Below are 60,948 nucleotides of genomic sequence, written 5' to 3'. Positions count from 1 at the left end.
AAATCTGGCATATTTCGGTAGCAAAAGCAGTATATAAAATGGCATTTCAGTGTTAAAATGGTGTATAAAAACCTAAATTCGAAGCACATTTATATAGTTATCATAGCATTAATTTATTTCTCTGTAAAGAAGTCTATTTTTGCTTCTCAAATATTTACAGCAGAATTAATCAATTTTCTGTGATTTGCAGGATAATTGAGACGTCAGTAAATAAACCTACATTTCATGTTTAAGAGTTAATTTCACATCACATCGTGACAAAACAAGGTAGCAAAATGCACCTCTCACCTTTCAAAAACCTGAAAAATTAACACTACAATGTATTATTTCACATTTCGTGTTTTAGTCAAAAAAATAAATATGTACGAGGGCTATCCAGAAAGTAACTTACATTTTGGTGGAGTAAGGCGAGGGGCAGGCCTAATGCTGCCATCTTGGTGTCAGTGCGCAATCAGTACGCATCCAGCTGTGGTAGCATGCAGTTAGTGTTGTTTGTGCTGTGTTCACTGTGAATGTTTAAAATGTGTGCTGCAATCGAAAATCCTGCGAGTTGTGAAGTGAGGTCAGTGATTAGATTTTTGTTGGTGAAAAACCACAAACCAATTGAAATTCAGAGGCAACTTTGTGAGGTGTACGGAAGCGACGTAATGAGTGAAGTCAGAGTGAGGCAGTGGTGTAATATGTTTAAAAATGGCCACACACACATGCACGATGTAGGTTTCCTCAAATTTCACGAAGTTTGTTGCATGAGATTGTGACGTAAAAGCTAGGATAGAAGGGTACCGAAATTCAAAACAAGCGTGAGGAAAATTTGAGTTCCAAGATTTTGTGTTTTCATGACAACGTCGGCCCACACACGGCCAATCGCACTCGAGAGCTCTTGGATGGGAGTTGTTTGTTGATACTCCACCATACAGTGGAGGCGAGGTGGCAAGTAGCACGTATGAGCCTACCTTAGCCACATGTTATCAATCAGAAAAACTCAAGTTTTTGCTGCAGCTAACGGGGTTTAGTTGCAGAAGAAAAAATAAAGAAAGAGAGAAGAGAGAGAGAGAGAGAGAGAGAGAGAGAGAGAGAGAGAGAGAGAGAGAGAGAGAGAGGAAGAAAGAGAAAATAATTCTAGTAGCAGAATTATAATTTCCCAGGCAGTTTCTCCACTTACGTCCATAAATTTATGCACCAAAATAATAGAATTAACTGACACTTTAGCATATTTATTCTAAGAAATACAGAATGACTCCAACCAATAGTTTCCTCCAATATGAACAGAAATTAGGCCAAAAAATTATACACAGGAACATATTTCAATTGCTACAACATACACTGACAGAAAGACACACAGAGTTTACAAATATTCTCTCTCCTTCCCAAAATTTTGAACACTAAATGCTATTTACAAAAAAACTGCAAATATATTTCTAAAAAGTATAATTTGCCGAACAGGAACATTGTTAATGTGAAATGGTAGCTAAAAATTAAAAGCTACCACTGGAATTTTCCTGGAAACTAGTTATTTGGGCCAAAGGTGTCGAGGACACAGAAATATTTAACTTTGATTCTGAAATTAAACACTGGCACTCAACTCACAAAGGAAGATGCCATCATTTAAATTGGCTGGTACTGTAACTGGAGGAACCAAACCCTACACCTTTGTTATGTAACATACCCTTCACATAAGTGGGAGAGATGTTGATGCTTTGCATGCAGTGTGTAGACACCTGACGCTTGCGTGAACAAAATCTTACGTACTGACGTATTCCGTTATAAGTGAGTCACACTGGATTCCTGGAAAAGCTGAACAAATAGATATTCAAGTTTTCATTCAGTGCATTTTCATTCCAGATCTGAAATTGTGCAAAATATAGTACACTATTTGTAATCTCTCTGCACACTTCTCTCGGCATATGTTGTAACAAATGATACAGAAAAGGTATGTCAACCACAGGGACATTTTTGTTTTTCAATACAAAAAATTTCTTCTGGGTACTCAAATTCTCAATTTTGTTTTATAATGTACTGAAAATGGCAATCTTTTATTACACTCAATCATGATTTTTATGGCGAATGAAAGAATTAAGAAAAATACACATAATTATACCTTGAAAAACAAATGGTGCATGTAATACAATTAAGCACAAGCACTAGAGACAAAAACTTTTCGTTATAATTCTCATAGCTAGATATTTGTTGACAACATAACACTACAATATCAAATTTTTGTTGTTCTCTTCAATTCAGTACAGAACATTAAGTGTGGACATCATAATCCCACTGTACCTCTTATAAACATAAGTGAATTGCAGAAAAACATTACGACAATTACAATAAAAATAATAAAAAGGCACGTACAAAAAAATTTAGAACTATACAAATGATCAATGCAGCTTTTGCAATCCAGGTCTGAACTTTTTATACACTGCACACATTTATATATTTTTTTAATGTCTCTAAATTAATCTTTGATTACAAAAAAGAACGATTCCCTACTTTCAAATGTTACTGCAACAAATGCATTTTATTACAAAGCCAAATAAAAAAAAAGCACTTTTCGTACAGAAAATTATATAAGTGCTTTAACAAAGAAAGAGCAAAGTACTACATTTACAAACAGCAAATCTGAAACTTTATAACTGATGCCAAAGTACGTACACACATCTTTAGAAACATAGAAAAACACTCCGCACATCCTTTTTTTTTTGTAAGTTTTCCAGTTAACAACAAACTCGAAGTCTCTCTTTTTGTTATCAATAACAGCATTAGATTAGCAGTAATAGTTAACATATAATTTCTGTCTTAACTATATACACAAGTAACAGTATGAGTTTCACAGTACCACAAAGAACCCTTTCATATCTGCAGTAGTCTTCAGTAGATGTTAAACTTGAATGCGTTTTCTTTCCCTTACATTGAGTGATAGCTTGTGCCGTTGATGTTTCGAATAAGAAAAAGAACAAGGCACTCCTAAAATTGGGAACCCCCTTCCCTCTGTCGAATGTTCTTCATAAAAAGTACAAATTCCAGCTATTGTATCAAAAAAGAAATAGCATCGTTAAAATAAACCCATTAATTTTCAGGACCAACTATCAAAAGCCTGAATTGTGTATAGAAAAGAGGGTTACATTTTATATACATACAGATGAAAGCCCAATAAATACACTTATCTCCCCCCTGCCCCCCACTTCCCATTTTCCCAAGTGAAAAAAGAAAAACTAATTGGCAGAACTGTTTTCTTTTCTGACGAAGGTGAACACATTTTTATTCTCTTGTCTTAAAAAGAGCTTAATTCCTCTCCTGGCCTGATGATTAGAAGAACAGCCAACCGATCAGAAGCTAGGTTCGCTCGTGAGGCGACTGCCAAAAGCGTGCCTGAAGGGACAGTCTTTGATTGTTGGATGGGCGAACAGGCATCATTACATGCGCCGAATCTGGGAAACGCTCGTGGTATCGCTCCAGTCGTAGGTACTTCACCGTAACCAAGTTACCTATAATGAAGACAAAAACATAACAGCCAATTACAAACAGTACAAAAAATAGGTCACACAATCATGTGCTCGATTGGTGAAATATTCAAGCAACCCATGTCGCTTCAGTCTGAAAACTCTCTTTATATACTGTACAATACTTTACAATACTGTATATATAAAGCAAATTCCTTCACAAGCTTTTTTTTAAAAATAAATAACCTAAACATGTAGTTTGCTTCTCCCCAAAGTAACCACTGTCTATCTGAAATGTTTGCCACCTGACATCTGCTTGCCATATTACCCTTTATTGGTCAATATTTACAACGGGTACAGTGAAACACGAATCTACATTTCTGGATTTTACGTTTTCCCACATTTTAAGTCTTTTCACCTTCATCCACCGAGAAACATAAAATAGTGGTTATCATCAAAATTCTCATACCAATATATCCCCCAATCAAAACAGTGAAACAAAACAATGAGATTTTAAACAATAAGGAAAGAACAAATTAATGACTAAATCTATTTGCAAGTACTCATGATAAGAAGTTTACCAATGACTAACTCTTACTAATGTAAATTTCTGTTCACTTTCATTACAATGATAGTTCAGCTGAAGACAAACACCTTATGAAAAAGAATAATAATTCTAACGGTATATGTTTTAATGTTAGCTTAAATGATTTTTCATTAACTACTTCTATATTACATATGACAGTAGAAAACTTCTTACGTCATGTGCTGGCAACATATTTGTTAAAAACACACAAACAGAACGATAAAAAACACTTTAGCAGTTCTTCCGAGCTTTTGATCCCATCTCGGAATCATCATCAGGGCTGGTCGAGGGGCAACGGAAGGGACGTGGTTCAAGTTCCGCTGCCGCTACTCACTGTGTCTGCAGGAAGATGTCGTGCAGTGTTGGTAAGTACTTGTATGTTTGGATTGCTGGATGGGGGAGATGGATTTTTAAGTTTTACTGTGTTGTACAATGATAAATAAAGATTTCCACATAAGTTGTCATTAAGATTATTTGTGTTTTTGATCATGTGTACACCTTCCTTAACACCCCATTATATTTTTCCTTTCGGCTGTGTCAGGAAGGAAACGCAACCCTGTGGAAGTTGGTGGTTGGTTTCTATAATATGTTTGGACAAACCAGAAGAACTTTCTTTCCTGCTAAAGTGTTTTTATCGTGCTGTTGGTGGGTTTTTAGCGTTTTTAACAAATTCTATATTACATGTTGAAAAAAAGGTTTTCAGTAATTTTTATAACAATATTGTTACAGAAAAACATTCACAAATATGAGAGAATATGTATAAAATGTAACAAATTCTATATCTGCGGAAAGAGGATATAACAACAACTTGGAAACATTTTCTATGATTTTTGAAAACCAGAAAAAAAAAGTACTTGGGGTAAAAAATTCAGGGTGCCCGCTAAGTGTTAAAACATCTTTGACTCCTGCACTTCATGTAATCCTTTTGCAACAAAACTCCAGCAACTTATCATATGACTACAGTATCTTATTTTAAAGCCATGTTGGACATGTGTGCTGCACTGGCAAACTCATTTTGAAAATCCCCACCATCCTCTTTCAAAAAACTGCTAATGATGTAGCAAAAATTACATGTTTAGAATTTCTTCTGGAGCATTCAAGTGAATATTCGTGTAATTTACTCTCTCTCTGTTGTCTAGATATCTGCAATGGAAAATAGTTTTATGTTGCCACAAAAATATTACAGATATCTCGACAACATGCAAAAGCAAACCACACCGATCAATTGGAATTTCTTCTAAGAGGATCCAAAACAGACATAGGCCAACCTCCAGGGGAAAGTGGCTAGCACAACATGCTACAATGCCAGGTCCCAAGTTCGAGTACTGGCCTGTGTGTGGGTGTGCTTTGTTGAGTGTGTCTCAATTTCATCATATCATCCATTACTCATCCTAATCTTCGCAAAAAGTGGCAGAAAAGCAAAGTAAAATAAACCAAATTAATCAATAAACATAATTTTTCAGAATTTGAAATATCATTAGCAGTTTCTTGAAAATGAGAGTAATTTTCGGAAAACAAATAAAGCTAACGTTCAGCATGGCCTTAACCAGGATATAATTAAAATCAAGGTAATAAGACGCAAGAACATACCGTCAAACCACCATCCATGTAGAGCTCTGAAAGCTTTGCCTGCGTCTTCCTGAGATGCACACTTCACGTACACGCACCCTTCATTAGATGACCTGTCCACTTCAACGTGCATGATCTTCACGTCTTCACATTTCTCAAGAACAGCATCCTTAATTCGAACGGGCCATTGCTCACCGTATTCTCTGCAAAGGGCATATACGAGCCATACGTTTAGGCAAAACAGTACACAGGAAGTAGACTTTCATTATTTGTAATAAAAAAAGTTTTCGAATGTTATCACCTGGATGATTTATGGAAGCAATTTGCTTTTAAAAATTACCTGGATGATGGCTTAAAATATCTTCTTTGGGAGTTATATTGATTGCAATTACAATGATTAATTGTATATGTAGTGACTGCAATGTCAATATTCTACAAATCGAATTTAAAATTACAATTTCGAAAGAATAGCATGGCAGGTTCATTAACCTCCTTAATTAATGTAACTAAATGACTGCATAGGTTTCGTCTTTAACAAACAATTAGAGATTTGCTTTAAAGAAATGGTTGTACATAAATTATATATTTCTATTCAATAACATAATTGGCTGAACTTTGCATTCTATTAAAAGAAATATTGTATTGGTAAAATTAATGTCAACTTTGCCAACTTCAATTCATACGAGGGGTGTTCAATAAAGATTTACCCTGATCCACTTACCATAGGTTGGGGAACAAGCAAAGTTTATACACTTATTAATCCTTCTATACATATCTGTCTCACATCTCACAGTCACACACTTCTCCCATCATATTATACAGCTGTGCAGACCATTCTTATAGAACTCAGCATGTTGGGACTAAATCCAGGACATCACCTCGTTAATTCGTGTGTCTTCATCTGGGAAGTTTCTGGCTTTCAAAAATAACTACACGGAGGTAAAGAGGTGGAAGTGAGATAGTGCACGGTCAGGGAAATGGGGGGGGGGAGGGCATAAAATTCCACAGCCAGAGAAGCATGCTTCCCTTTAGGTGACATTGTGGACAGGAACATTGTCTTACAAGAGACAAGACACCTTTGGAATGCATACCACACCCCTTTTGCAAGCAAATTCGTCAACACCACTCCCTTCTGGTCCCAAAATACTGAGAGCATTACCCTGTCAAGGACATGTGCCTTTTTAGGTGGTGAGTCATAGTGCTTTCATTGGTTGGACTGTTCTTTAGTTTCCAGGTAATAGTGACACATTCCTACACTTTCACAGCCATAGAACAAAAACTGTTATTAGTTCATGTCTACAAATTGCAGTATCCCATGTAAGGATGCATGTCTATCCACATGCACTTTCATCCACATATGGCCACTGGAAGTGGGTTAGGGGAAAACTTATTGAACGACCCTACCATATAAAAACAATGTTCATTGCATGGCATACCTTTTCTGTATTCGCAACATTTACATTTAACCTTTAAAGGAAGGAGCCTCGCATGCGTGGATATTCTCTTGGGGTGAGACTATTCAAGTCCATGCTTTTCAGCGATGAATTAATTGTTGCAGAGATATGAAATTGAGTTTTTTCCGAAATGACTGGCTGAAATTTACACAATGTACCTCCAAATAATGAAAGTTAGAGGAGGAAGAAGAAAATCAAAATTTTACAAAGAAATTGGTGCAAGGTCTCCACAATAGACAGACATGAATAAAAAATGTAGTATGTAGCAGCATGCAAAGTGTCATTGAAAATATGCTGACACTTCTTATGGAAAACAAATTAATAACTATGTATAAAAGCTGCAGTGTTGCCAACTTACGGAAAGAACTTCAGGAATGTCACATCTAGAGCAGGCCCTATGGTCATTGGATAGACCAACTTTGGAGGGAAGTACTAAGACCACTCTTTGAGGATATGTAATACAAGTTACCCAGTTTTGAAAAAAAATTGGAAAATATGCAACTAACTTTAGAAAATCGTAATTTTGAAAACTGGAGGTCTCCCACCGGACCCCTAATTGTCACATGCTGTGAACAAGTTTCTTTGTTTTCATTATTACATGTCAATGTAAAACATATCAGCAAAACAAAAATTGGATGTTGAAGAGTAATAACCCATTCATAAGTTACATTGCATAATTTTAGGAGGCAAAAAATTGACATTTTCAAAATGTTAACAATAGTAACAATAAACATATCGTTTTATCATTCCAGTATGTCATCAGGGTGGCCACTCTAGGACCACAATAAAATTCAAGTATAATTCCTGGTTTTCAAGGCAAACTTTCCAAACATTCAAGGGTACAAGCAGATGTTTTCTCTATTTCAACCTAATATATTACCGCCTCTCACCACCCCCAACTAAAAACACACAAAACAATATAAAGGGTCTGTGTGATTCTAATGTATCCAAAAATTCTAATTAAATTCAATTAAATGGAATGTATAATTAAAATATTTAATTTAAGGTGCAGAGTTTACATTTGCCGTTTCACATACTCAAGACTCGAAATACATCTACAAACAAAAGTCTCAAATGTTACGGGATACACTAATCTATGAAAGATTGTTAATTGTGCAAGAATTCCAAACTCAAATTTACCTAATCAACTTCAGATCATATCTTGCAATATTCTTCCGTATGTCAGATTATTCTGCAAAGAACACTAACAAAGCAAAAGGACTGAGAAATTCTGTTCTCATTTTCCATGTGAGTTTCTTTTCTTTTCCTTCCTTGATAAAAATAAAAGCTAAACTGTGAAGACTTAACTTGAAGGAATTTGGACTAATGAAAGTTGCAATTTTTCACTAATTCATGCATAATTCTTGGAATTCAAAGAAGTCCCAGTGAGTAGCCACTAGAGTGCTGCATCTAGGCCTTTTTGCTCGATTGTCTAATAGTTTGCATGGATGACGCTAGATGGCTTACAGAATTGACAGTTTCTTTGCTTGAGTGAATAACGCTCGAACAGGCAAACGATTGTTATATGCTCGTTCCCATATAACTGTAACTTGTATGTGGTAGTGGGACTTCAAATATGGATCGTGAAGTGAAAAACGAAGTGAAATTGAAACTCAAGTGAACATAGTCATCATCTCCATGTTAAAATGTAATTTAGTCTACCTTACCAATACATAGCAATATATGAAAATTAATAGATTATTATGGGCTGAAACTACCTGGACGAATTTTTACACATATTTGTATGATTATTGTCCCATTGAATTTATATTTGATATTCTATATTATTGAAAGTATCACGCTTTAGCGATCAAGTATTTTTGAGCGACAGTGGTCAAATGCAGTACTCTAGAAGCCACCCTTCGTACTATATAAATGAAAAGAGAAAAAAAAGAAAAGAAGATGAAAACAGAACTGAAATATCATGTGTAGATTTGGAAAAAATGGCGTGTTAATTGCTGCTATGCAGCAGTGGTCACTATATATCCACTATCCATATCCTAAAGGTTAAAAGATGAACAATAAACTGTGTTCTACATAATCATGATCAAATACACTTCATAAGATAAGATAGATCGAGCACACCTACGCAAAGATATGATCGCCTTAAGTTTAAAAAACTTGAAATGAAATCTCAATATTCTACATAATCAACCATATGAACTTACATCTCCGGGTCAAACATGTGTCGTATTTTAAGGCAAGGCGTGGGACTGCATGGCAGTGAGTTGACACTTCCTTCCATCGTCTCGAAGGCCTGTCCTTGCCAGACCTTCCTTCGAGGATGGGTGGGGGAGATTGAGGGCAGCCAACGCCACACTTTGAACTCTTCTCCCCTCAGCCGCTGAACTTCCGATCGCACACGGGAATCGTTCTCAAGAAATTTGACAGCCTGTTCCCACAATCCTGCTTTCTCTGAAAAGGGAGAAACAACAAATATTAATCATACAAACAGAAATCTACACAACCCATAAACTTTGAAACTTTGCTAAACCATGCCCTACACTAATCCTCTGACCGTTAAGGTTTCACAAGTGGTAGGGTTACCAGATCACTATAAGGGAAATGTAGCACATGGCATCCCAAAATGTAGGACTTCAAGTCAAAATGTAGGACACAAATCATTTGCAGTAAATAATGCACACTGCTAAATCATGTTATAAAATGATTTAAAATAATGTAAAATTGTCACATTTTCAGTTTAAAAAAAATAACGATTTTTTTAATGAAATCTTAAATAGAAAATTTCTAAACTTGTAATCAATACTAGACAATACATTTCTTAATACACGTGTTTTCGGTCCTACTTCTCTGAGGAGCCATTTTCCCCCAAATTCCAGGTTTAGTCAAAATATACTTATGAAACTTTGAAGAGTGAAATCCTTTGAAATTATACTGAGCCAGTACAAAACGTTTACAGATTCTGTAATAAATGTATTTCTCTCATCAGTCCACTGTGTTGACGTTACTGAAAATATTCTCTCAGCATTTGCATTATGACCTGGAATGGCAAACAAAATATTCAGCAATTGTACCCAGTGAAGACACATAGTAGTTCAGACCTCACTTTAAATTGTAGGTCCAGTCCCAATTACATTTGATGGCTGTTTTTTTCTTGCAATGTCTGAATCAAAATAAATTTCATTATTGAGTTTTGGAGTGCAGTCTACAGACTTGTAGACATTCAAGATTTTTCTTTCAAATTTCTCCAGGATGCTGGACATAAGACTAAAATGTAGGACACGTCTGGAAAAAAACAGGAAGTCTGGTAACCCTAACAAGTGGTGTTTCACTGGGTGATGTGTGGTCAGCACACTGAATCCCATCTTTTCTGTTTTCTGGCTTTAAACCAGTACTTGTCCACAGGGATCAAACCTGTGACCATTCACGCCAGTCAGAAGTGTTAACAATTTAACTAAGTGGAAACTCTCTGCGTAATTAATTACTGTTTTGGAACACAATTTATTTCACAACTCACAGATATCTGGACAGCACAAAGCAATTGTGAAAAAAAAAATGTAGTTAACACTCCCCAATACCAGGAAGATTGGCTGAAGATGATAATGAAACACCCTCAAACATTGTTACTAATACTCTTATCAATTTCTCTCCGATACGGATTCTGATGCTAGAAAATCATAACACTTAAAAGTAGTACAAAATAATGATTAATATTATTGTGGAAGTATTGCAGTCCAATTACAAGCATAACTTGATTTAAAATATTTAAGAATTACATCGAAATATTAAAACATCTGGTATGTTTACACATAATCAATTTTTTCTCGACAATGCTGGTGCAAATAAAGGAAAACTTCAAATTTTGCATAACTTCCACAATAATTACACTCCTAAAATGCCAGAAAGAATTGGCCAGTCCTACTAATTAAAAAATAGTGAAAACTAAGGGAATATTGTGGAACAGCCGGACGTCAAAACTGAGTTTTCAGCATTCAGTGACAGACCTCTGTTGATTGACTTGATTTCTTTTACTTCTCTTTTTGCCACTATTGCTAATCACGAAGATGATGAGTGATGAAATTGATGAAGGGACACACACAACAAATGTCCAATCCCAGGATTCGAACCTGGGATCCCTGGCATCGTAGCGTAATGTGCTAACCACTCCACCATGGAGGTCAGCAAATAAATCAATCAGCCATGTAGTGGACATTCTGTTACGTAAATTAACATTAAAAAATTACACATTTTATCATTCCTAGAACAACATTATGTTCTATTTATATCTTATATACTATAAGGCACACTTTAGATGAAAACCTTTCCTTTAGCATTTGTGCTTGCTTCTGAAAATCTTATAGCATTTTCTATAGAAGGCAATAATTTACACAGAAACATTTCATGCAACATTCCAGTTAGCATTTGCAGCGATACGAATTGTGCCGGGAACATTAGATAATAATGCAGCATGAAAAGCATATTGAGTTATGTAATTTTCATATAACTAATAAATTAAAAATCAAAGAGATGTAATTTAAAAGAGGATATCGTTAGTTAGTTGATGAGACACTGTAAAACTCAAACTCTACACATTTTTTTTAAATTTATTTATTTTGTTAACATTAAGTAACTATCAACTTCACCAATATTGGGATATTTCTGATCATGAGCCAGTGCCCGGTGTTTATAATTGAAACAACTAATGTATTCTTCCATACATGCACTGTGTGCGCTATAAATAGGGTTACCAGACGTCCGGACATGTCATACATTTTAGCCTTATGTCCGGCATCCGGGAGGAATTTGAAAAATATCATAAATGTCCTACATTTTTGAGCATCACGTAATATTAATTAGGACAATATGTGTTTCAGTTGAACATAAATAAATCATGCAAGTTACAAGTCCATGGACTGCCCTCCTAAACTAAATTGTGGAAGTTATTTTGATTCAATCATTGTGAAAAGAGAATAAAAGTTTATGCTAGAAGAACAACGGAAGCAATTAATGAACATAGTTTTGAGACCCCATATTGATGATGTAACTGTTCAATGCACAAGGGCAATTTCTTGCCTTGGGGTTGATAGTGATCGAACAAGATGTTTCCCATTCTTATAAATTATTTTGGATTTGTAAAGCAGGGGTATAGAGAACAAAGTTATTTAGGGTGTCTACCAGTCAAGAAAGTCATGGAAGTCAAGAAAAAGTAAGGATATCAACAAGTAGGCCCAGAAGTAAATGAATAGTCAAGAAATTGTACTTGTGGTCAACAATTTTTGCTATCACAATGACTGATTAGTCGATTTAGTTTACTTTACTTAACTTTTCTGCAGCTTTGGCTAATCGCATAGATGAGGGTGGATAGTGGTAAGATAAGATGGCTGTAGGGACAATGACATAGCGTACACAGAGGGATGACAACACGAGCCCCACATAAGATTATACTGGCTGTGAGTACATACACCAGAGCCTCGCTAGTCTGCCAAATCCAGTCTAGTATTTATTAATACATAAAATAGGTCTAAATCTCTTATACAGCTTCAGTTTTCATTTTAAGTGGCCTTTTTGTGTTTTTTTTTTTCTTAATTGCAATTTCCTACTTTACCTAAGTAGGGATTGAATAAATAAAGGTCAAGAAAAACGAAAAAAGTAAAGAAAAAGGTCTGAAAAACTCAAGAATTTTTGTTATTCAACTAAAATCTACGCAAGATGAAACTTTGGGAACCATTTCTAACCAGTTAACCAGTTAAAACATCTAGTAAGAGGTGCATTGTTTCGGATGATATCAAGTTTAGAAGTTTTGCATTAAAGAATAGTTAAGAAATATTTTCTTTAACTGCAAAGTGTCAATTTTAAATTACTCTCTAGCGTGTTTTTTTAGAAATATGTATTGTTTATTGCGAATGTTTTATGTTCTACATTTTAGGACATGTATGTCCTACATTTCCCTTATAGCGATCTGGTAACCCTAGCTATAAACTATATATTTAAGCAGCACAATGGATTGTACCAAACACCTTTTTATAAGAAGCATTATTCCTCTTGGTTGAATAGTTATTGGCTTTTAAAAAAAGTGAAGTGATGCATTGTTTACATCTATGTGCACTCATGACCTAGAACTCACCTCTGATTGGTTATGAAGCGAAATGCAAAGGAACTTATGACCAATTTTATCTGTGAAAAATGCAATGGGATATTCCATGGCATCAAAATGCTACAAGATTTCTTCACATTACATGGTAGAATTTGATCGTAGCAGAAATGTTAAGAAAAATGCTTCCATTAATCTACAAACAATTATGGTATAGAGCAAGAAACCCCAATTTTGTGTTTACAGATTTTACAATTTCATGCATACTCCCTCTGTCCCATAATTATTGTCCGGTACAGTTTTGTTTGTTGTTATGAAACTTGTCCGATATTCAAACTGTGACATTGGTGTATACAGAAGCAGAAAACGAAACACTGGAATGAGTCATACAACGTTATTACTCAAGGATCAGTACAAATTGGCCGATCAAGTATCCAAAAGAACATAAATAAAAAGTTACCATTTTGGCATACCGGACTATAATTATGGGACAGAGGGAGTAATACATTTACCCTTTATGGTCCCAACAGAGCAATATGTAAAATTTCCAACGGTTTTACATTTTCCCACATTTTAAGTCCATTCAACTTGTTCACATGAAAAATGTCGTATCTTCTGTAAGTCTGGAATAAACACACAACCATTCAACCAACACCCATTTAAATTTTACAAATACTCACTCTGTCTTTCTGGTGGAGGGATGAGCTCATCTCGAACATGATTGATGGGTATGAATGCATCGGTTCCTGGCTGTGCATGGGCATGATTTTGGGACAGTATCTCCAACACCTTATTCACCATCTGATACACCTCCTGGCGCCTACGCTCCTTCCACCTAGTATACCACAGCACACCTTTGTATAAAAAAAACACAACGAGCACACCTGCAAAGGAAAGAGAAGACATACAATAAAGGTCTCTCAAAGTTCTACTCTACATAAAAATTCATTACTTTCCAAATTAATAACAGTACAATTATGACTCATACCAGGGGTAGATAAAACTAAATTAATTCAGGCACTAGCTCTTTTTCTCAGGAGCAAACTTTTATTTTTCAAATATGGGCTAAGAAAGCCATGAATCTAACTAAGATAAGCCATGAAATGTGATCTTAAAACATTTAATTTATTAAATAATACAACAATGGATTAAAAGTAATGAATTATTCCTAAAGAAGTCTCAACCGGTAACAGCATGAACAACTATGCAATACATTCCAATATATGGCTGACTGTACCATATCACTGCAGATTTTAAGATTCGGTTAGCAACAGTGCAAAAAATTATAATGGCATGTTTATTATTTTGATTTAACGATACACATTATACAGAAAACAAACATTTAAAAATATATACTATTTTTAAAAAAAGGTAATGGAAATTCAAAATGAAATTTAACAATTCACATATCTGGTGAAAATTTTCAGGTGCCATCCTGTATTTTTCTACTCCTGATTCAGCCTTATTTTGTTCACTATATATCAGGCTGTAAACACGCTGATAATGACTATGTACATACGAGGGTCACTATTTATATTTTGAGCCTAACAATGAAAAAACAGGAATTTGGCATTGAAAACTGCTTTATTGTTTTTCGAAGTATTCTCCTTTATGGTCAATACACTTTTGCATTCGTTCGAACCATTTGTCAAAGCAGTTTTTCCAATCTTCTTTAGACACCTCCATAATATGGTTTTTGAACGCATCAACGGCGTCTTCCGCCGACGAAAATCGTTGTCCACGCAATTTATTCTTGACATTCGGGAACAAGAAGAAGTCATTGGGTGCCAAATCAGGACTGTACGGCGGATGACCCATCAATTCAATTTTTTGACTGTTCATAAAGTCGGTTGTTAGACGAGATGTGTGACAGCTGGCATTGTCTTGATGAAGAATGATCCGAAGGCGTTTGTTTGTTTTCCGTATTTGACCGAAGACCTCTGGCAAACAAATTGTTGTGTACCATTCAGAGTTGACCATTCTACGTTCCTCTAAAGGCACAGTTGCCACATGACCAGTTTTCCCGAAAAAACAGGCAACCATTTGTTTTGATGTGCTTCGAGCGTGAACAACTTTTGTTGGATTGGGTTCATCTTGAAACACCCATACAGTCGACTGCTGTTTATGTTCCGGCTCATATGCATATATCCATGAATTGTCACCTGTTACAATCTTATATACGTCTCTTGAAGCACCACGATTGTATTTATTGAGCATTTGTTTGCACCAATTGACGCGAGCGTCTTTTTGAGTTTTTGTCAAATTGTGTGGGATCCAACGAGAACATACCTTTCTCACAGCTAAATGATCATGTAATATTTTATATATGCTGGTGGAACTAATGCCTATGGTTGCCTCAATCTCACAGTATGTCACATGACGATCTTGCAGTATTAGGTTTTGCACAGCATCAATGTTTTCTTGAACAACAACTGATTTTGGACGACCTTCGCGAATCTCGTCGGTAAGCGAATGGCGGCCACAATTAAATTCGTTATACCAGCGTTTCACAGTGGCAAAGGATGGGGCTTCATCGCCAAATGTGGAAGTAAGTTGATCGATGCACTCTTGTCTTGATAATCCACGTCGAAAATCGTAATAAATCATCGCACGAAAATGTTCACGAGTTAATTCCATTTTATTGTTGTTGCGCAATCTCCAAGGCAACATAAACAACACAAATGAAGCTATTGACAAAACATTTGAAGTACGTTATGGTCAATAATGCCAGACGATTCCGTGCAAGCAAACGTCAAATCGTGCCTAACTTCAATCAGTGTTGCCAAGGCTCAAAATATAAATAGTGACCCTCGTATAAGCAGAAGAATTTTATTTGATTTCATTTATTTTACTTCGTCTTTTGTGCCACTTTTGGCTAATTAGCGAAGATGGGGATGAGTGATGATATTAATGAATGGAGACACACACACACATCCATGCCCAGGCTGGGATTCGAACCCTGGACCCCTGGCATCGTAACACGATGTGCTAACCTCTCTGCCATGGGGGCCACTTTATTTTAAAAATAATGAAAATTGAGGTTAACCCTGTTCCAAAACAGGGTGTGTACAATTTTGTAAAAAGAGAATTCTCTGACATTTCCACATGAGCAAGAAAAGCAAGGGAAGGAAGCAAATAAGTGTCAGGGTGAGATTTCGTGTGATACCCGACATATATCGACTAATGATTAGCTACATAAACATCAAGATTTCAGTACGAATTACAACTGGGCACATTTTGAAATCAAAAGTGGTACAAAAAAAAATCATTTTGGTGTTAAAATGGTGAACATAACTCTACATTTGATTTAAAAATTACACTCATTACATACACATATAATAGCACATTATTAGTGTACAGTAATTCCTGTATAAAGGAATCCATTTTCTGTGATTTGCACAACTCACAGAATAATTCAGACTTCAGAAAATGTAGCGTCAGTATATAAACTGTCAATTTCATGTTAAAGAGTTTATTTCGCATTTTGCAGTTCATTTCACACCATCTCGTGGCAAAACGTGGTAGGAAGATGCACTTCATACCCTTCCAAAACATGAAAAATGTGTCTTTTACTCTTTCCATGGATGATATTCATGAATATATTTCTCCCAAATGCTCAATTTTATTGTATGCTGATGACTGCAAGTTACTTAGAGACATCGCTTCAGTTTAAAATGCATGTTCTATGCAAGGCAATCTCAAACGCATTGAACGCTGGTGCCAAGACTGTAATCTGAAACTAAATCCCCGAGATGTTTGTTGTTATGAGGTTTACCCTCAAATCCTATCAATTATGCAACCAAATTATTACATTCGTACAACAGCACAAAGATCTTGAAGTCATTTTCAACAGCAAACTCACCTTCAGCCACAATGTAGATTATTATGTAACTTCTTAAGCCATGAAAACCCTTGGATTAATTAACAGATATCACACATGTTTCTGCCCTTAAAACCTACTTTACAACGTGCATTTTACCTATTCTTGAATATGGTCCCTGTATTTGGTCAATGTTCTGTGAACGCAATGTAAAGAGAACCGGAACAGTCAATAGTAATTTTTGGCCTCAGAATATTCAAACATAGATGTTCACCCCTTGCAAACCTTTTCAAAAACCAAATTCTATCCACTCTACAAATTAATGATCTTCCTCTTTACCATCAACTGTGAGATATTTTGATTTTTTTTTTTTTGATTTTGAATTTAAAATTTTGGGAGCGTCAGCACTTAGGCTATTTTGCTCCCGTCACATTATACGGGGGCTAGCCCCTTATCATTACAAATAACAACTCTAGCGTTGCATAACTAAAAATGTTAAAATGTTCTGACTTCTGTTAAAAGCTGAGGCCGTAAACGGGCACTCAGCACACACAAGGACAACAAACAGGACAACACACACAAAATTATACTGGTCATAGTGCCAGTCGCCAGAGCCTCGTTAGTCATTAGTCCAGGGTGTACTACGTGGATGTGAGGTTGACTTTTGGGCGCCTACGTGGAAGGTCACCCCTTACACCCCCAACTGTGAGATATGACTATAGGCATGCATATTTAGTTTTTGACGAAAACAGGAAATGTGAAGTAACACATTGTAATGTTAATTTTTTACGATTCTGAAAGGAGTGAAGTGCATTTTCCTACCATGTTTTGTCATGAAATAATGCGAAATGAACTGCAAAATGCGAAATAGACTCAAACTTGAAATTTAGAGTTTATTTATCAATGCGACACTTTGTGAATTATCCTGAGAGTTATGTAATTCACGGAAAATTGATTAATTCTGCAGTAAATATTTGAGAAGCAAAAATGGATGCCTTTATACAGGAATAAACTTAATATTCTGGTAACGACATAAATTTGGGATTAGAAGGGATATGTTTATTTTGTGTAGTAAGTGCAGATTTTAAATCAAATTTGGGATTATATTCACATTTTGAAGATAAATGTTATTTTATTTACCGCTATTGAACCTGAAATTGACTGTTTTTGTACCGAAATTTTGCTTCTTTATTTACCAAAAATATGTCCTTCTAGATATGACATTTCTTTTCAGAATCATGAATGGACCACTTTCCACTAACAAACTCTTGCCACATCGTCACATCCGGATCTTATGTACCAACAGTAAATGAAACAATTTCTTTTACACTAAGTCTTTACAGTTATCCCTAGAACAAAGATCACTTCTGTGTAGGCTACAAACCATGTACAATTCATTAAATGATCCTCCAGGCAGAGGCGTAGCAAAGGGTGGGCGAAGTGGGCGATCGCCTGGGGCATCGCACCCCTGTGTCCCATGGGGCTTGTTTTTTAAACATATAATAAATAGAAGTGACAAAAATAGATGAAAAGGGCTAATGAAAGTAAAACATTCTCTTTTTATCTGGCTTTAAATTCTAGTTAAACGTTACGATTTGAATCAAACGTCAAATATTTGATATTTTAATTAAACCGGATGATAGCCATATACAATGAAATGAAGTTCACAATTATTATTTACAATATTGGAATTAAAAATGAACTGATCAAAGTAATGAGCAACAACGTCAAAATGGCTACATTCAAAAAGGTAAAATTAGTAAGTTAATGTTTAGTTTCAATCTTTACTTTCTCTAAGTTTGAAACGGGGTCCCAGGTTCGATACCCGGTGGAGGTACATAGTGGTTCGGATCCTACTTTAAACTGTAGGTCCCGATTAGCCTTACTGTGCATAAAGTGGACTTAAAAACACCAAATCAATCAATCTAAGTTTGAAACTTATTCTTTTACATTCTAGTTTATTTTGTATCTAAACATGACCTAAAACTTTTATATTTGAAGCACAACAATGTGTAACATTCAACAGTAATTGTTCATTGTTAAAGCTCGTTACGTAGTTAAGAAACCACATTCAAAAATGAACATCCCGACATGTGTAAGAATTCTATTACTTACGGTAAAAGTTCTTAATACCGGATTTCCATTCAAAAATGGAGAGATGCTGGCAGCTGCAGGATAGTACGAAAGTTTATGAATTTTATTATTTTCAGTTTATTGATTTGGCTTATTTTACTTTGCATTTCTGCCACTTTTGGCTACTCGTGAAGATGAAGATGACGGGACAATCACAAGGAACACCTATTACCAGGCCGGCATTCAAACACGGATCTCTTTTCTAATGCTCTGTGGCCAAGAGGCCTGCCAATCAGAGATGGCACCTAGTCAAGTAATAAGAGTCCCATTGCCACTGCTGTCTAGCATGCTAGATTAGATTGCAGGATGTAAACTAGTTAATCTCTTTACTGCTATATTCATTGTTGACAGTAGCTTATTGCATAGTGTACAAAATATAACATACAGGATTTGCCTGACGTAACTTGGATTCTTACGGTAACACAATTAAGCCTTGTTTCCATATTAAATACACTACAGTTGCTGACCAAGGCAGTTTTATTAAAAATTTAAAGCACTTTACCCATTACATTTCCACACTATATCTCATGGATTCTTGTTATTCCGATGACAAGTAAAACTGTAGGACCACTCCCGATAAGGTTTATCCCTACTGTTTGGTAGGAGACATCGTGGAAGTTCCATCTAGGACAACGATTGAGCCTGCTTCTGCGTTGGCTCTCTATACTAGTGTGTGATAGTACACAATGTTTTCAGAGCTACTACGAGGGTCACTATTTATATTTTGAGCCTAACAATGAAAAAACAGGAATTTGGCATTGAAAACTGCTTTATTGTTTTTCGAAGTATTCTCCTTTATGGTCAATGCACTTTTGCATTCGTTCGAACCATTTGTCAAAGCAGTTTTTCCAATCTTCTTGAGACACCTCCATAATATGGTTTTTGAACGCATCAACGGCGTCTTCCGCCGACGAAAATTGTTGTCCATGCAATTTATTCTTGACATTCGGGAACAAGAAGAAGTCATTGGGTGCCAAATCAGGACTGTACGGCGGATGACCCATCAATTCGATTTTTTGACTGTTCATAAAGTCAGTTGTTAGACGAGATGTGTGACAGCTGGCATTGTCTTGATGAAGAATGATCCGAATGCGTTTGTTTGTTTTCCGTATTTGACCGAAGACCTCTGGCAAACAAATTGTTGTGTACCATTCAGAGTTGACCATTCTACGTTCCTCTAAAGGCACAGTTGCCACATGACAAGTTTTCCCGAAAAAAGCAGGCGACCATTTGTTTCGATGTGCTTCGAGCGCGAATAACTTCTGTTGGATTGGGTTCATCTTGAAACACCCATACAGTCGACTGCTGTTTACGTTCCGGCTCATATGCATATATCCATGATTCGTCACCTGTTACAATCTTATATACTTCTTTTGAAGCACCACGATTGTATTTATTGAGCATTTGTTTGCAACAATTGACGCGAGCGTCTTTTTGAGTTTTTGTCAAATTGTTTGGGATCCAACGAGAACATACCTTTCTCACAGCTAAATGATCGTGTAATATTTTATATATGCTGGTGGAACTAATGCCTATGGTTGCCTCAATCTCACAGTATGACACATGACGATCTTGCAGTATTAGGTTTTGCACAGCATCAATGTTTTCTTGAACAACAACTGATTTTGGACGACCTTCACGAATCTCGTCGGTGAGCGAATGGCGGCCACAATTAAATTCGTTATACCAGTGTTTCACAGTGGTAAAGGATGGGGCTTCATCGCCAAATGTGGAAGTAAGTTGATCGATGCACTCTTGTCTTGATAATCCACGTCGAAAATCGTAAAAAATCATCGCATGAAAATGTTCACGTCTTAATTCCATTTTATTGTTGTCGCGCAATCTCCAAGGCAACATAAACAACACAAATGAAGCTATTGACAAAACATTTGAAGTACGTTATGGTCAATAATGCCAGACGATTCCGTGCAAACGTCAAATCGTGCCTAACTTCAATCAGTGTTGCCAAGGCTCAAAATATAAATAGTGACCCTCGTACAAGTTTGTCAGCTCTGGAATACTACCTTCTTAGAAAGGTTCCACGTTTGCTCAACATCCACGGTTGTTATGCTGTTGTAAACTTGGCCAGCTTGCCACAGTACAATAGCAGAAATAACAGTAATCCTGAGATTTTCCCACGTCACTTCAGGCAAATGTAGGTATGTATTGAAGTGAGACTTGATAGCCAGTATGTAGATATTAGGTATGTAATGTAAGAACACTAATGTTTCTTTCCTTTTGGGTCTGCGAAGCTTGTAGGTTAGGTTGAGTGATACGTATTTCAAGTGCTTCATGCAATTTTTATTACCTTAGATTTATAAATGTCAGTATTTGCAGACTCAAAAGGAAGAATGGTGGTTATAAGAGATCACTGTGTACATGAAAGCAAGATCTTGTAATACACAGATGCAATCGACATATATATCGAGCGTATTTGCAATCGATATATCAAGTCGATTGCAGTTGGTTGTCTGGCGCCAGGCTGTAAGGTACAAATGGCCTTGCGTCCCTCTCCCAACTGGATAAAAAGAGGCCATCACAGATGGTAGAGACGTTGACGGCGTTGTGAGGCTTCCACTAACATCTACCTGCACCAACGCTAGTTGGCCATATCTTTTCAGGACCATGAGAGACCTACATTACCTGGGAACCATTAATAGAATTGTAGAGAGCTATTGCACACACAGGAAAACATATCAGATGTTATCTAATGTTTTGAGAGATGGCTCCAAGTTTAACCGGGATTTTCGTACGTAAAAAATCGATGAATAGCCGGATCATGATGAAACGTGCGGGTGACGTAATGTATTCCTTCGCGAGTAACTAGCGCCCGGCATGACGTATTTCGCGCATGCACAGCAGTTGCAGCGAACATGGCGGCAAGCAGTGTGTCTGTGGCTGTGGAGCAGCGGGGTGTAATCAAATTTCTCGTGAAGGAGAAAGTGAAACCAGCTGAGATTTTCAGACGATTGCAAGCACAGTATGGTGAACAAACGATGTCGCGGACAAGAGTGAAACGAATGGTGTGAGCAGTTTCGCGAAGGATGGGAGCTGGTGACAAATGAAGCGCATTGACACATTCGCCCGACTGCAGTCACACCAGTGAATATCGCACATGTTGAGCAACTGATTCTTGAGAACCGGCAAGTAACAGTGCGTGATATTGCTGCCGAGGTGAATATCAGTGTCGGGAGTGTTGAGACAATCATTCATGACCAATTACGCTTCCGCAAGGTGTTTGCAAGGTGGATTCCCTGCCAGCTGACATTCGATCAGAAGTGGACACGCAGGACGGTCTGTGAACAGCTTCTGAATTGGTTTCGAGCAGAAGGTGATGAATTGTTGCAATCCATCATCACGTGTGATGAAACATGGTTGCACAATTCAATCCCAGAGACCAAAAGACGCAGTATGGAGTGGCAGCATAAAGGTTCCCCCCCCCACCCCCCAAGAAAAGCAAAACGCAGCCGTCCGCTGGAAAGATCATGGCAAGTGTCTTCTGGGACATGAAGGGCGTTATCCATGTGGATTTTCTGGACAAAGGGAGCACGATTAATGCCCAGTATTACTCCACATTGTTGAGTGGTGCTGTATGAAAGTCCATTCGCAAGAAAAGACCTGGGATGTTGTCTGGAAATGTCATTCTTCTCCATGACAATGACCGCCCTCACACGGCCAATGTGACAACAACAACTCTGGCCGACATGCGCTGGGAAGTTCTGCCCCATCCCCCCCTACAGTCCGGATTTAGCTCCCAGTGATTATCATTTGTTTGCACCCCTTTAAGACCATCTGGGAGGGAAGAAATTCACGACAGACGAAGCACTGCGGAGCGATGTCCTCCAATGGCTACGACAACAACCAAGTTCTTTCTATGCCAAAGGAATTCGGGAGCTGCCAGAATGATGGCAACGGTGCCTCAGGGCGCACGGAGAATACTTTGAAAAACTGACATAGTTTGGTGTATCTTCTGCTAAATATTTCCTATGCAGAAATAAAAGTCCCAGTCAACCTTGAACGACCCTTCTATTTAGGAGATCAAAAGCATAATTGGCCATGCATATGACGTAATAATTGTAATAGAAGATAATTCTAGAACAGAGTTGGAAAGAAAGTCCAGTATTGCGATATACTCTCTGCAGGACTTGTGTGATTTGACCATTCACACCCAGAAGATCCACTATACAATCCTTGAGAGTAAGCTGAATGGTAAAAAGACACCAACAAATAAAACTCAGATGAAATAATCTTCGGATAGGTGTAAATTTACAAGAAAATATGCAACAAAAACAACGATTACGTAACTTCAAAAGCTGAGTCAGTAGCTAATAAATAAATTGGCAACAATAGGTTCAAACACACAGACTCCCAATGTCACTTATAGAAATCTACAACGTGATTGTTTCTTATGGTGCACTAATCTGGAACTTCCCAAAATGTGCAACCTATGTAACAAAAATAAGATCAGCACAAATGAATGATATTATTATAATGACAGGTGCATTTTGAACAACGTCTGCAATTACAGGACTACGGCCCATCGACAAAATAATCAAACAAGAGAGTCGCCAAATGCTGGTTCAAGGAAGGCCAAGTAGAGAGAGTGGCAGAAATAATGGACTACAGTAACGGCATCCTGGCAGGAATCTGTACCACTTCTTCCCATGTATAAGAGAGAGGCTGATGGCAACTGAGTGCCAACATTGACCTCTCCAATGACGAATGGGCACTTCATTTATGGTAAATCGCCAACCAGATCCACGGTTTCCGAATTCCTCAGTGCACAAAATAACTTATGTTTAAGTGCTGCATCATGTGAGTGATGCTTCTGTCTCTACATTTTTAATGTCTGTTTAATGTACTTTACAAAAGCCGGCTCACTGACCACCAATTTACTGCAAACAGCATAAGAACAAACCCCGTTTCTTTGTTTCCCTCTTGTGATTCACTGCTACAGATAGACTGACTATATGTTGTGAAAGTTTGATTGTTCTAACACAACAAATATAAAGGAAACAAAATTTTCATAACGGTGATTTTTACCAATGCATGTACTTCGATAAAACATCGTGGAGAAAACTTGGAAATTGAAGTGCGTAAATACTTTATTCTATATTACACTAATACCATTGTATATTTTAATTTATGCACAAATACTCAGATCAATATGCCATCAAATCCAAGGTGCATCTAAATGTTCAAGATCAAAGACCGAGAAAAAGGTGCGCCTGGAATTCGAAGAAATACGGTATTTTTGCTGACGTATAGTCCCGCACCGTGGGCCATGCAGTCTAAGATGTCATGCTTTGGGCTCTGGGTAAGGGATGCATACAGGTTCGAGTCTCCTAGGGGAAGCATAACTTTTTCTGTTGATAATTCAGCCTGTGTACGGGACCAGTGGCCACCCATCATCGTGATGAAATTCGGGATCTAAGATTTTGTATCGATTTACTTTGAGTTTTCAAATTCAAAGAATGAATTGGGCCTTACATTCTAATCTCGCAATATGTTCCTACGCCGATGCTCCACGCTTCCATCTATCGAAGCAGGCTTTCGCAACGGCGTGCATCAAGCAGCTGAAGAGTTATTAATATTTGTTCTAACCTAGTTATTGAGTATAGCCTTGTTCTATATGTATATGTCTGTCTGTCTGTCTGTCTGTGTGTGTGTGTGTGCGCGCGCATGCTTCTCATTTCTCAGTATTCAGGATTTTTCAAATAAATAAATAACCCATGGCTCAAGAGTCCTTGAAGGACAAAACCTACCTACCGACTGCATACTTTACTCCCACATGCCTCAGCAGAGGTGGACGGACGATCATCCAACAAGTTACGGGGTGACATGTGGTCAGCAGGACCCACAGTCATTGCTGTAGGTTCCCATGACCGGGTTACACCACTCTTTCTAGTTCCCCATTATCCTCATGATGATGGTTGGCCACCATTCCCATGCACTGGCCAAAATCTCTGGAGAAAAGTGGTTATGCTTTCCTCCCAGGAGACTCAAGCCAGTGCATATCTCATAGCCCGAGCCCAAAGGATGATGCCTTAGACTGTATGGGCACGGTGAGGGACTATTGGACTAATGTAGTGGTGTCATACTTGTTTTAAAGTGTATTTTTATTTAGTTTGAGCTTGTTTTTAAGTCCACTTTATTCATAGAAAGGCTTATCAGGACTGGACTTATCGAACTCAGGACACTTTGATTACAAGGCAAGGCAACGATGCTACTTCCGCCCGTTCAGTGCGCATCCAGCTGTGGATGTGTGAAGTTCGTGTCGCTTCTGCTCTGTTCATAATACATTGTTAACATGAGTGGTCCAATTGAAAATCCTGCCAGTTGTGAAGTGAGGTCGGTCATGCGATTTTTGTTGGCGAAAGACACTAAACCGATTGACATTCATCGACAACTGTGTGAGGTTTACGGTAAAGATGTGATGAGTGAAAGTGGAGTGAGGCATTGGTGCCTCATGTTTAAATATGGCCGCACAATCATTCACGGTGAAGACCGAAGTGGGCGACCGAGCATTGTGACAAATGAACTGGTCGCAAAAATCAATGACAAGATTCGTGAAAATCACCATTTTACAATAACAGAGCTCTTGTTTGAGTTTCCGCAAATTTCACGGAGCTTATTGCATGAAGTTGTGACCCAAAAGTTAGGCTACCATACGTTTTGTGCAAGATGGGTTCCGAAAATTTTGACAGAGGAAAGGCGATTCCTTTATTGATCGTATTGTTACTGGGGACAAGACTTGGGTTAAGCAGGTTAATTGTGAAACTAAAAAACAGTCCATGGAGTGGGGACACACCAGTTCACCAAAAAAACGAAGAAAATGCTTGCAAACCATGTCTGCAAGAAAACTTATGGCTACTGTGTTCTGGAATAGGGAAGGTGTACTGCTAGTCGACTTTTTGGAACGTGGTGCAACAATTACTACTGACAAATACTGAGAAACATTACAGAAGTTGCGAAGAGCAATTCAAAACAAACGCCGAGGAAAACTGACTGCAAAAGTCCTACTGTTTCATGACAACGCCCGCCTGCACTCGCCAACTGGACGCAGGAACTTTTACAGGCCTATCATTGGGAGGTTTTCGACCATCCGTCATATAGCCTGGATCTCGCACCAAGTGCTACCACTTGTTTCCCCACATGAATAACATTAAAATCAATCAATTTTACACTAAATAATATACATTTTTGATCAGAAAGGAACATGGCCAAGATTGAGAATGTGTAGGGCCCTACCCCAACATACCCTAAACGTGCTTTCATGGCACAGTGCTGTATGCATGGGGAACTTTACCTTACCTTAATTATTAATACTTAATGTTAGTACAAATTTTAAAAAAATGCTATGGCATTTACGAATAAATTTGTCTGGACCAGACCGCCATCCTATAAAAAAAAATTAATGGGTCATGGTCTCACACAGGCTGAGAACCACTGCTCTGGTTGCTCTGACATTCCCCATGCAAGTTAAGCCCTATTTCACATGCTGCTTCCCCATGGAGAACTCCATTTGGGGAAGCACATGGGGAGTCGTCGTCGTATACAATAGTTCCAACTTAGGGAAAGACAAAAACGTCAAAAACTTACCACCAGCGATGAGAAGGGTCACATACACTGCAGCGTACAATTTCAGTTTGATGCTGCACCAAAAAGGAAGAACAGGCTCCCTGGCTTGCAGTCCACAGGCGATGTTCGGATCGTTCACTGGCTGGTTGTCAGGTCCCACCATTTCCACTCCCCAGTGAGGGTTATCCTTCAGGAGAAGTTTCACGTTCCTCATGTTCTTCTTTATGATTTTTAGCCCCTTGGAGAAAAGAGAAGTGAAATTGTCATTTTCATGTTCTTATTGCCTTAACCCTATCTTGCCAGCGCCATACAAGCAACTTACCTCACAGGGTCTCAGATTTTTATGACTGAAATTCAAGAAACGATTTTGTTATTGAATCATTGCTTCCTCTGTTGTTTATATAGGTGCAGTTATTATAATAATTACAAAAATTATCATCATTAGTGAAAAATAAGAACCAATTATTGCATATGTGCCTTCACTAAACCACACAAAAAAACTATTAATGTTGCATCAATGCTTTCTTTGCAACTTATATGTTAATTATAACAATTACAAAAATTACCATCATTACCAACCAATTGTACGCCATTGTTTATAACATACCATTATTTTAGGTTAGGTTAGGTGGGTCAGGCATAGATCCCTAAATGCTTTCTCCTACTGATCGTGGCCAAAAGGTTTGAATTCTATCTTCTATGAATGGAGAATGAATGCCTTGTCCATGGAGATCGATTGATTGATTTAGTTTATTTTACTTCACGTTTTGCGCCTCTTGGGTAATTTGCGAAGATGGGGATGAGTGATGAAATTGATGAATGGACATTCAGAAACAACCAAGCCCGAGCGGGATTCGAACCTGGGACCCTTGGCATCGTAGCGCAATGTGCTAACCACTTGGCCACAGGGTCCGGCTTGTCCATGGAGAGCACACATGCTTGCATAAGGTAATTTTAAAGTTTTTTTTACCCAACATTAATAACTATTTTTGTCAAAATCCAAACAGTGCTTAAGGAAAGTTCAAATTTGTGTGACAAAGACTGCCAAAATTCTACGATAATTACTTGTTCTGCTAGGAGAATTTGAAAAAAATCATAAAACAATCGGAACCGTTACCTACCTTCTTGAGAAATAAATTGATCACATATGCAATTAAATCAATATAACGAAATCAAATGCATCAAGTATGGGGCATTCTACAAAAGCCTGAAATTTATTTCCAGATGCGGAAACCACAAATTAAAAACAGTAAGTTGCTGCTCATAAGACTTACGAGAATGACAATGGTACACACAAAGACCCAAGTAAAATTACTGCATGGAACAACAGACGATTTTGCAGTTAAAGTAGGGCTAAAAACAAGATGGACTGGCAAATATTCTCTTCAACATGGTATTCGAGTACGTAATAAGGAAAATACCAGTAAATGCAAATACAACATTGGAGCACAAAATGGTACAAATAGTAGGATGTGCAGATGACCTGAACATCATGAGACGAACACAAAATGAAGCAATAGAAATATTCCAAGAATTTGAGAAGAACGCAAGGGAAGTTGGGCTGCATATAAATCCCAATAAAACCAAAGCAATGATAACAACAAAAGGGAAGAGAAGGAAGCCAATAGAACTAACAAGTAATTCTCAAAAAATAGACGTGGTCACACAATTTAAATATTTAGTGGCCTGGATTACAGAAAATAATGAGGAAATGGAAGATATAAGGAAGAAAATTGATCAAGCCAATAAAGTATATTACTCCTTGATATCAATTTTAAAATCAAAAGAGATACATTATAAATGGAAGATAACACTCTATAAAGTACTGATAAGACCAGTAATATGGTATGGCAGTGAAACCTGGACCCTAAATAAACAAGTCACAAACACCATCAACGCCTTCGAAAGGAAAGTATTAAGAAGTATTTTAGGTCCTGTGAATGAAAATGGAAGGTGGAGAATAAGATATAATCAACAAATTTATAGAATATATAATGAAATAGATCTGGCTACCACCATCAGAATAAAAAAAACTAGAATGGGCAGGACGCATAATTTGGATGGAAGATCAACGCATACCCAAAAGAGTAATGCAAGCAAGAATTGAAGGAAGAAGACCTGCAGGGAGACCCAGGGACTGCTGGCAGGAGGCGATAAAGAGAGATGCTGCAATAATATTAGGAACAAGAAGATTGGAAGCAGCAGCAGCAAATTGAGAGAAGTGGAGGCAGATGATCACGGAGGCTATGGCCCGATTCAGGGCTGTGACGCCATGAGAAAAAGAAGTTGCTGACCAACGCAGTTTATTAAGAACTAGGAACTAGTTTAGCTCTTCCTCTGAGGAAGACCCTGATACAGGGTTGAAACGTTATATATTAAGTGTTTTTATATCTTGGTCAGCAACTTAAAAGTGTTTTTAATATGGAAACAAGGCTTAATCTTACCACAAATTAAGCAATACATAAATCTATGTGCCTTACCAGCTGTTTCTCGTTGTCCAGAACTTGCACGGCTTCTTCTTCGGACATGATATACGATATCGCACCCCCTGCTGTTTCCATGGTGGCACACAAGGTATCCACTGCCCTGTGCAACACTGCTGGGTAGAGAACTCGATACAGATCAATGGCCATTTGCACGTCATCCTTCTCAATGCAATTCACCTAGAACGAAAAGTAAACTGTCAGCATTTCAAGGTATATAACTTTTCATTATTGTTATTTAGTCTCTTTCCTGCCACTTTTGGCTAATCTTTAAAGATGAAAACGAGTGATGATCTGATGAGGGGACACTCACAAGGAACACCCATGCCAGGATTCGAACCTGCGCTCCAGGCATCATAGCACTCTGTGCTAACTACTTTGTCCTGGATTTCGGTAAGGAAGAAATATAACTGGCAAACCTACTCACATGTATTTTGTTCAAATGAGCATACCTATGTTTGCATGATCCAGTTATGCCAACCTCCGTGGTGGAGTGGTTAGCACTGCATGCTATGATGCCAGGGCCCTAGGCTTAAATTCCGGTGTGCCATGGGTGCTCTTTATGACTGTCCCTTCGTCAATTTCATCATATCATTGGGGCTCCATAGTGGCAACGTAGTCGCTTTCAAATCAAGGGCTCCTGGGTTCAATACCCAGTGGAGGCATGTAGCACGACAGTTCGGATCCCACTTTAAACTGTAGGTCCAGTCCTGATTAGCCTACCTGTGCATAAAATGGACTTAAATCTTGTTTTACAGCTTTCATATCTCTTCAGTGTCATACACACTTTTGTCAGAATTTTAAATACAACCTGTACAATGTATTGGGTCGGTGCATAAGTTTAGCATAGCATTTTATAACATATGTTAACAGGAATACATTAACGCAAGTACACAGGTGGTAAGATGAAACATTGTTATTGTAGTCTAGCAATACACAGTCACAACAGCACTCACTCAGTCAGTAATGTAGTTGCCTCACATGTCAATGACGATCTGCAACCGTTGGGTGACGAGTTCGATGCCTCGCCTGTAGAACTACTGTGTTCTCAGTATATGGCATTAGTCCCTTACACAGCATAAATTGTTTTTGAGATGAAGAAATCAGTTAGCAAAGTTTGAAGAGCAGCTTCATTAGGAAAAATCTTCCTACTGCTGCACTTGATCCTTGGTTAAACTCAGTTAAACTCGAAGAGCAGATTGTGCTGGAAATGTTCAACTTTGTCCACTTGACACTCCATCTTGTTTCGTCCGCAAAATAGATAAAAATGTGCACAGCATTAGAATACACTGTGTTTTCACATACACAAAACTACAAACTAAGCCATAACAATTGAATATCGGACAAGGAACTCTTGGGAACGCAGTGTTGCCAACCCAGAACAAAATGCTACGAACTTATGCACCGACCCAATAGCTAAAGTGAATGGATTGACGCTGAGCTGATAATGAGACAATAACCATGGGCCTCCCATATGGTGTAGTAGTTAACACTGTTGTTTTGCAATCAAGGGGTTCGGGTTCGATACCCAGTGGAGGCATATCGTGGTTCAGATGGCACTTTAAACTGTAGTCCCCAATTAGCTCTTCTGTGCACAAAGTGGACTTACAGACTAACTGAATATCCACACAATATTAATTTACTAAAGTTTTACTAAATACACTGTTTGAGACAATATTACTGCAAATTAATAAAAATTTTCAAACCTAGCCTAATTCTCAGGATAATAATAATCCGTGGCAAGACAGCCCTTGAAGGGCTTGGCCTATATCCCCACTGCCTGTCTCCCTCCACAATCCTACCTAGAGGTGTGGTGTTCTTCAACAGTTGTCTTTCCCTCCCATATACATACTCCTCTTCTTGCAGGTCCGCATACTATCCTCTCGAGAAGGAAGTTTTCAGGCAAACACGTTTCAAACTTGCCACGATGTGCAAGAAAATCATAGCAAGAGAACTAATTGTTGTAGAGAGATTAATGACAAACCTTTTAGTAGAGGTGAAATTTATACATTGTACCACACCAGGGTGGTCACTCTAGGTAAAAAAAAAAAGGAAAGTAAAGTGCTCCCCTGTGCTTAGCACCATGCCATGAAGGTGTATAGGGGGTGTGGGGGTAACGCCCCACACTTTCTTGATCGGGTCATGAGTGAGGGTGATGTGATCAGCATCACGCCCCTGACCACCTTTACCCCACCAGGATTTCCCCCAGGTACCCATGTCATTCGATGCTGGGTGGGCACCGGGGCCGCTTCCGTTAGAAAAGTTCCCGGATTTGAACCGCCCGGGGATCGAACCCGGGACCTTGAGCATGGTAGTCAGACACGTTACCGACTGAGCCACCGCGGCCACTCTAGGACCATTATAAAATTCAAGTATAATTCCCAGCTTTCAAGGTGAACTTTTCAAAATTCAAGGCTAGAAGAAGATGTTCTCACTGTTTCAACCTTGCATATTACCTCCCCCCCCCACACACACACAAATACAGTATATTAATAATATAAAGGGTCTTTGTGATTCCAATGTATCCAAAAATTCTGATTCAATTCCATTAGATGGAATATATATATATACAACCTCTGACAATAAAGTTCGGTGAATGATCCTGAATATAGAAAGTAGACGAACTCTTAATGAAACCTACCTTACTGTCCTTCGAAGTAGTCCCCTCCCATGGCTATGCACCGTTGAGAACGGCTGTACATGTCCTGGAAACTTTCAGAAAAGTCTTCTTTTGGGATGGTGTTCAAGACGCTCGTCACGTTCCGTTGGATGTCTGGAATATCCTCAAATCTCTGACCTTTCAAAGCGATTTTGAGACGTAGGAAGAGAAAGAAATCTGGAGGATTCAGATCCAAATTTCTTGCAATGCATTGCTACAGAGGATGAGAGCTGGTGTGTGAGGTACGACCCTGAAACGAAATGCCAAAGCATGGAATGGCGTTCTCCTGCATCACCCCGTCGGAAGAAGGCCAAGGCGGAAAAATTGTTGTTCCCTCCGGCAGGAATTCCTTGAGGATCATGCCATCACTGTCAAAGAAAGTGATAAGCATCGTCTTGATGCGTGATTTTTATGCCTTGACCTTCTTCTGACGGGGTGATGCAGGAGAACGCCATTATTATGCTTTGGCGTTTCGTTTCGTTTCAGTGTCGTACCTCACACACCAGCTCTCATCCTCTGTAGCAATGCATTGCAAGAAATTTGGATCTGAATCCTCCAGATTTCTTTCTCTTCCTACGTCTCAAAATCGCTTTGAAAGGTCAGAGATTTGAGGATATTCCGGACATCCAACGGAACGTGGCGAGGGTCTTGAACACCATCCCAAAAGAAGACTTTTCTAAAAGTTTCCAGGACATGTACAGCCGTTCTCAACGGTGCATAGCCATGGGAGAGGACTACTTCGAAGGACAGTAAGATAGGTTTCATTAAGAATTTGTCTACTTTCGATATTCAGGATCATTCACCGAACTTTATTGTCAGAGGTTGTATAAGATTAAATTTAAGGTGTGGAGTTTACATTTGCCATTTCACATATCCAGACTCGAAATACATCTACAAAAAAGTCACAAATGTTACGGGATACACTAATCTACGTAAAATTGTTAGTTATACAAGAATTTCAAACTCAAATTTACCTAATTAAAATTCAAGATATCTCAATAAACTTCCGTCTGTCAGATAGATTGTTTTGCAAAGGGCACTAACAAAGTAAACAGATTGAGAGTATTCAGTTTTATTTTCCAACCAGCTTTCCTTTCCTCCCCTCATAAAAATAGAATCTAAACTGCGAAATACTTGCCTCAGGGCATTTATAAATATGTATAAACTCAATTGCATTTGTATTAATAAAAGTTGCAATTTTTCACGTCTACGGAGAAAAATTCAAGCAGAATTCACGCATAATTCCCGGAGCCAAAAATTCATGTATAATTCCCGGAATTCAAGGAATTCCCGGTGAGTAGCCACCCTGCACACAATAATGAAAAGTTAAAGGAAGAAGAAGGAAATCAAAATTTTACAAACAAAGTTAGTGTTCCACAAATCCCTATGGCCTTCACAATGAAAGTAAATTTAAAAAATGTATAATGTAGCAGTAGGACATTCGTACAACCATGTAAATAAGCTGATACCTCTCTGGTGAAAAAATAATAACAATGCACAAGGAAAGCAGTGTTGCCAGCTTACGGAAAGTATTTCCGGACAATCGCTTCTAGCTCCAGACTTATGGTCGTTGGATGAACCAAATTTGCAGAGAAGCATGAAAAAAGATCTCTCTCTGTGGACATGTAATACTCATGCACCAATTTGGGAAAAAAAAAACAACAAAAGAAAGGAAGTATATTATTTTTAGAAAGCCAAATATTCTAAATTTGAAGGTTTCAAGCTACACCTTTAACTGTCGCACATTGAACATGTTCTATTGTTTTCATTATTACATGTAAAAGTAAAATATATCAGCAAAAAGTAGTGATTGAAGAGTAAATATCACCCCGTAACATGTTGAAGGGGATGATTGACATTTTCAAACTTCTTTTATTAATAATAGTATTGTTTTGAGATTTGAGTATGTCATACCTTCATATGTACACAAATGAACAAAAAAGACAGAACTGAAATATCATGTGTAGTTTGAAGAAATGACGTGTTAATTGCTGTCCACTAAAGGCTAAACATGCTCTTAAAACATGAGCCAAATGTCCCCATAACTAAACCCCATGCTCAACACTCCTATAAGGGCCAAGGCCTGTCAGAATGGGCTCTTTCCATCAGGTGATTCGTGGTCAACACATCGAGTCCCATCCCCACTGTTTTCTGGCTTTCAAGAACAGAGCTAGCTATTTATTCTCTTCAAGTAGCTTCCCGATTGTCCTCACGATGCTGGGTCAATGCTGAAATTAGGGAGCTTCCACTGGGAATTTAATCTGGAACCGCTCACACCAAAGGTGAGAGCGCTAATCGTTTGGCTACGTGGGAACCCTCAAATGTATACATATAAGAAATGGAAAAAAACTTGTTAGGGCACGTTACCAACATGGTGGCCTCTTTGGGCTCAATAATTTTTTTTAATGGTAATATGGTCCTGTGACATATCAAAAAGGGATAGAATTCCACGAAAACCTGATATCATTACAAAACGCTACAATGAACAGCACCAAGACCAACTATTATGTACAACAAGTTATTTTTTTTACATACATACACACACCACTAGGAGGAGAACTGAATGTTCCAGAGCACAAATGAGGAACTCCGTTCAAGACAGAAAAAGCCACATTTAGATAACTTACAGTCCCGTAGAATTAACTTGAGACAAAAGGCTGCCGGCGCCGCTGCAGGAGTACCAACCTACAGCAAATGCTTGACTCTCACGCAAATCACGGGCAATCAGCTGACAACGGGAGATGGGAGATTTGAAAAATAATTACATTGTGTAACGGAAATATCACTGTATTAAGAGGACATGCTAAGAAAATTATAAACATTATAAGTATTCTATCTTACACAATAAATGGATAAACAGTTTATTCTTTAGCTTCAATCCGTAATTTGAAAACACCGAGGCTCTATGCACTGCCACTTCGCTTGCTTCACCAGTCACTGCACGTGAGTCCTTTCAACAGTTGGTAACATTTCGCGCACCCGAACATTAGAGTTTTCGTTGGCCCGTTACAGCGGAAAGTCCCCCGCTCTAGCCAATTCGAGCGCAGTTGAATCACTCACAGAGCGGGCATTTCTCTCAAGTTAATTCTGCGGGACTGTAGTACTATGTTTAGCTGTTGGAGCACAGACACAGTGGTGTCTCTATGAGCAAGGCTTTGAAGCTTATGGGATACTTACTTCTACCACTGAAATGTTGACACTTCACAGTTCTAAGTTACACATGTAACTCAATTTCCACAAAAAGTGGAGTTACACCACTTGTGCTCTGAATTCCCCAATCAATGATTTATTTTTTTGCTTTTCTGCCACTTTTGACTAATCTTTTAACTAATCGCAAAGATAAGGATGAGTGATATATGATTAACTCTCTGCACTGCAACCCGTACTGCAGCACTGAGTGCCACCTTTCTTAAAATTTTGAATTATTTTCCTTACCAGCACAATGATTGGGAAAGCACTAGCTAACTTATCTACACTACTCCCAAGAAAACATAAGAGACGTTTGTGCCTTTTCTCTATCGTTCTTTCAGTTGCTTACATGTCTCTGAAGTCGCCGGTCCCCCTTTGGTGGCACTCAGTTCAGCATGCAGGAACGTTTCCTACCTTAAATTATAGCATGCCATTGGAGGCAATAATAATAATAATAATAATAATAAAAGCACGGTATGTTGTTCGGAATTCACATTATTTGTATGCAGAGACCATTGCAGTACCCATACAAAATGTCCAATTGTCAAAATATCGATATTGAAAAGTGACAACATTTGCTTCCTTTTATTTGAGTCCGTATGTGTTTTCTTACATATATCTCGTAAGAGAAACATATTGAGATTTGAACATTTAAAAAAATATTTTTTTAAGTTTCTTCGGGTTGTGTTCTCTACATTTCATTGCTTTTTCTGCAAGTCTAAGATTTTGACTGAGAATTTTGGAAGAACTTTCTAAGCCTATATAAGTTATACGATTTCAATTCCTTTTGAAAAAATGTTGAACATTTTTAAAAAAAATGGGTGGAAAACTTTTGAAAAATATGTTGACAATTTTTAGAAAATACATTGAAAATTTTGCGAATGTTGGTCATTTTTTTAGTTCCTTCATTACATGGCAAAGTTTCAATTATTTTTAGAATAATATTTTGATGCATTTGCTTCAAGAGACTAAGCTTGTAATTCTATGAGAATTACTTTACTTGACTTCTTCTAATAGCTAATAAAAATGTCTGAAATGAACATGTTTACATTCATGTATATTTCATCTGATTTCCAGTAAGTGCTAGTGTAATTCCACATCGATTTGCATCAATAATTCCTGTAAATAACGTTGGTCTTGATACGGCAGCACTGAGGGTGCAAATCGCGTGTGGGACATTTGTGCTACTATGAAGACACAGATGACGGAGGGTTAAATTGATGAAGTGACACTCGCAAACAACATCCATGCCAAGGTATTATAGTGTGATGTGCTAACCACTCTGGCACAGATCCTGGCCCCTAATTAATTTGGTTACTATTAAGTGAGGAACGGTAATCAATCACATATTATGGCCTGCCCAGAGAACAGATGATGTCTCACCTTAATGTCAAACTTTCTTCAATGACTACTGATGAAAGTATTAACCTCTTAACTGGGTAATTTCCTCGTCGAAAGCCCAATCTGCCCTGGGAATTTTTGTTGATAAATTGATGAATTTCGTAAACCAATATTTTAGTTAATATTTCTGTGCTCCATGGCATACCATTTAGGTATTGTTTATTCTTTTATTGGTCCTTGTTGTACTTTTTACAATATGCGAGATTTACAACTACAATATATCTCGGATTTCCTCAGCAGGAAAAACACGCCGTCGCTTCCGATTTGCCTGAGCCATTATTGCATACGCGATAGAACTGAACGTCGGGCTGTGTTCGTTGCTTCCCGCTAACTCTAACGGTTACAACAGTCTGGAAGTCAGAGCCATCTGGTGAAACAAAGAAGAAAGTAATTTTACGTAGTATCTCGTCATACACAACAGATATCAGCAGTAAGAACATGAGAACGTAGTATCCCGTCATGCCCATTATAAATCAGTAGAGCCAGAATGGAGTATTACGTCATACCCAGTTAAGAGGTTAACTCCCTCTTGTAACAAAACTGATAACAAGAAAAACAAATGCACACTTTACTTATATCAAATCAAATACTTATAACCAGAACATGCATTCATGCTAGCTACAACACTTACCTCAGGTATGTGGTCTTTGTTGCCTGCCTCACAAACTGTAAAATGGTGACCTAGAAACAAAAATACGTACTCAGAATACAATGGAAGTGATACAGGTTACATATACAAGAAAAGAATGAGGAAAAAAGCCACAAGGGCAGATAAACAAAAATAGAGTCTCCTATACTCTGTCCCATCTTTCTCTGGAGCAAGAAAATAAAAACAAGGCTCTGCGCAAGTAGTGACACGAGACTGCTCCTCCATGATTTCATGAGAGGGAACGGGATTGTGTAGAGGGGGAAGGTGACTGTCGTTACCAGCCTTCTCAGCAGCTTGTACTGCTTCGCTCTCTCCACTCAATTTTCCTCCGCCATGCATGGCCTTCCTCCAGAGATAACCGAGACAGAGTATACTTTACATATTATATATGTAAATACAATATAACTTATCATGATTGGTAATTAAACCATGCTATGATTTGTTCATATATGGATCACCTATAGATATAGTTGATAGCAAAAGATTTAACATGACTGACACATAGTACAAAAGAGTTGTTTTTCAATAAAAGTTGCCATTCACACATTCTACGGAAAGTCCATGTAAATAACAAACTGAATTAATCCAGAAATCTTATTGTTTTCAATTGCATTAAGGTTTAAATGTTTGTGAATGCATCTAATTTTCATATTTCACTAACAAAAATTATTAGCATCTGTAGCCTAAATGCTTCAGACAAATTAAGTCAAACTTTGTTACATTTTTAAAGCAACACACATGTAACACATTTTCGTTAATGCTTTTCATGCATTCAAGCTACGTGGTCATAATAAGAGTTTTTAAAATTTGTTAGCAGGCACCACAAAGTATTTCATAATTCGGTATGACTTAAAATGACCGGACCCCTCTCCGATTTTCTTCATATTTGACATACTTACTAATTGAGGCCTGCTAATGACGAATCTGAAGTTACAATTTGTCGGAAACGTCTAGAAATTGCAAAATAATTGTGAACCATTGACGCTAGCCACACGAACCATTGACATGTGGTTAGGTTATTTTTGGTTAGGCAAACATAGTTAAAATTTGGTGTCGTGGTAGTATCAGGAATATATATATTTCCTTGTGAAACAAAAAATTTCGCGAAAATAGACTGTTTCCATTCCGAGAACTAATGACTTATTTTCGCAATTTCTAGACGTTTCCAACAACTTTTTAACTTCAGATTCGTGATTAGGAGGATTCAGTGAGTGAGTATGCCAAATATGAAGAACATCGGAGAGGGGTCCGGTCATCTTAAATCGTTCCTATAATTCTATGAAATCAGTTCCTTATGAATATTTTAATCGGTACCCTTGACCACTTTACCTCCTCGAGAAACTTAAATATTTTGCATGGTTCATGAAGATTATGATGTTTATGAACATTTTCAATTGTTTTTAGCTGGTGAAAATGTGTTATGGTGAAGTAAAGTATGTCTGTTACCTTACCATGAAGCAGAATCCGAAATGGCATGTTTTTAGTAACATGGGCCATGTTTTAGTTTCAAATATCTCTGTTATTTGTGATTTCAGCATGCTGGATACATTTTTATATAAAGTAAAACATCAGAATCTATGAAGTAAAAAAAAATCAACATAATTCTCGAAGTGGTACAGCGGGTAAATAGTCCCGTTTAATTTAATTTGATCTCTAAAACTTTACATTTTAGTAATTTTAAGTAAAAGTGATTATAAATATTTATATCATGAGCAAAAACTTATTTTCTGCCTGCAAATAGTAGCAATGAACAGAATAAAAAAAAAAGGATACAACATGTGAACCGATGTCTGTGATTTCAACACTAACCGTCATTAACAGTTATAAAGAATTACAGCAGGCTTAGCACCCTATATATGTAAATGTGAGTGGGTGGGAGGAAGTGGCATATTTTGATTATTGAAGCATGAACATACTTCAAAATAGCACTTTCCACCTGCTCACCAGTAAATTTGATGGGGAAAACATTTTTACAATATAAAGTTGGGACCCAATGTACCCCCTTGAGAATTATGTTGATTTTTTTTTAATGGACAGATTTTGAGATTTTGATGTTCCAGCACATGGAAAACACATAAACGAAGATATTAGATCCCAAAGTATGGCCCACATAAATAGAAACCCGCCATTTTGGAGTACCTACTTTCGCCAATTTTCATTAGTGAAAACCATTTGTATGCACACTCAAATATCAAAAGAACTATGTAAAATTATAGCTGCTGTTGTGCAATGCCATGTCGAGCACTACATTCACTTGCGTGAAGCCTTCAAGCTGTTCTGCTCACGGTAAGGTAACAGACGTACATTACTTCACAGTAACACATTTCCATGAGCTAAAAACAACTAAAAACGTTCATAACCAACAAAATCTTCATAAAACATGGGAAATATTTAACTTTCTTGAGGGATTACAGAGGGTCAATGGTACCAAAAGTTATACAAAACTATGTACTACAATTCTTGGGAGGGAGTGGTATAGCAATACGCAAAAAAATGCCAAGGGAAAATACTAAGTGATAAGTCAAAATTACACATATATCTGGAATAAAGTAAGGCTGTCAGGTTCACAATTTACTTTACACTGCAATATGTATTCTGACGTCTCTTTTCATATGTTAAAACTGATTACAAGGTGACAATGTTACCACTATGCCATAGGAAAGCCCATGCATTTTAGGCCCAAGTTCCTTTTGTTTTATTGCGATTTCATTATAGTTCGATTTCAATTTACGTCTGTTAACTCATACTGCACTGTTTTAGCGATTACTTAAGATTTTGTTAAATATACACTTTCGTCTTTAGCTTACGCAGGTCAGGTTTGGTTCCCTTAGCATTAAAATAAAGTCCCTAAATGCATTCTACGAAGATTCTGATTTACTTCTACATTCATTCTCACTAGTCTACGATACTTACTGTTGCTTGTCAACGGAGAATACATTGTCCACGAAAAGCACGCATGCTTGCGTAACGTTTTTTTTTTCAACATAAATATATATTTTTTTTAAAATCCAAACAGCGCTCACTACTTCAAGGAAGGTTCAAATTTCATGTGACAATGATTTCCAAAATTCTATGATAATCAGTCTTTCTGCTAGGAGAATTTGAAAAAAAATCATAAAACAATCTGAACAGTTACTGTATTTTATGCTAAACTATATGGGTCAACTTCAGAGTGCTGCAAATTTTCTTGTGAATAAAGTGAGCCCAGTTATGTATGGTGTTAACATGTTAAAGTTTCGAGTAGGTTAGGCAGGGTAGGTTTGGTAGCTTTAGTATAGTATAGCTGATATATACATGTGCACTTGTAAAATATGCAAACTACAGATTTCCCTTCCTCCTCAGACTTTACCCTGGTGCTTGTTAGGGCAACAACTTTACCACCCCTGGGGGTTAACATTTGCTACATTCAGGCTGTGTCAGTAGCATCACTGTATCCAGGCCAGGCCTGCAAATATGACTATGACAAAAGATTGGTTAACAAACTGTCCGCTTCTGCATTTGTAGAGACTTTCCTTCAACATGAAAAACTGCTATTCATGACTGTATTAACCTACTTTTGGAAAGAAAATACATTAAAAATTATTAATTGATACTTCTAAGAAATGTTCAAAGCTTCAAAATATATTGACTTTTCTTACAAATGGGTTTCCTTGTTCTTTGGTACCTGTTGCAAAAATTATCAAGCCTACACAAGTGTATGCTAGCATAATAGCTGGTGTTAACATTTTATTGACAGTCCAATGTCAAAAATATTGGTGAACAATTCATACTTTTAAATCAATGAATGCACATAGACGAACAATAAAAACTGAAATAAGACCCGGACTACTTTCACCATGCTGGATGTATTTACAAAAGTAATTTTAATGCTAACAACTCTAAACCTGACCTGCCTAACCTAAGAATGAAAGCATTTAGGAATCCTCTTTATACCTACGTCATGTGACATATTAGTAGCAGCAGTCCATATCAGAACACCCTGCATCATTTTTCCCAACTCCATGGTGAGCAAAAAAAAAAAAAAAAAAAAAATTCACCAACATGAAGATAAATTGACACTGGTACATGATGCCAACAACTACAGAGCCTGCCAGTAATAGATCATGCACAGATTAAAACCTCGTGATAATAGCTGAAATAAAGAGCCTAAATGCATATTATTAATGATGCAAACAAGGAATGTTGTTGGTTGTACTAGAACTGCACTTCCAATTAGGTGTATTGTAGCATGTTAAAAATCTATAAACATCAGATTATTTAACACTTCTGTGATATTGTAATTGTATATGGTTACTTACTTTTGTTTACACTTGCTATCTGAGTGATGCTTTCCTTGTACCTCATGCTCACATACATAGTTCCAATTACCATGAAAAATAGCACTGCCACAAGTAACAATAAAATGGAAATTGACTGTGAGTTCCAGAATTTTGCATCGTCTTCTTGTGTTTTAAACTCCGTAGAAAAATCTTGATTTGTACCAGTTACAAAGTGTCCATTAGGCGTGAACATTCGATCATCACTTTCTTTCACATCAAAGACACTTGGTGGCGAATTACTAGTATTCACAGATGTTGGCCCTGAACTGTTCATCAAAGTTCTCAACCTCCTAATAAGGATGCTTCTCGTAACTCCTGTAATGGGAACTGGAGGCTGTCCATATTCGGCAAGCTTTTCGCGTAATTCACTGTCAGTCAAACTCTCTAATGCTAGTGTCTTATTTCTAGAGTTAAATCCCAAAAATGAAGGGCTTGAACTAGGGCCTGAGATAACACTTGAGTAATGGGATGCATTACTTGATTGTTCGTTTTGTCTAACTTTGTCTTCAAACTTCGCACCACTCACAACACTCGAGAAAAATTTTGAGGTCAAATTTTGTGATATATTATTAAACAGAGATGTGTAAGGTTTGTCATTACTAGGTTTCACTGTCTTATTTCTGGTGATTCTGGATGGAATTTCTTCTGAGACGTCTGAATCTGACCCTGTATCGAAACCATCTGTCTGCATTGTTGATTGTCTGCTTCTTGTAAAATCGGAATTCCTAGCAGAGCTCCGGTGTTCAACATCGCCACCAACTAGACTAGGTTTACTTCTATCCACTGGACTGTAGTTTCTCGAATACTTGGTTTGAATTGCATTGCCAGGTTGCCTCGATTCAAGTGACTGACTTGGGCTTGCAGGGGGTAATGTATCGTTGGACGAACTTGAATCATTACGACGATAACTCACTGATGTTTCTGCCACAGATCTCCTGGAAGATACCTCTGTTTTACCTGCTGCTGACCTTCTTCTTAAAGATCTTACGGTTGAATTTGGAGGCGGCATGCTTTTTGCAGCATCGTCACCATCACTATCTTCTTCCCCTGAACTAAAGCGTGACAAACTTCTTCTGTTCTTTCTTGTGTTAGTTTCCGATGGAGATCGTTTAGAGTTGTTCATCAGCAGCTTCAGCTTCTTAAGTAGAATACTTCTGGTTGTTTCAGTAACAGGGCCCACGGGATATCCATATTCCGCAAGTTTACGTCGTAATTCACTATCGCTCAAACCGTCCAGCGACGCCATCTTACACAAAAGTCAAGATGACTACTGTTGCCGTTTATACTCAATGAAAATATAGGCACTTATTTATTATCTCTAGTACTTGTTATAAAAAAAGATTGATAATTTTTATAATACTTTGTTAATTAAAATTTATATTTTTAATAGCATACATTCCTGATAGGACATGGTGCGACTCGCAATGTAGGAAGGCCTGCATAGATTGTTCGGAAGATCTGTTCTTACTTCTTTTAGGAAAAAGTATACGAAATACTCAGAAAAGCATGATATATACCACAACAATTACATGTATGCCAGACAAAGCATAATAAGATCCGATGAAGAAGATAATTGCGTGGAAAGTTAAAAAGTCGAGGTATAGACACTCATAAATGACCAAAAGAAGGTTGAGGCCGTGCGCCCCTGTGGCCTAATGGATAAGGCATCGGTCTCCTAAACCGGGGATTGCGGGTTCGAGTCCCGCCAGGGGTAAAACAGTAAATTTTTTCTTGTTTTGTTTATTGAGTGTTTTCTTCATAATATGTTACGTTATGATATTGGAGGGTATGCCATGAAAAATAAGTTTCCGTTATGTTATTTGTTGGTGCTACAGCTACATTTCTTATCAGCATTTTGAGGGAAATTTTAAACGTCGCTACAAATCGACAATAACGCTTACTTTTGCAGGAGGTTCATAAAGACAAAGTCTATTACATGGAAATACGGATAATCCATATTATAAATATTTTGATATCGCAGCTTGTAGATATCTGCATATTTTTTTCATTAGTATCTGAATAGTTCTAATACCCAGATAACTAACTGACATAGATAAATATATTCAGGCTAATAGCCAGTAGCGTAACTTAACACGTTCTGCGCCCCCCCGCAACTTCTAGTTGTGCGCCCCTACTCGTTTAAAAAAGAAAAGAGCATTCTGAAAAATTAATTCATGCCTACATTTATATTAGGTATACCAATATGAAAATCCATATATATAATTTGAATCAACTTTTACGAAAGGTTAAGACAACAGACAAACTGTAAATAAAATATATACTATTATAATTATGTATATATATATCAAAATACACTGTTACTACAAAAAAAATACTATAGTAAATGCACATTACCATTCTTCTGCGATTTTGTATATATAAGGAGTGCATAGGTCAGGATGCTACTAACCACAATTTTGTTTTCTACCAAGAGGAATTCGATGTTCGACATGTTTCTTCTTTTGATTTTAGTTGACACTACATTCTGAAAACAAACAATTTCTGTAGCTGTAGTGCAAGATAAATCTTCTTCATATTTCTTCCAGAAATTAGTATCGCATTCCACTTAATTTTCTTCCACGACCCTTTCAGCACCCACTACGTTCAACTAAAAACACTAACCCTTAGAGTGTCATATTATGTCATGTCGTCATATTGAGCGCCGAATGTTAGGTACTGAAGTAAGACCGTTATTATTGCAACAGGCAAGCACTGAAAGAGATGACGATATACATACATTTCTGCACTGGCGGCAACCTCTATAAAGATCAGCGGCCGTTTTTAGAATTTCGTCAGCAGTGTTCTTATGATATTTCTTCCTTTGTTTCTTCAAGTAGTCTGTTTGGTTTTCGATAATTGCATATAGCTTAATGTGAGTTGTTTATTTTCCCCCTGCTTGTTCTTCCTCGCACTGAAACAAAAATTTCAGCTGCTTTCAAAGGTAAGGTATCGGGAACAATTAATACGAGTTGTAACGTGAAAGGGTAGTTTTCTTGTTAACACGTTCTCTGTATTTGATCCACTTAACATGTCTAGTAAACGTACTATTTCAGGCTTTTCTTTTTTAAAAAAAACTGTTAGGAAGATGCCCAATGTTCACGAAGAAATCTTACAGTTCGTTGTTGGGGATAGTGAGGCAGAAGGGATTTCAACGAAGACGAAGTTGCTGTGCACCTCGCGTTTTGTCCTGAAGTAGCAGACGGAAGGTACTATGTATTTTGTAGTACCTCAATTGGTTACATTGAAAAGGTTCCAAAAATGTTTTTAAAGACAAGGATAATTTCATTTTGTATTTCACTACATAGTTCAATAAGACTGTAACCTGTATCTGAATGTTTGCACTGTACGACCACTATCTTGGAGTATAAGACTTAATACATATCAAGGTGGAAGGCAAGGAAGGCACAGTCTCCCTGGAAAATGTATGTCAATCTAAAGTTATATACTTCACACATATAATTTCATTTCAGTCAGTAATTTATGTTAATCAGAGGCGGCGATTAGTAGGGATGTAGTTGCTCCCCGCTTTTTGCTATTTTTGCCCCCGCACTATGCTTAACCTTATCTACCATCAGCTTCCCCAGTTTTGAAAGGTTGCATGTGTATTTCATGTTTTCTTTATTTTCAGCTTCGCACCCCTAAATTTCTTTGCGCACCCCCTCAGCTTCCCTAGATGATTATCCTGGCGCCGCCGCTGAGCATAAACATAGAATATATCCGGTTGAAAATATATTTTAACGCTGAAAGGGAAACTTTTGTGAACTATCGGTCTTTCTTAATTTATCATCCTTACTGCGCCCCCCCCCCCCCCCACACACACACACCGCGGGGTTTGCGGGGTAGATATTTACGTCACTGCTAACAGCTACGTTTTTAGCTGCATCGCATAGGTGAGATACTTGTCTCTTTTGTGACATCTCTTTAACAAATCCTGTGGATATCCATGGTGTAAGAGGCAGCAAAATGTCATTAGTTACTGTAAAATACATCTTCCAATGCAAAAACGAGCGATCCATTCTCCACTACAATGACAAAACAATATACCGTACCAGCAGTACGTTAACAGCATTGATCATTGTCAGTATATAGGATCTCACCCACAATAAATTATAGTTACTAGAACGATAGACATACACTTTCTGGAATTACAATTTTTTTCGTCATAATTTTTTTCACGAATTTTAAAATTACAATACTTTTTGAACACTTGGATTTGCACATAAGTTTCCTCAATATAGTTTTTGATATCGTAAAAAGTACGTGCAAGTTATCGACTTTCCTGCAGAAACGACAATTTTCTTGAGTTAATATACAGTTACGAAATTTATGTATTTTTTCCTACTTTTACGTCGCTTTTCTGTAACTTTCGCTAATCATGAAAATGAGGATGAATGGTTTATTTAGTAATTATCTTATCTATAGTCACTTTCTGCCACTATTGGTTAATTGAGAGAATGAGGAAGAATGATGAATGATGATGAGCAGTATGGGGAATGGAGGAACAGAAGGATCCCATCCTCCCAACTAAGCGTCTTTCCTAGTTTTTGTTTTGAGCCCACTTTATGCAGATAAGCTAATCGAGACTGGCTCCGAACCACTGTGTCTTCGCGCCGGGTATCGAACCTGGAAACCCTTGATTACAATGTGACAAATTTCTACTCTGTCTTCAAGGAAGCTTATGTAAAGCATCGCTCCACCTTTTTCTTATTTATTTTATAGAAGCATGCCCCAACTATCCACAAGGTTCGAGCAAACAACCCCCCCTCAACTAACATTCCGTTTAAGGGCTAAGAAGATAAAATTGATAAATATCACATTTATTTGTGTTATTCCCCTTTTGCACAACTCGTTATAGTTAATTTCGATACATATGATATATTCCAATTAATTTTTAAAAATCTAATCTTTGCTTTCCAGTAAGTTAGGCGATTATACAACAAATATTAAGTAAGTTAATTTTAGCATTCCTGACACTGAGTTATCAAAATCAATGATAAGAACGCTACCTTTTAGCTTCTCTACAACTACAGCTACAGCTACATTTACCAAAAAGTAGCTCGCTACGCTACTCCTGTGCTCTACTCACTACTTCGCTACTTTTCCGCTACTTCTGCATAAAATACTTGAGATAACCCTATGGATATTCAAAATAAGCCCCTAGTATGATAGTTGTGTTTACTGGAAAATAGATTCTGTTATTTACATAGGCGTAGCTACGGGGTGTGCCGGGTGTGCCTAGGCACACCCTAATGGGCTGCTATATCAAAGAGAATTAAATACAGATATTTCAATAAGGGAGAAAGTAAGCGGCAGTTTGTAAGAAGTTGAAAATGTCATTACTTGGTACAAACGTGTGCATTATCGCTGATGAAACGGGTGTCTATAGATTTTCGATTTTTTAAATCATTGGAGAAAGAAGACATTTACTGCATTCTACTCTGTACTGCAGTGCCTTTCTTCTATACCTGTCACAAGCTGCACGTGTGAGAGAGCTTTCTCCAAGCTTACTCAAGTTAAAACTAAATTAAGAGCAACTCAGAAGCAGGATAGATTGGAAGCCCTGCTCTTGCTATTTGTGGAACAGGAAAAAGCTTAGTCTATTGATGTAAATAAAGTTATTGATGAGTTTAAGAACATTGTACATTTTGACAGACGTCTCTTGTTATAGATGACGTGTATTTTGATGTATTTGTTTGTAACATTTGTGAACATTTTGTGTGAATGTAATTTCTATGCAATTTGATTTTTTTCTACTACATATATTCAGAAATTTTCAACACTGTAATTTGATGAATTTATAATCCTTTACAAACATCAGTGCAGTTAAAGAGCCAAGTGATTGTGTTGCAAAATATGCTATTAAAAAGGTACAAGACTTCATTTTTTTTCTTTGTGCACACCCAAATATAAAGTTGTAGCTACGCCTATGGTTATTTATTATCATGATTCTCGTCATTCGATAATTTTGAAAGCAGTTTTACTTCAGTTACTTATTTTACTATTGTGCTTGAGAATAACGTACATATGTAAGTGTATATCAATATCAATTCAAATTTGATATATGAGTATTTCAATTAGGGTGTTATCCAAATTAATGATTACAACTGTACACAAATAAAATTTGGTAGGATTATTTATGTTTTGCATATCAACTTATTTTTCTTGAGAATAAATATTTAATTTTTTAATAGACTGATAAGGCAGTATCTTTAACGAAAAACATTCCTCACTGACTCTTTCATGGATAATAATTGTCGTGAACATGATGGATAACCAGATTTTCTGAATATCTAGATAATTTTGACTGATATCCATCATTAAGATAAGATAATTCTTCCATAACTAATATTTACACTAAAAGTTTATATATGTACAACAATTTTAAAACTACACGATAGAAATATGACCCCTGCGTGTTCTCGCATTTCTGTCCATTCGGCTCTTCGAGAGTCAATTTTACTATGCCTACGGAGAAACATAATGTGGGACAGTTTTCTACAGATTTAAATAATGAAACAATGGAAGAAGGAGCAATAATTGGAGGGTAACCTATGCTTTGAAAATGGTCATTTTTGTTATTAAATATCCTTGCGCCCACATGGAAGATTAATGAAATTTGGTTATGGAGGTAATTTTCACTTTTGTGTCCTCGCTTCTCGTGGTTTTGATTTCATATATGATTGGGGAGTGGGGAGGAAGGGTGTAGGAACAAAATTCTGAAATCCACTGGAATTTTTTTTTTCAGACAGAAGTTGTACCGGAGTGAAAAAGCAGCTCTGAATTTTCGTTTAACCAATGATTTGAGAAAAATAAAGATTGACAGTAATATATTTCCAATTTTGCGGGGAAGAATAGGAGTAGGTGGTTGAGAATTAAAAATCCAATTTGAAACGAGGCGTAAGTAATATCACACTTAATTGAAGTTACAGATATATTCCTACTATTCTTGTTCGGCTATCCTCATGAAAATGGGGTAATATACATAATCTAAAAATAGCAGCCCCATACATAACGATCGTATGAGAAGGGTTTCATTACATGATGCAACTTCTATCGTAATATACGGGTAATGCAACTTTATGCTAGTGTGTCCGTAAAGTGATATATCAACTTGAAATAACATATGTTATACACTCACATTCACTGCCACGGGTTACATGTGCTGTGCTGCATTTTTCAACAGTGCCAGTGTTATTCTCTTATTCTTTTAAGAGAAAACATTATTTTCCCTTATCTTCAACAGTTATTAGCATCTAAACTTGTGAAGTGGTATACCGTGATTGTGCAGTCGCCATTTTTAAAGATACGATCTTAAGGATCGTGTGAGACCCCTTTTGCTGCCTTCGCGAACTGAAGACGTAAAAAATCTCATGGTATTTTCGAGTCGGAGGTGGGTTGGGAAATGAAGACCTACTTAACTACTGTGTGAGACTGGCCTAAAACAAACATGGAACTGAAATACAACAACAGAAATGCTAAATCCAACCAATAGATGTGTTTCATCTACGTCACAAAATGTTGCATTGTGGGATCGAGCAGGCCATGTTTGAGGCCAGTTCTTGTAAACATACGGAATTCAAGCGGGTAGGCTGGAGATTTCAGCCTTGTTTACGATGGTACTGTGCAGTTTTCCGATGAAGAACAGAAGGTGCGCTTTAGGGTACGGGACTCGATAATTGTTGATCAGAAGATACCGCGTCGTCTGGTTTGCGAAAGTAAATCATGGCAACATTAATGAACAAAGCGAACATTACAGAGTGCAGTGTACGTTTCCTCTCAGGTCAGTTCATATATGCTACCTTTGTCTGTGACTTTTAGTACAATGGATCGAATTGTGTGTTAAATCATACTTGCAATAGTGTTTCCTTGTTTTTTGGTAGAAACTAGAAAGGAGCTGATACTTCCGACAAGTTTGACGATAAAAATGATAATTTTCAAAGTTTAATTCATCTTGATAATTATACGTTTGTACTTGGTTATGTATTATATTTCGTTCGTTAACACGAACTGTTATTAATTGCTATTCGATCCATGAGCAGGGCCGGCGCTAGTCATTTTGCCACCCTGGGCGATGGTAGCAGATATCGCTCCCTTTCGAAAGCCCCCCCCCCCCGTCATTCCGCAGCAAACGGGAAATTGAAAATCAATATATTCTTTAGTAAAACATTAAACTATAAAATAAATAATGAGACTTGTTACGCTATTTCAGTACTATTAAGCACCAAAGGACGTTAAACTTTAAAAAATGATACACTCATTTTGTATTATTATTATATTTTATGAATATAATAATCGATGCCAATTCTTTCTTATCAACCCCCCCCCCCCCCACCACCACCACCACCGTCCTCGGGGCCTCCACGAGTGTAGAGAGAAAGGCCCTACCAGGCTGCCAAGTGGCGTCTAAGAAACTTTGAAAATCTTAATCTCTCCTGTTTTTTTTCAAAATGCCAGGGACGTCGTTAGGGGGGGCACGCGGGGGCACTGGCCCCGGGAAACTGTTCTGTATTTGCTGGAAATTTTACTTTGATGACAAATATTGCAAAATAATTCTTCAGTAAATTTTTCTTGCAGTTTGAAACACTTCTTCAATTTTTAGTAGCACGAACCCAAGCAAGGCATTTCTTTCTTATTTCCCTGTTTCTTGCTTGTTGAACACAAACAGATGTATTGGGAGGGGATGCAGTTAATTGTTTTGTGGTCCGCCCCGGTCAGGGAAGTCTGAGACCTATTGAAAATGCATTTTTCCTCCCTGCTGCACACCAGATCCAGGATCCCCCCAAAACCCGCACTTTCTCTTCCTATGGCCCTGCACTGGCTCCATGGGCGCCGAAAGGATGACACAAACCGGAAGGTTTAGCTACGGGTGGCTGGAACTTTCTGCGTTCAAGATCCTGGGTTCGACTTCCAGGGTGGTTGATCTCATGTATTCAATTAAGGAAGAAAACTAGGTATGTAGCAATTGTTTTTACAGCCGTCTGCATGCTCTATAAGTAGTATGTTACAAAATTTGTATATCTTTCTGACTTTCTGTGATTTTTCTTCATTTAGCCTCCACCTGCAAATGCGGAAGCTGCTGCTGCTTAGGTGGCTAGGTTGGCTAGACATACAAATATAATAATCCCATGTCATACAGCGAATAATACTTATAATATAATCATGAGTTATGGAGAAGCAAATAACTTATCAAGCATTTTCTGTTTCTATTTGTTGTGCAGTGGTTAACAAGGTGCATTACGATGCCAGGGGTCCTGGGATCGAATCCCGGACTGGGCGTGTGTGTTCTTTATGATGGTCAAATCATCAATTTCACATCACTCATTGTCATCTTCATCTTCACGATTAGCCAAAAAGTGTCAGAAAAGCGAAGTAAAATAAACCAAATCAATCATTTATATATTTCTATATTACGCCGCTTTTCTACCTCTTGGGTTAAATGCGACGATGAGGATGAATGATGAGCCGAAGGAATGGCGATGGGACAGACATGATACAACCATATCTGTTCAATGTCCGAACCTTGGACCTCTGGTTTCGTAGCGTGTTATACTCAGTGGAATTCTTAGGAAGAAAAACTGTAAAAGTAGGGTGAAAGGTTGTACGATGCATAAAAAGCCATGTTTAGTTCTTCTAAAACCTTCCAATTAACGAGTTCGTGTTTTAAGTCCACTGTATGCACAGTAAGGCTAATCGGAGATCCGAACCACTATGTGCCTCCACCGGGTATCGAACCCGGGACCCCTTGATTGCAAGGCGGCAACGCCACCACTGCGTCATCGAGGAGGCCCGGAAAAACTTACAATTAGTCAGTAAAATTAATATTGAGAGACAAGACCTGCGAAGAGTTCTTTCGTTCGGTTGCGCGTAGTCATCACATCGAGTCCCATAGTTTCCAGAGCAGAATTTGCATACATATCGCTTTCAAGTACTTCCCAAATTGCCCTCACGATGTTGGAACAGCACAGAAATTTTGGAACTAATACAAGCAGGCACATACCCAGGGAAGGGGCTCCGGGACTGCAGTCCTTTCCCGAAATCCCGAAATCACAAATGTGTGATTTTAATAATGTGTAGTAGTAATTAAATTTACTTCATTAACAGGATTAAACATCTGTATATGATAAGTTGCAATATACCAAGAAATTCATCTTCAGCGCATTTACTCCTGCCCCCAACCTTTTCGTCTTTAGATGGCGTCTGCCGATAAGGGATAAGCCCCTTCCGAAATCAAATTCTGGCTACCGGCCTGACCACCAGCGATCGAACCTTGAACCTTTCGATTGATTGATTAATTGAACTGGTGTTTTAAGTCCACTTTATGCACATTAAGGCTAATCGGGACTATACCTACAGTTTAAAGTGAGATCCGAACAACTATGTGCCTCCATCGGGAATCGAACCCGGGCAGGTTGTTGAACCTGCCGAACCAAAGACGAGGGCGTAATTCTTTGAGCGTGTGGGAACTTTGTTTTATCCAGTGTCATCATATATTCAGTTTTCCACACACAAATAAGATTAATTTTAAGAAAGAAATTAGACGTGTGTATATAATTTCTTATCGTCATCATTTCCCAAGTGAACAAGACTCGGGCCCGCCCTTGAACTAAGAAATATCGGATTCGATTCCGGTATGAACTGTATACATGAGATGCCTAGCTTGAACTCATTACGCACACATTTCATATTTGCACTGTTGCCAATACTTGTAAACCTGGTTCCAGCACTTTATATCTAAAACCACGGAAAAGGGTTTTATCTACTTCTCAATTTTTTTCCGGCAAATTTACAAATCTAAAGACTAATAACATTGTTCTTGGTGTATAAGTCATTAAGCTAATGAGTTCATTCTGCATGTAGTTTCCAGAATAATGGCTGTGTATTTCGCGAGAGTATATCCGTAGACTGTTGGGGGCTACAGAAGAAAATGATGTTCCTTTCCAATTTATTGATTGATTGAGTTGGTGTTTTAAGTCCACTTTATACACAGTAAGGCTAATCGGGACTGGTCCTACAGTGTAAAGTGGGATCCGAACCACTATGAGCATCCACCGGGTATCGAACCCGGAACCTTTGATTACAAGGCGACGATGCTACCATGCGCCACCGAGGAGGCGCCCTTTTCTTTCCAAGGCTATATACGTATATATACACACACACACATACATGTATAATGTATGTATACAGCATAGGCCTATATGGTGTATAGTTTGTTAATTTATATTAGTTTGATAGAAAAATCTTACGTTTGCCCCCCCCCCCCCAAACTGATCAACCAAGCTACGTCCCTGCAAAACGCTGACATGTTTGCAAGAAATCTTCTAACAGCATTTAACACATCGTAGATTAATGTTTTGAAGACATTTGCTAATTACATTACGTTAAGGAAAAAGTCATACAAGATAACTAGTGAGCAAAGGAATGTATAGACACGCAACTGGTTTGCAATACACTGAGCCTTATTTGGTTGAAGTTGTTGTTTTAAGTCCACTTTATGCACAGTAAGGCTAATCGGGACTGGACCTACGGTTTAAAGTGGGATCCGAACTATTGTGCCATGTGCCTCCACCGGTATCGAACCCGGGACCCCCTGATTACAAGGCGATGACGCTACAACTGCGCCATCGGGTAAGCTACACTGAGCCTTATGTGCGACCATTCGGACAGTTTTATTGTCGCCAATTATTTGAAGGAGCGCATCATAGACCTCCCACTTGATATCTCAACGGAGTGAAGGCATCGAATCTGCTTCCCCCCACCCCTTGTGGCACTCGGTGGTTTTAAAGTGAGACTATACTCTGTTCCTTCACAATGGTGGGTTGGTATATATTAACTTCCAAGTTATATAATATTATAATATTATAACTTTCAAGTTCTCAATAGGCTTATTTTTTTTTCTCTTCCATTTTTTCCACCCTGAAAATTTGCCGCTCTGGGCGGTGGCACGGTTCGCCACCCCCCTTTCCGCCTGCCCTGTCCAGGAGAAAAGGTGCCGCTAGTAGGCTTTGCGTACTGTCAGAAAAAAAAAACAGTGCTATCAAAGTATCCTAAATTGATTTGGTTTATTTTACTTCGCTTTTATACCAGTTTTGGGTAATCGTGAAGACGAGGCTGAGTGATGATATGTTGAAACTGATAAAGTGAAACTCACAAAGGACATCCATGCTCAGGCTGGGATTCGAACCCGAGATCACTGACATCGTAGCGTGCCGTGTTTACCATTCTGACCCGGAGGCCGGTATATCCAAAATTGTTAAAACAAGGAGTGAAATTACTGTTTTGTTTTATAGTGCTTCAACAAACCTTAAAAGAAAACAATAATGGCGGAGCCTTGGAATTTACAGTTACTCTTTACTGGATGTAAATGTTTCAAGCAGAATTCTAATAAATACGAAAACAAATTGATTCCAGGTAGCTGGGTCAAGTAAAAGTAAATAAACACACGTGAACTACAGTTGGCCAAAGGTTTAGGCCCCTTTTCATTTCGTTATCGTCTAGTTTATATGGATCTGCACCGCAAAACTTCGCTTTTTCTCCATATCTTTTTCTGTCGACTACGCAAAGAGTTTGAACATATGAAAAATTACTGCTATTTCCACATGGCACGACATTGTCATTAATGCAATGTTACCGACATTTTACACAGTACTAACGAACGTACAGTTGGCGCCAGGCACGTATCCAGGAATTCCTTTCGGGAGGGGCTCAACACCATTTTTTATGGGGTATAGTAAGAACCTCACAACTGTATGTTCAAGACCAGTGGTGGCAATTGGGTTCCAAAACGGGGGGGGGGGGGGTGTGGAGGGCGTTGCAAGGAAAGTTTACTTTCTCTTGGTAGACAAGGCTTAACATTGAGGCCATAATGTTGAGGCAAGAAAATAAAAAATGGGGAGCAACTATCCCTTAAATCGTCGCCACTGTAAGGCTGTCATTTTAATCAGAACGTGAAATCGGAACATTTTTTACCACTAAACTCCTCTGTTTCCATCCATTAACATTGTGTGCCGGAACCATCTCAGTATGTGTGTTTGTCCATTTCTTCTCATGAGGCATAAAAACATCTATGGTGTCTTTGAGTGTTTTTACGAAGCTGTTACGCGTACACATGCACGGGATGGACAATCCACTCGACAACGCGAGATTCAAATTGTGGGCTGCGAACTGGACGCAGACAGCTCTCGAATATTTCTCTCTGATTCGAGCCTGAACACCACTAACGTGTCTTGTCCTCCCATGTTTGCAGCTCTTATAAAAGCCGAAAATAACCAAATTGTTCAGATTCAGGCCTTAGCACTCACAAGTGTTCCAAAATGCCTGTCACAGCTTCCGCTGTCTTATCATATATCGGCACGAAACAAAGGAAGTCTTCTCGAATACAGGTGGATCACGAAACAATTAATGCACAGTGAAAACCCTTCTGTTCCCAACACATCTAATGTTTCGTCTCCCAGTATGATCAAATGCTTACCCATTATCTCCAGTGACGTGCCCAAGGGAGGGTTGGTGAGGTCATAACCCCATTTTACCCAGTATTCTTTTTTTATAAAAAAAAGAGAAAAAAAAGAGGAACGTTAAAGACAGGAAAAACATGGCAAAATTACTGACCTCCAAAAATAGTATGCGTAACCTCTCTCCCTTCCGAAAATCCTGGGCACGCCTCTCTTTATCTCGAACACATTTTTTAAAATCAACTCACCAGAAGTTTTTTATCATTCCTTATTGGAGATTGAAGTAAGATGCGTTCTTCCTGCAGGTTTGGATATGATCCCTTAGGGCGCTGTCGTCTGCCTGCTTTCACACCTAACCTTAACAAGGCCCTAATTTTCCATCCTTATGACTTGGATTTTCAAGACTTAGGAAGGTTTTAGACCGAAGGGACACGCGATACATGTCGATTGGAATGGGCCAATCAACAGCAACGTTTCACACCGTAGCGACACAAATGGCCGCACAAACCTAATCTTCAGGCGACACGGTGTGAAATCTCCTTATTAGGCCACTGTCATTGTCACCTCGAAGTAGTAGCTCTTGTTGACGAGAGAAAAAAATTCTTCTCAACCGGTGGGAATGCTCCTCAGTTTTCTTCTCTCTCCTACATTTTCTGTGCTTGTTCACAATACAGGCAACACCTTACGATTTGATATACACAGGACATGTACTATGTAGACATTTTAACGAAAAATCGGTTGAAGTCAAGGATGGCTAGGTGGCTCAGTTGGTAGAGCCCTGATTTGGGTCCTGGTAGACCTGGTAGACCTGGTAGACTGGTAGACTGGTAGATTTGTGTCCTGCAATTTCCACCTAAAATGTTTACATATGCAACACCTTGCTTTCTCTTCTCGACATTCATAAAATTTTCGGCTGTCTCTTTATGGTAGTTAAGTGTTTGAATGTGTTTCGAATCCAGTAGGCTTAAACAAAAGTATTTTTTTATACCATTAAATTCTCGGACTGCATATACGAAATTTAGTTCTGGCAAAACTAAATCATCACTCAAAACTTTGATTTTCAGTTGATCTATGCAGCTTATTTCTGTTTTAATAAACCACTCCAATATCCGGTACTGCTGAAATATTCACTTTGGAGAGAGAGAGAGAGGCCTTGATCTCTTCGGCCCTCAAACCGAACTAGCACTACACTGAGGCCCCGGAAGTTCTGCTGTCGTCAATGTCTTCATTTTCGAATCACTATATCTTATAAAGCAACCAGAGGACGCTGACTGATCTGAATACCAATCTACTGTATGAATTGTCACACTTACCTCTGAAATCTCATTAACCGATTCTTTGTACAGATCAACCGAAAAATTGAATTCCCGTATTTATATCCTCATTATATTCTAGAACGTTTCGCAGATAAAACGATTCGTTAATATTACCAGTAGTTGACTCCTTCTCTCATTCAAGAACGTACCCTCTCCCGCCTTCCAGAGATTAGAAATTACGACGAATCGCCCTACGTGTGGCGCTACCTTTGTTGTGCAGCTTCCAAATGCTGACAAGTCTCTACATAGTGCTCAATGCGCTGCGACAACACGAAAAGTTTACATGCAAGATTATGAACAACAGGGTTATAGAACATTCTCCGTCTTGCCTCGATAATTGTCTATCTTTTTAAATCATCGTCACATTATTCAAAAAGCCAAAAACCTAATTTTACCTAGTGTAAAATAAAAAAATTCCTGGGAAAGGGGGGCTCGAGCCACCTGAACCCCACCTTGGATACGTGCTATTAACAATAACAGGGTTATAGAACATTCTCCGTCTTGTCTCGATAATTATTTATCCCAAATTATCACATTATTCAAGAAGCCAAAATCCTAATTTTATCTAGTGTAAACAGAAAAAATTCCTGAAGGGGGGCTCGAGCCTCCTGATTCCCACCTTGGATAAGTGCTATTGACAATAATAATGTTTATAGAACACTCTCCGTCTTGTTTCGATAATTATTTCTCTCAGATTTATAAATTTATTATCTTCACATTATTCAAGACGCCAAAAATTTAATATAATCTAGTGTAAATTGAAAAAATCCTGAATGGGGGGGGACTCGAGCCACCTCATCCCCACATTGGATACGTGCTATTAACAATAACAGGGATATAAAACATGCTCCATCTTGCCTCGATAATTATTTCTCTCCTTACATTATTTTCACATTATTCAAGAAGCCAAAAACCTAATTTTATCTAACGTAAACTGAAAAATTTCCTGGGGAGACGGTCGAGCCCCCTGTGCCCCATCTTGGATACGTGCTATTATCAATAACAGGGTTACGGAATATTCTCCGTCTTGCCTCGATAATTATTTCTCTCCTTAACACATTGACTGCCACCGTGTAACTGAAAATGTATCTCTTCTAGGCCAATCCGATTTTCTTGTTACTGACCGACTGTGAATGAAATGTGTATGCAAAATATCTCAATACAATTTAAATTAAGCCCATTGTTGAGGTTTTTGTGGTGTGTATGCCTTTCTATACACGCGGCGTAGGTTTTCAATTTGACGTTGTATGCCACGTGTATATGATTTCATACACGTAATTATTCGCTTTGTGTTACCACATTTTGTCTTGTTCTTTCCGAATATCAAGCTGTTTTAAAATTTTGTGGTGATCAAAGTACCAAAATTATCAGACTACTGGAGCACTAGTGCTTTGTTTGATTTTCCTCTTCCCCGAAGTACTGCTTCTACGAATGTGGCATTTTGCAGACAATTCACGTGCTGTCCCTGATGATAGATTACATAAAATTACGAAGATCGCCAACAAACTCATTTCACAATTCCAAGAAATATACACACAAAGGGAAAAAAATGGTGTCGACGAAAGTATGATACCATGGCGGGGAAGACTTTCATTTCGGCAGTACATCCCTTCCAAAAAGAATAAATACGGAGTGAACGTTTTCAAGTTGTGTACCAGCAGGGGCTATACATGGAACATTATTCTTTATGTTGGAAATATAAACGGCCGGTAACATGTCAGTTCCTGAAACTGTTGTGTTAAAGCTTGTAAGAGATCTTCTCGGTTAAGGCCGGCGTCTTTACACAGATAATTATTACACCAGCGTTCCTCTTGCTTACCTTGCCATTGACAATAATACCCATCTGATCGGTACAATTAGGTCTAACCGTAAATATTTGCCAGCAGATGTTGTTCAAGATAAATTGAGGAAAGGTGATATTGTAGGAATGGAAACTCAGGAAGGTGTGACTATTCTGAAGTGGAAAGATAAGAGAGATGTGTTAGTCCTATCTACAGCTCACTCTGCTGAAGAGGTAACTGTAACAGAAAGACGTGGTTCAGAAATTAGAAAGCCTAACACAATTATTGATTACACTACTAGCAAGTCCTTCATTGACGGAAGTGATCAATTCGCTTCATATGGGAATGCTCTGCGAAAGACTACAAAATGGTACAAGAAAGTTATTATTGAATTTATATGGGGAACGGCTCTCGTGAATGCCTACATTCTCTACAGTGACTGCATCCAGTCCAGTAACATACACATGAATGAATTCAGGAAACTTGTAAACCTAAATATTCTTTCTGAACAATTACCTCCTGGACAGCAAACTCACTTTACCTGTGCAACAAGGCAGAAAAACTCAAACTCATCACTTGATAAACAAAGTAGGGAATAATGGAAGAAAGAAGCAAGGACGCTGTGAACATTGCTACAAAATCTATGGCAGAAGTGGAAATTCTGACTCGACAGGGAGGAAGTTTGCCAGGTGGGTGAAGACAGTATTTGACAAATGTCCCAAAAATCCTTTTATGTGCCGGGAGTGTTTCAACAAAAATTGAACTTCCAAAGTGTTCGGTATAAAATATGTCATCCTTATATCTATCTATATATCTACAAGGAACATAAGTTTACAAAAAAAATATTATATAACGAATCGTTTTGTAAGAATTATGATGTACTAGCAATGTATTCCATAATGTATAATCATTTGCTGTGAATTCCAACCATAAAAAAATGTATTTACACATTTACCCTTCTTCTTTAGTTGTCAATACATTTGTACTAGTGAAAAGAATACGTAAGAGTAAATAAAGTTTTGAAGATTTTTTTACTCTTGTAAGACATTACAGAAATTAAAATTATTACTGCCCCATCTTAGCTGTACGCCACGGCTATTTAACAGTCATATAGTTTTGCTTGAACTGTGTATACATTTCCATACACGTGGCCAAGAATCAGGTTCTTGTTTGTGTATGGAGTAGCATACACGTGGCCCAGAAGCAAGAAGCCATGTGTATGACATATCATACACATGGCAGTCAATGTGTTAAATTATTGTCACATTATTTTATTTCACACCACAAGAAACCAAAAACCTCATTTTATCTAGTGTAAACTTAAAACTTTCGGGGGGGGCTCGAGCCCCCTAAGCCCCCCTCTGGATACGTGCCTGGTTGGCGCAGGTGTAAAGCGCCTCGGCAATCTTCGATTTATGTGATCTGTCATTCCATGACAAGCAGACAAATTTTGCAGCTACTGAATTACTTTAAATTTTTTCACATTTTGTTGAAAATGGCATAATTTTGAAGCACCGAGATTTACGTGTATGTAATACGTGCAATAACATGAAGTATTCTACGTTTTAAGAATGAAAAGTGCTCATAGTGTAGTGGTTATCACATCCGCCTAACACGCGGAAGGCCCCAGGTTCGATCCCTGGTGAGCACATTATTTTTTTTTTTACTTTCAAATAAATAGACGAATATTCATAACGCATGCATACACAACTATGAGGTATATACCATTCACTTTCAACTTGATGCTGAAGGATTCACAATTGAAACTCAACCTCGAAGATTATATCACGTGGGTGTATGAGAATATATTTACGCGGAGATCTGGCAACATGGCCCACGGTTGCCATGACAAACGGTGCTGCCATCTGTTATCGAGAAGTTACAGCATAATCTGCTTTAGTTACCCCTTAATTCAAGTGCTGGTGAGCAGACATGGCTTATTTTTTAAAGTTTCAATGAGTTGTTTGCGCTCTTGTCCTTTTTCATAAATAGACTTACATAATCATAATGCTTTGAGTTTCAACTTGACGCCGAGGGATTCATAATTAAAACACAACCTGAAACCCTGGAAGGTTACATCACTTGCATGAGAACTGTTTTAATACATGTATTATGATATGCCCTTCAAGTGGCGTGAAGTGCGGATGTGATGAAACGTCAAATTAATGGTATTCTATCGTGGGGAGTTGATGCAGGCCCGTGGCTACAATTTATCTCCGGGGGGGGGGGGGGCTTTGTAAACTAAGTCCATTTTACAAAAGTATAACAGTATTTAATGAAGGTACATTATGTGTGTACACTTATGTTCAGAGAAACTGGCACGCTCGTTTGAGTTAAAGATTAGCTTCGGAGCAGATCGAGTGTGGCAGTACAGCGGAAGTAAAGGTTCGGGAAAACAGCACTCTGCAGTGTTGCTGACCATTAGTTTTTCACCGGATGCAGGGAATTTTCTGATTTGCCGAATGAAAAGAAACAGATACAGGAAAGCCTTGTATTTTGATTATTAATGCAATGCAGTGTCCAATTTTACAGGAGGATGGCGGGGAAAAAATCAGGAAAATATGTTCGAGTAACTCAGTAGGCTATCCCATAACTAATCAAAAAAGAAAAAAACTGCCTCAATTCCTGCGCTTGGGAAAAGCTGATATTCATTTCAATCATTTGAAAGCAGAAGGAGTGGGTGGTGGTTCCATTACCCTTTCCTTGGCCCTAACGTAACACAATGTCAACGTTCACCAAGAGGACCCGGGTTCGAATTTCGACCTGAGCGTGGGTGTTCAATCAATTTCCTCATATCATCAATTATCTTCTTCGTCGCGATTAACTGAAAGTGGAAGAAAAGCGAAGCTTACAAAAAATAAATCAAATTGAGGTTCAAGATGCGAACGGGAGAAAATAAACAATCCAAGGCAATAAGAATATCTACACGGTCCGAATGAAGTGACTTCAGTATCACTTTCGTTACTTTCTCTTATGTATGTAAACTGCTTTTCTAGCTTGTAATTTAAACACGGAAGTAGGATAATAAAGCTTCCAAAACCAGTACAGGCTGGATGAATGTCTTCATATTT

The 60,948-nt window shown here is 37.9% G+C and overlaps 1 protein-coding gene and 2 non-coding genes across 4 annotated transcripts; 2 read left to right on the top strand and 1 right to left on the bottom strand.

Moving 5' to 3' along the window:
* Positions 1-1,198: 1,198 nt before the first annotated feature.
* Positions 1,199-42,578, bottom strand: LOC145996615 (inner nuclear membrane protein Man1-like). Of its 2 annotated transcripts, XM_083133194.1 has the most exons (8): positions 41,312-42,578; positions 36,996-37,045; positions 29,113-29,295; positions 26,654-26,870; positions 13,779-13,982; positions 9,215-9,461; positions 5,614-5,795; positions 1,199-3,482 (listed from the first exon to the last, which is right to left on the bottom strand). In XM_083133194.1, the coding sequence occupies exons 1-8, from the start codon at positions 42,576-42,578 to the stop codon at positions 3,331-3,333; spliced, it is 2,502 nt and encodes an 833-aa protein (XP_082989320.1). In that variant the 3' UTR covers positions 1,199-3,330. The 2 variants fall into 2 exon arrangements, with proteins under 2 accessions (XP_082989320.1, XP_082989321.1); XM_083133195.1 differs by lacking the exon at positions 5,614-5,795 and having other exon boundaries at positions 3,347-3,482.
* A 395-nt stretch (positions 42,579-42,973) lies between these two features.
* Positions 42,974-43,046, top strand: TRNAR-CCU (transfer RNA arginine (anticodon CCU)). Its single transcript has one exon. It is a non-coding gene; the product is annotated as a tRNA-Arg (tRNA).
* A 16,409-nt stretch (positions 43,047-59,455) lies between these two features.
* TRNAV-AAC (transfer RNA valine (anticodon AAC)) lies at positions 59,456-59,528 on the top strand. Its single transcript has one exon. It is a non-coding gene; the product is annotated as a tRNA-Val (tRNA).
* The last annotated feature ends 1,420 nt before the right edge of the window (positions 59,529-60,948 follow it).

Source organism: Lepisma saccharinum, chromosome 12 (assembly GCF_977018435.1).
Source record: "Lepisma saccharinum chromosome 12, izLepSacc3.1, whole genome shotgun sequence".
NCBI classification, from domain to species: Eukaryota; Metazoa; Arthropoda; class Insecta; order Zygentoma; family Lepismatidae; genus Lepisma; species Lepisma saccharinum.
This window is presented reverse-complemented; position numbering and strand designations above follow the sequence as displayed.

Bases quoted from the DNA above. Each gene is read 5' to 3' on its own strand.
- LOC145996615 (XM_083133194.1), bottom strand. From the start codon at position 42,578: ATGGCGTCGCTGGACGGTTTGAGCGATAGTGAATTACGACGTAAACTT. The intron at 29,296-36,995 runs GTAAGTGTTGTA...TTTTCGTTCTAG, and splicing joins ACAAAGACCACATACCTGAG to GTGAATTGCATTGAGAAGGA. The intron at 13,983-26,653 runs GTAAGTTTTTGA...TTTCCTTTGCAG, and splicing joins GACCCTTCTCATCGCTGGTG to GTGTGCTCGTTGTGTTTTTT.